General features: G+C 39.6%; 1 protein-coding gene across 2 annotated transcripts; it reads left to right on the top strand.

Moving 5' to 3' along the window:
- The first annotated feature begins 57,814 nt into the window (after positions 1–57,814).
- On the top strand, positions 57,815–68,600 carry LOC103278512 (uncharacterized). Of its 2 annotated transcripts, none has more exons than XR_010005976.1 (2): positions 57,815–58,009; positions 68,131–68,600. XR_010005976.1 is itself a non-coding variant. In XM_008108518.3 (2 exons), exon 1 carries the CDS (start codon positions 66,488–66,490, stop codon positions 67,907–67,909), a length of 1,422 nt encoding a protein of 473 aa, XP_008106725.2. In that variant the 5' UTR covers positions 62,926–66,487; the 3' UTR covers positions 67,910–67,996; positions 68,131–68,600. The 2 variants fall into 2 exon arrangements, 1 of the variants encoding a protein (XP_008106725.2); XM_008108518.3 differs by lacking the exon at positions 57,815–58,009 and adding an exon at positions 62,926–67,996.
- Positions 68,601–72,089: the final 3,489 nt, after the last annotated feature.

Genomic DNA, 72,089 nt, shown 5'->3' with positions numbered 1-72,089 from the left:
GTGGTGGCCCCCAAGAGGACAGGGCCAATGTGCTGTTGGCCCAACCAGCTGTGTGGAGTTCAAAAGGGCTTTGAGATACTTCCACGCTGGTAGATGTGGACTCTCCCTAGACTATATCTGAGACAGGTGCAAAGAAATCTATTTCAATTTTTTCGGCTGGTGTAGGTACAGTGATAGTGTACAGTCATGATTGTCCATCCTATTTAAACACCTGTGTAGAGCTTGGAAACATTACTTTTTTTGGACAGTAGCACTCACTAGCCATGCTGATGGGGATTCTGGGAGATGTAGTCTAAAAACCCAACTTTCCCAAGCTGTGGGAAAGTTGGGTTTTTAGAGATTCCAAGTTCTATTGTCATTATCGCAAACATAGAGTGTAAATTAAAAAATGTAATTTTTTTATTTTGAGTCGCGTCTACTTGCTCCCCTTTTCTTAACAATTATGAACAAACTCTTCAGGGGATTTTCATATGTCAGTTCTATACTTCCTCATGTTAAATGAAGTGAAGCCACTGTGACCTCAGGCATCTAGCTGCATCACTAGGCAAGGATTGAGTTGGCAATTTAAAAAAACTAGTAAAAAATATTATGTAGTGATTTACAGCTCGTGTTTAGGAAAGAATTTGCTCTCTTGATTCCACAATGGGTTGTTGTCACAGAACAGAACACAAAATATCAGAAAAATCAATAGATTAAAAGTGGATAAATAGATTAATATACACGTTTCTTAACTATCCTTTTTTATGCCGGGTTGCAATGGAAGAGAATTTTGAATTAACAACAGACTAAAATAAGACAGTTCATTTTAGGTAACCATTAGCTTTCCAGAAGCCACAGGCATAGAGTTGATAATAACTACATAAGACACAATTATATTTATTTAAAGACCGAGATCATTTTACAAAGCACAGAAAATGTTTTTCCATCAAATCCTGGTTAAGAAAAAGTACAGATATGAATAAGAAAGCTCATCTAAAGTGCTTAGCCATTCTATCCTCTGTTTCATCTGGAGTTCTGGTAGGCTGCTATTCAAACATTGGACTAAACAGCTCTTGGGCAGAGTATTAAGGTGGAGAATCTCTCCAACTGTCCATTATCAAGCAAGTGGTTGAGCTAGACCTACTATTAAGTAGAATGAGACAACTCCCTTAGTAAACAGAAGTAACAGTGACTTCCGGTTGAGCTTTCATGGCGGCAGGACGGACTTGCTAAGGGCTCTTGGCAAGCCTCCGTTACCAATGCGATCGGGTAGAGTCTTGGACTCCCCTCTTCTCACGGATCGAAGTGAGAAGGGACGCAAGGCCCGGAGAGCACCGTAGATCCGACCCGCGGGTGTAGATTCGTGGGGAACGGGTCCGGTTGCCGAGGGAGCGCGGATCGCGGTATCGGCAGTGGATGCAAAGTCCACACTAACTGCCAGCCTTGCTCTTTTTAAAGGGAAAACGCTGCAAAAGAGGCAATTTAGAAACTGGAAAGGGAACTGTGAGTAGTACTTCTTACAATAGCACATGTTGCCTAGAGATTTAAAATGAAGAATATGCAACTTTAAAGAAACCAGAGAACTATATTATAATATTAAAGCTCCAAAGACGAACTGGACTATTTGATAAATTACAATAGTGTGCACCGTAGATCCGACCCTCAGGGGAACCGAGGGGAACGGCTCTGGTAGCAAAAGAAGAGTGAAAAATTCTTTCTTTTGGATGGGAAGAAGGAAGCAATAAGAAAGAAATGAGAACGGAAGATTAACCGAGATTACTTTAACGATCTCGCTGGGCTTTCTCTGTAAAACTTAAGCCAACCGAATATCACCTGCAGCACTAAGATTATATCAGACTGGGAAAGAGGAACGAAGCGGGAGACATAAATAAAGCTAAAAGCTAGATTGGAAAATTGAACGGACATCTGAGCCATTTTACTAACCTTGAGTGGTATCTTGTTATGTCTGGAGCGCCTTCGTGTAAACATCTTGTAGTCTGGAAAGCTACGGAGTGCGAGTAGGGCAGAAAGCTACACAGAGCGAAGGAGTTTGAAACGGAAGTTCTAAATGGTGCACCAGCTCTTAGAGTCCGTGGGCTAACTGTAACCGGCTGACCGAGATTGCGATCCTGGGAGGTAGCCTTGCGTGTCAATGTGGAGGACATAGCGAAGGACTGAAGATAGGTAAATAAAGTAAAAGAAAGAAGAGAACATTTTCTTCTATCAGGAGATCGCCGAGTATAATTGCTACCAGGCTTTTTGGCAATTGGCAAAGTTACTAAATAATTAATTCAAAAGAACGAAAGTCGATTGTGTCTACGGGAGAAAGACACAGGTCCAACTACAGAAGAAAACACATAAAGGAGGATTCTCACATTATAGAAGACAGTCACACGGATGTATGAATGGAAAGACTAGTGTACTCTCGAATAAGTGTAATTTAAAGAAATAAGAGTAATAGGGAATCGGAAAAAATTTGTAAAAAGCTTGTTGGATCATTCCTAAGGTGATTAAGTGGACCAATTAGAGAAGTAGCCAGTGCTTTGGCTATCAATTATTTTCAAATTAATCTTAATATTGAGGAGCTTCTGCTATTTTTGAGCTGTTCATGTAATTTATTTTTTTTTAACATCGTAAACCTCTTTTGGTTCTGTAAAGACCTTAATATTGAGGAAAAAGACTTCCCTAGGGGGGGGGGGGAAATATGGCGGGAGCAAAACAAAAATTTGATAAAGATATTAGAGACTACAAGGGTCTTGGTAGAAGAGCCTCCCAAACAGAGGAAGTAAATCTTAAAGATATCATGCGGGAGATTCAGAAACTAGCAGAACAACAAATAGAATTTCAGAAAGAATCTCAATTGAAGTTAGACAAGCAAGCTTTACAACAAAGAGAAATGTGTCAAGAGATGTTGGAAATGAAGAGAGAGATTAAGGAGGAGATTGGACTGCTGAAAATGGAAATGACAAAAAACTAATAAGGAATTAAATGTGTTGAAATCTGATAACCTAAAAATGTCTAAATTACACTCCAAACTCCAAAAAAGAGTAGAGGGGTTAGAGGACAAAAACACCAAAATTGAAAAATTACAGGAGAAATTAGAGTTAAATGAGAAGGATTTTCAATTGAGATTTCGTAATATACAGGAGGAAGCAGGAGAAAACATAAGGAAAATTGTAATAAAAATGCTAGCTGAATTACTCCAGAGAGAAGAGGACTATGTAGAAAACGAAGTTGATAGAGTATTTAGAATTCAAACAAACTTTTCAAGAAGAAATCGAGCAACACGTGACACTATCATAAATTTTGTAAAAAAAAGGGTCTGCGATGAGGTCCTGATGAACACTAATAGGAATCCTATAAGTTACAAAGGCAAGAAAATAATTGTACTAAAAGAATTCCCCCAGTCCACTTTGGACAAAAGGAAAAAGTATTTTTTTCTTACGGATGAACTCAAAAGACAGAAAGTAAGATTTAGGTGGGAAAGGAATGAGGGAGTGATGGTAACGTGGTATGGAGAGAAATTTTGGCTTACTAATGTAGAAAAGGCCAAAGACTTCTATCAGAAACTAATAAAAGAGAAAAAAAATAATCCTCCCGAATCCTCGCCGCCCTCGTCCACTAAAAGGAAAGAACCCAAAAGAGCTAGGCTCCTCTCGCCAAAACAGATAGAAGGGAATAAAGATGATACACATAGGGTGACACCAGAACAATCAGATAGAGAAGATGCAGAAGAGGAAGAGGAAGAGGCAGAAAGTGAGGTGGAAAGGGAACCGGTGACTGCATCGGAGAATGAAGAGATAATGGAAGAAGAAAGAGGTATACAGGAATTAGACGACGGAGAAGAAGCTTGCCATGGATAGAGGTAATATTTCTAGACAATTAACGTTTTACTCTAACAATGTGAATGGCTTAAATTCACCGAGTAAGAGGAAAGAAATAATGCTACAACTAAGAAAGGGAAAATTTGATGTTGTAGCATTACAAGAAACACACATTTCGCAAAAGCAATGCTCTCATTTGATAAATAGATCTCTTGGTAAAGAATTCTTCTCTTCAGATATTAAAAAAAAAGAGGGGTTGTATTATATATAAAGGACAATATCCCTGCGACTTTACAATTTAAAGATCAAGAAGGAAGAATGCTTGCAGTGCAAATCATTATTGAACAACAAAAGATACTTGTTTGTAACATTTATGCCCCTAATGGCCCACAAACTAAATTTGTGAAGGAACTTAGAGCAAAAATTACAGGGTCAGAATTTGACCATTTAATTATTCTAGGGGACTTCAATGGTATAATGGACATGAAAAAAGACACAAGTAAGGTTACTAAAAACAAAAAAGCGGAAAAGTCAAGACTAATCCCACAAAATTTTAGGAAGTTGAAAGAAGAGTTTGATCTAAAAGATGTTTGGCGGATGAATAATTTGGAAACAAAAGATTTCACTTTTTATTCCCATAGGCATAGAACATGGTCGAGAATAGATATGATCTGGCTTTCTAACTCTTTGTGTACAAAAGTAGAGGAAATCAATATTTTACCCCGTGACAGATCAGACCACAGTCCTTTACTTCTGAGAATTAATCAAAAAACAGGGAGGCATAGATGGAGACTAGATAACAATTTGCTTAAAAAAGAGGAAGACATCATTAGAAATAAAAAATTGACAAGGGAATATTTTGAGTTAAACACATTAGGGGAGACTACAGACCAAGTGGTTTGGGATGCCTATAAGGCGGTAATCAGAGGCCACCTTATCCAGCAAAAAATTGTGAAAAACAAAGTGAAAATGCAAAAATTAAGTAAGATTAATGAAGACCTAAATAACGCTGAGAGAAAATTAAAAGAAAATCCAACAAATACCAAACTAGCCAATCAAATCAGAGGCTTGCAAAACAATAAAAGAAGCTTGGAAATAGAACAAACAGCCAATCAACTGAAATTTATAAAACAATATAACTTCGAGAACGCTAACAAACCGGGAGTGTGGCTAGCACGGAAGATAAGGAAAAAAAAGCAACAACAATTAATTACAAAAATTAAGAAAGAAAAGACGATTTTGACGAAAGACAAGGACATCATGCAGGAATTTGAAGAATTTTATTCTAATTTGTATAAAGAAGAAGATATTAACCCTGAAAAAATTGTGGAATACTTAGGTAACCAAAAGCTCCCAAAAATCTCGGACTATCAGCGAGAGGGATTAAATAAGGAAATAACACAAGAAGAAATTAGGAAGGTGCTGAAAACAATGAAACCGAATAAAGCACCAGGGCCAGATGGCTTCCCTATATATTTCTATAGAATCATGGAAGATGAACTTTTACCTTGGCTAGTGAAGATAATGAATGATGCTCTGAAGGAGAGGAAAATCCCAGAGTCATGGACTAAGGCGGATATAATAACAATACCCAAAGATAAAGGAGATGAACTAGAAGTGCGTAACTACAGACCTATCTCGCTCTTGAACACAGATTATAAAATTTTTACAGCTATATTGGCAAATAGATTTAAAAAATTTTTGAATGAGTGGATTGGAATAGAACAAAATGGCTTTCTACCAGATAGAAATTTAAAGGATAACATGAGGTGCATAATCAATGCGATTGAATATTATGAGCTTCACCACTAAAAAGAAGTTGTGATGTTATCTTTAGATGCCGAAAAAGCCTTTGATAAATTAAATTGGAATTTCTTTAAGTTATTGGGTAGAGAATTGGATTTAGGTTATTACTTCATAAACGCGCTAGAGTCAATTTACAACGAACAATCGGCTAGAATACTAATAAATGGACATGAATCGAAGGAAATAAAAATTAGTAAAGGAACGAGACAAGGGTGTCCACTTTCACCCTTAATCTTTATTTTTGCAATTGAAATTCTAATCAGAAATGTCAGGCAAGATGATAGTTTGAAAGGATTGAAAATTAGGAATCAAAACTTTAAAATAAGGGCTTTTGCGGATGATATTATGTGTATAATTGAAGAACCCAGAAGTCAAATACTACAATGGTTACAAAAAATTGAGAATTTTGGTCAACTAGCGGGTTTTTATATAAACAAAGAAAAAACAAAGATGCTTAGCAAGAATATGAGCAAGATCAATCAGCTGAAACTACAAGAGATGACAGATATAAAAATTGTACCAAAATTGAAATACTTGGGTGTTTGGATAACAACAAAAAATGCTAAACTACTGGAGAACAATTATTTGACGAAATGGAATGAAATCAAAAAAGATTTGAACCAGTGGCAATTCTTAAACATTTCTCTATTAGGTCGCATCGCGATCATAAAAATGAATGTGCTACCCAAATTACTTTATCTATTTCAAAATCTACCAATAATTAGAAACATTAAGATTTTCAAGGATTGGAATAAAATGCTAGCTAAATTTATCTGGAAAAATAAAAAGCCAAGAATCAAGTATACCATTTTGACAGATCTGGTGAAAAGAGGAGGTTTCGGTCTACCAAATTTGCAATTGTACTTTGAAGCTAGTGCACTACAATGGATAAAAGATTGGGCAACTTTAGAAAATGTAAATATACTGACCTTAGAGGGTATGGATCTAAGACGTGGATGGCACGCATATATTGGATATGATAAAAGGAAAATTGAAAAAAATTTTGGCAACCACTTTATTAGATCGGCTTTAATAAAAATCTGGGAAAAATATAAATTACGGTTTTATAGTAATAAAATTCCATTATGGATTTCGCCTTTGGAAGCTGAACATAGAAATATATTAGGCTGGACAAAGTGGCCAAAATATAAGGATATACTGAATAAAAATAAAGAGGGTTATAAATTGAAATCCCAAGAAGAAATAAAGGAGAAATTTCCGGGTATATCATGGTTTCAATATGCCCAAATAAAGGAACAATTTAACAAGGATAATAAATTAGGTTTCAGTGTGGCAGACAGTGTATGGGACAAAATTATGACAAATAGGAAGAAAACAGTTTCTAGAATTTATAATATATTATTAGAGTGGGCAACAGAAACGGAAGAAATAAAAAACTGTATGATAAAATGGGCTATAAATATTGGACGACCAATCAAATTAATAGAATGGGAAGAGATTTGGAACAAAAAGTTAAGATATACATATGCTTCTGATTTAAAAGAAAATTGCCTGAAAGTATTTCATAGGTGGTACATGACACCAAAAAAATTAGGCCTAATGTATAAAAACTATGATAATAGGTGTTGGAAATGTAAAACCCAGGAAGGCTCGTATTATCATTTATGGTGGCTATGTGAAAAATCAAAAAAATATTGGAAAATGATCCATCAAATGACACAGTCAATATTACAAATGAAATTTCCATTAAAGCCAGAATATTATCTATTAGGGATTATAGATAATGAATTTAAATTAGATAAGAATTATGATATTTTATTTACATATTGTGCTACAGCTGCTAGGATGGCCTTTGCGAGAATGTGGAAAGCGGAAGAGACTCCAAAAAAAGATCTCTGGTTATCTAAACTAGAAGAAATTCAAAATATGGACAAACTTACGTATCTCTTGAAAGACTTGAATGGGAAGCTAACTAGAAGAACTAACTGGAGCAAACTGGAAGAATTTATTAAGAAATCGGATTTGTAATAGTTTAGTTAAGGATGTGAATTAAGAGTAAGCTAACTTTGAATACAGTGCTATATATTAAGGTAATTGTGGAAGCATGTAGTTCCCTGTAATTATACGTTGGAAATACCTTCGGTATTGTATTGTGTGTCCCCTTTTTCCTTGTCCCTTGTCCCCTTCTTTACACTCCGATTTATTTCCTTTTTTCCTTTTTTTTTTTTTTTCCTTCTCTTTTTCTTTCTTTTCTCTTCCCCCCTTCTTTTCTCCCTGTCCTTCATGTTTCCTGCACTTGTCCCCGTTTTTAATTGTGCACTGTATTTGAAAATCAAAAAAAAAAGAAAAAAAAAAGTAAACAGAAGTAACAGTTGAAGCCCCAAACCATCCCTCCTCAGTCCTCTGTTGAAGGGCATTCATGCCCGCAAGTATTCACTTTATTCCTTTTTTCGCAGAGCAAGGACTCAAGTAAATTAGAATAAAAAATAATATAGATAAAAATATACAGAAATATAACAGCAAAGCACATAGGCTGAAGCCTATGGGTGCAAGATGACTTGTGCTCCACTCTCTAAAATGGAACTTGCTACAATGGTAGAAGACATTTACCACTATTAGCCCATCAAGTTTCAGAACATTTCACTAATCCACAGAGTTTGGGGGAATTTATAAATTTTTATAAACAACTTTAAAAAAAACAAAAAAACAACAACTACACAAGCTATTTCCTTGAATTTTCTATACAATGACACTAAGATAAGAGGGGAATTATTCCCCCCAACTTTCAGAAACATTCATACATATACTTATTTTAGGGAATTTTTTAAAGTTTTGATAAAAACATTTTTAAAAGCCACAACAGCTATCTCATTGAATGTCTCTCATATTAACCAATAGAACTTCAGTTTAGGGATTTCTTCTCAGCTCAGCACAGAGATTTACTTACCAGAAGTATCAGTCAGTTCTCCTCTTTGTAGATTTGACAATTTATTGAAACTCTGAATGGTTGCTGCTGTGGAGGGAAAATAGCTCTCCCCTATCCTGATTGGGGCTTTCTGATGCTGGGCAGAATTCTGGGAAATGTAGTTTAGAGCAGTGCCTTTTGAATTCTGTGGCATAGGGCTCCCCGCCTTACTAAACTATATTTCGCAGAATTCTGTGCTTTCTCAGTCTCTTTCCCAGTGATCTCTGCTTTCTCCCTGCTTCTTCCCTCTCCTCATGGCAAGAGGCCATTAATTTAAAGAGGAAAGGCAGCCTTTTTGTCTTAGCTTTGTTTCCTTGCACTGAAAATGAAACTGACTTTAGTAGGCTTCCGGGGTTTACAAAATGCAAACAAAAAGTATTGGGTAAGTTTCAATTCTTAAGTTTTTGGCATGGGCCATGCCCATGCATCAGATATAACATTGTAAGTACAAATTTAATGCATTTGATACAACTTACGACGACAAACGGAAAAAAAATGCACACTCCTATGGCATACATCAGCAGAAAAGTGAGTTTTTGGACAACAACTCCAACAACCCAGGGCAAAGACAATGACAAGAGGCAAAGATCCCACATCAGTACCCCTCTCTTGCCCAAACCAAAGAATGGAAACACCCCTTTTTCATCTTTGGTGGGGGGGGGGCTGACTGTTGTTCGGCAGCAAACTGGGGGATCCTGAAGAATGAATCATGCCTGGGACATAATGGGGTGGCAGCTTCTTGCCTCTGTTTCTTATCACTTACTATCCCAAGTAAAAATCAACCCAGTTGATTTAAAGGATTTAAGAGTTCTTTAAGGAGGACATGACTCAACTGGCTTGTTTTTCTCTAATTGCGAAAGACAGATCACTAATGCTCACTCTTTCTTCTTTCCAGAGAAAGAAATCAGTGATGTGATAATAATAAAGGCTGGCCTCATTATGTAAGCAAGTCACAGACAAGATGCACTACATTTACCATAAACATCCAGAGGGCAAAGAAAGAAAGGGCACACTTACATTGGTATGATTTGGCCTCCCTTTGTGTGTGTGTCCATCCGTGTGTGTGTGTATCTTTGTGCACATGCATATGCATAATTTCAATATTTCATATCAAATTATATTCAAAAACAGAAAAGGTTAAAGTGGTAATAGACAATACTCATAGTTCAGTTTTTATATTTAGCACTCTGAAGAATTATTTTTTTCTGTAAATTTACCTAATTAATAATTGCTCACTATGATTATTAACTTATTTAAATGCCCTGGTTCACAGAGGAATCCCACACAAAATACTACACTATGAGAACTGCCCATTTATTTCTACTGTCTTCTTGATGTTCCTTCACCAGTTACTAAACAATAGAGGTTTTCTCCTGTTATCCCATGTCTCAGCGAGGTATGGTGAGGAATTTGCACTTGATCTGTTGCTTTTACCTGCTAGCCAGGTGCTGTACCTTAGGTAGCTGATAGCACTACCTTTGGGTAGTGTTCTGTTTCTAAAAGTATTGTCTCCTCCAAAAATTCACTGTCTGTAAGTGAGCTACTCTCACTTGCCAAACAGGAATATACAGGCATAGCTTTGTTAACACATGCAGTATTCCTCAGTTGACAAAGGGTGCATCTACACTGTTAAATTACTGCAGTTCAACACCACTGAAACTGCCATGGTTCAATACTATGGAATCATAGAAGTTGTAATTTGGTGAAGCACCAGCACTGTTTGACAGACAAAGCTAAAAACATGCAAGCTCAGGATAAATCTACTGTGTTCACCAAAGTATATCTGTTTGGAAAGATAGCTGTTTGCAAGGTTCAGAAAGTTAGGGGTTTTTTTTTACTACTATCCTGACCCAATAATTATAAGAGCTCTATTTCAAAAAGCAATATCTGAGGTCCTACTAGGACAAAATATTTGTAAAATAGACGTCTGCAAGTGGATGTTGTTTTGGTGGATGAATAAAGGCTCCCCAACAAAATTTTGCTCCCCCCCTCACCCTTCACCATGAAATTTTCCTCCATTTCCCAAATTTCTAGCATTTTAGAGAGGCCTTTGAAAATAATATATAGAATTCTGATATTTCTTGTGTTTGTATTCTTTTGTGGCTTTTCTGCTCCTTTTCTTTGAATGCTAAACTATATTTCTATATGCTCAAGTATTAAGCAATTTGGAAACTGAAAAATTCTTATTTGGGGACAATGAATTCCTTTTGTTCCTCATATAGCTATACCCCTGGAATCATGGAACTGTAGCTTTGCAAGATCTCGTCTTCTCTGCCAAAGAATGCTAATGTCTCAACAAACTACAGCTCCCAGGATTCAATTGAGCATTGGGCCATGGCAGTTAAAGTGGTGTCAGACCGGGATCACTGGGTTGCTGTAAGTTTTCCGGGATGTATGGGCCATGGCCTGCCTCCGCGGCCGCGGGTTATCTGAGTCCACACTGCCCTATATCCCAGTTCAATGTTTGGTGCTAAATTCACAAATATAGTAATTCCTACCTAACATTACCATGTATTGAACTGCTTTTTCTGTTGATTGATCTATATATATAAATGGTCTGTCCGTTTTTATCTTAATCTAAACAAAGAAACTACAACACTTAGAACCATGAAACATAACAACACAACACAATGCCCTTGTGGCTGAGTTTAGATGACTAAGCCACAATTCACATCAACATCCGTGGCTAACACAAACCCAAAAACCCACAAAAACCATGTGCGCTTGTGCAGGACAGGCCCAGTGTGCGAAACTCACCCACCCCACCCCCTCCTCCACACTCCCTCGCACCCTTGCTCGCTGGCTATCAATACCACTGCCATCTTGGCCACCAGCCCCTGCACACCGCTCCTCCTTCTGGGGAGGCTCTTCTCGCGCTCCCACCTCCATCTCAAATGCGGCTGGTGGGGACGAGGGAACGAGCCTTCTTGGCAGTGGCCCCCTCGGCTCTGGAATGCACTGCCAAAAGAGATCAGGCAATCCCCTACATTATCCAATTTCCGTAAGGAACTGAAGACCTGGTGGTGTCGGCAGCCGCTGGACTACCGCTGATTTCTGGGCCTGAATATATTGTGCAAGATTTCCCTAGCCTAAAATGATACATTTAATATATTGGTTTTATGGTTCCCGTCCCCTTGATCTGGTCATGTAAGTGTGATTTATTGTTATAATTGTATTATTTTACTTTGTTTAATAATGTGTATTATGTTGTTATGTAATGTTTGTGTTTGCTTTTATGACTGTAAACCGCCCTGAGTCCCATCCGGGAGATAGGGCAGTATATAAAAAAAGTTTTATTATATTATTATTATCCTAAGGTTAGGAGAGACCCCTAAGGATCATCCAGTTCAACTTCCTTCTACCAATCCAAACACTCCTAACAACATGGCCATCCAACCTCTACATAATAATGATAATAATCATAAAGATAATAAAAACCTTAATAATCATAATACAACCATACAATCCAAGGGTTTGGAGAGACCCCAAAGAGCCATCCTGTCCAAACCTTCTACCATGCAGGACACAATCCAAGCACTCTTGACAGGCACTAAGGCTCCTTCCACACAGCTGCATAAAATCCACATTGAACTGGGTTATATGGCAGTGTGAAGTCAGATAATCCAGTTCAAAGCAGATATTGTGGATTATCTGCCTTGATATTCTGAGTTCTATGGCTGTGTGAAAGGGCCCTAAGTTACGTCCCTGAGAGTTGCATTGTAACTGTGAGTGAATTAGACATATATTCATGGACTTCCAAATCCTAATAGAAGCAGCAGAATATATTTTGACACAATCTTATGGTTCTAGCCTTTCCAGCCAGGTGTTTCTACTTCCTGTATATGCAGAAGTAAAAGAGGACCCTTCCACACAGCCATATAATCCAGAATATCAAGGCAGAAAATCCCACAATATCTGCTTTGAACTGGGTTATCTGAGTCTACACTGCCATATAGTATATTCTAGTTCAAAGCAGATACTAGTCTAGTTCAAAGCTGCTACTTTCAGTCACATATAGTTTTAATATAATGGTACATATGTATTCTCTATTCTAGAGAAGAGTCTTAGGATAAGGCTAAGACAGTTGGAACAGCAGTTCAAAATTCCTTCAGATTGTTCTAATGCTTCTCTTCAGTGGTTCTAGTGAGATCTAGGTAATAGAAACATAAGACACATGACTCTCTATCAATGTCTCCAGTATGACCTAGAGATTGTCTTCATTTATTTTTTCTTGATAAAAAGGTGGAGATTCCAGTCAGAGCTATGCTCGTTTAGACTTCTGGACCCTAGAATAATGTATTCTTAATACTTGCCCCTGCTATGTGACAACCTTCTTATTGCTATTGCAAGGCACTGGAGTTCATCCAGGGAATATGTGCACCCCATTAACAGAACTAATTAAAAGATGTTATCTAAAGGGCTTTAAAAAAGAAACAACTTGAAAATCCTAACAGTGGCCCAATCCACACAGTACCTTAATCATGGGAGCTCCTGTTTCAAAATGGGGGGTGGCTAGATGACGTCAGCAAAAAACACGGGAGGAATCACTACAAAGGAGGGAAACCACAGGATAAAAAAGTCACCTTTCATCTCATTTCTGGCCAAAAGAAGCACATCTTCATATGTGTGTGTGACCTTGCATTCCAAAAAAAACGTGTTTTCCTTCCCTTCCCCTTGTGGAGACTGCTCCAGCCGATGTCCACATTTAAAAAGCTTGAAATAGCTGATCAACTAACAGGAAAAACGAACAGAGAACCATTAGAACTCTCTGCAACTCTTTATTTTTCACTGTATAACATTAAACAGAGCTTTAATAAATAATTAGGGAAGGGAAATTCGGCAGAAGTTTTTTTAATTCATTCTATTATGTGCACATATGGATCAGCTCATAACCATCTTTAAAAAAAAACAACTTCTGGCATGTAAAGAACACCCCCCCCCCCCCAAACACACACACATTCTGCTATTTAAGTGGCTATGTTTCCTCTTTCTCTCATGTGACCAGTTTAGGGGTGACTTTCCCCTCCTTACCATCTCCTTTCCCCTTAAGAGTCTGTGAGGGAATATTGCACCAGATAAAGAAAAAAGGCTTATTTCCCAACTTCATTCCAGTTCCCCCTTCTTTTTCTCCCACCTTTTTTTTTTTTTTTTTTTTTGCCCCTCTTCTAAAACTCCGGTTTTGGCACTGTCTGGAAGTGCCCTTTATCACATGCTTAATGTATGGCACAATTGGCAATGACATCCCTCCTGTACTGTGACTAAAATATGGGTTGCATTCTTCTTCTATTTCTTCCCTGTCCTACTTGGCTTCCTATCTGCACACATGTGCCAAATAAGACTAGAAGGATTGGGGAGCGAGAGTCTGAATTTTCTGCTGGATGGGCAGGTCAGTGATTGAGAGACTCAACTTCTTTACCCATTAATTGTTCTTTAATGGGCAACATTGAAAATGGCTGCATACGCGACTACTACAGGAAACTTTTATAATGCTATCAGCATTAGTGCTTTAACTGTCCTTAAAGGATACTACTAAACTGTTGAGAGATGGCTTCCCCCTTAGATTGCTAATGGATTTTTTACATCACAGAATTGAATGTAATAATGCTAGATGTTAAAGAGAGCTCAGCACATTGCAAAACCATCCTTCTGCATCCCATGAGAACAGAGAGTCATAACATAAGCTGAAGAGTCATTCAGCTGGAGTGGCAGGAGGAAATGAGACCCCACTGTCACTGTCACTCATCTCTGCAGAAATGGCCCTGATTATCAGGGCCAAAAATATTGCAACTAGGAGGGATGTCAACTAGAAACAGAAGCTAGGAGGGGAGGAATCCATAAGTCAGATGCTGACCCCTACAACTGCCTTTATGCAATTCAGACGTTCTGACATCCTCCTTATTTTAATAAAATATATTTATACAATATTTGTTCTTGCATAATCAGCAGGAAGGTGGGAATGAGAAAGAATATACCAAACTAAAGATTACTACATTCCTTTTGTCAGAAAGATACCTCAGTGAGGCTACTTTCTGTGCCATCGATAGGTTTAGAAAGAAAATAGCCACATATTCTGCTATACAGAGATACAATCCCAGTTTGAAAGGCTGTATCATGTGTATATTTGCTTCTGGAAAAAAACCTAACCATCTTGCTCTTTTTCTGCCAGCAATTGAAAAATTTGGTGAATGATAGCTAGTGTAGGCATTTTCTGGTTTGTTGTTAGCCATGCATTTGTCTGTTGCAGTTGAATTTTAGATTTTTTATTGTATTTTTAAAAATATTTTAAGCCACTTTGAATGATTGACTCTGAAAAGCAAGATATACTTTAATTACATGAATAAATGAAGCAACCGATCTGAAAATTCACGTATATCCATAATTCTACTTTGACTTTGACATCATCATTGGAGACTATATTCAAGGTGCTACACAAAACTTGGAAAAGTTATTTTTATTATAGCTCCCATAATTCCAGAAATGCCCTATGCTTGCCAGAAGATTCTATGAGATATAATTTAAATAAGTAATTTGTCCATGCTCTTTGCTGTTCTTGATGCTGTGTGCTTTCAAACTGATTTTGGCTTATGACAACCCTATCACAGGGTTTTCTTGGCAAAATTTGTTCTGAGGGGTTTGTTTTTGGCTTTCCCTGAGTCTCTAGCACCATACTATTGGAACTGAACAAGGTGACCATAAGAGACAGAGCCTAGGCATTTAGTAGTACCCTGAAAACTGAATGTCCTTCCCATAGGAGGTCTGAAAACCATTTTCGATCTTCTCGAATCATAAATGACTCAAGACCTTTGATCTACAGAATGTCTACAAGATAAAAGATTTGGTGTGTAGATTGTGTTTTTGTATTATTCAGTTGTTGCATCCATTTTTTTAGAAAATTCCCCCTGTTTACAATATTTTGGCTGTGCGATGTTTGGAAAATTGTAGGTGGGGCATAATATAAAGTGTGTGGAATTTTGAAAAGGGATTTCTCTTAACTACTTTTGGACAAATCAGTTGTTCATCTATTTTGATGCCTCCTATTTGGCCATTTTACTGGTGTTATCATAATTGTATATTATCATGGTTGTATATTACTCTAATTTTGCTTATTATACTTTAATTTATCTTATTGTAGCTGCATTGGGGGCCTGCTGAGAAGCATAAAGGCAGAATATAAATATTTTAAATAAATAACAGCATCACTGCACCATGTTCATGGAAAGCAATTATTCATGATACTTATTCATTTATAAACCTAACACACTAGTGACATATATCAGAGAAAAACATATTAAAAACAAACTACAGCACTCACAAGATAACAATATCACCTGTGTTCTTTGTGAAACCAGTCAAATCTACTAAAAATGTAAAAATAATATTCTTTTTAGATGGGGCTTAAGACAAAGTCTATTGTAAGAAGATTAACCGACAATTTAATAGATTGTACCAAAGATTGTTTTAATTTGCAAATAATCTGCTAAACGTAATGAAATCTCTAAAGCAACATGCAAACTATTCTGAGCCCACAAATAACGAGCTATTGATTCTTTTGTTATGAAATCATTCTGCTAGGTGGCATAATACCTTTAGGCCACAGTGTATTACATGAGCAAATTATAGTACCTGATGCTGACAGTGAAGAAATGACAGAAAGGTTTTTTTCATTAAAATCCATGCTGGGGGAAAAAAATTAAAACCTAAATTCACAGACTTCCTTTCTCACTCAACCCTTCTTCGTCTATATATGAACTTCTGCAGGTCTGAGGAGATCAGAATCTGAGCTGTCGGGGGTTTATTTTATCTTTGTTTTTTTTTCTTCCAAAAAGGTTTAATCCTTATCTAAATGCACAAAGTGATAGAAAGTGTTGCCAGTGCGCAAAAGGGTGTCTAGGCTTGAAGCTTAAGTCTGTGATCCAATTAAAAGTTACATTTAAGTCCTGTGAAATCAATGGGATAAGTTAATCATGACCCATTGGTAATATTCACCCTGCTCTGTTAGCCTGTAAGTGCAAATGCTTCAGAGAAGTAGTATAGTGCAGTGGTTTGAGCATTGGACTCTAGGAAACCACAGTGTGAACCCTACTCAGCCATAGAAACCCACTTATGACCTTGTAACCAGGATGATTTGGAATTAGAAACCCTATATATAGCACTGTGACTATAGTGCTCATACAGTTATAACTCCACAACGGGTTTGTGACCATTATTGTTACTTGTAACTTATTACTTCCAAGTGAAATGTGTTCTCTACTCCTACAATTTCTCTCTTTGTGTATAGGGTGACTTTGAGCACAGAAGAGTGTCTTCTTTCCATGGAGATTCTTCGTGGGATTTGGAGACTTGGAAAACTTCATAAAGTCTCTCTACAAAATACAGGGTAACAAAAGCAGTGAAGGAGCTGGTTGAGGGAAGTGCACTCCCAAGCTTTGTTGAAATCAGATTTAAAATGTGTGAATAGTCTTTTAGTCACCACTTTAATCATGTAGGTTTTAATCATACAGAAGCAGGGTCCATCATGTTGAATATGTACGTGCAGAAGGCCTAAAACCCAAGAAAAGCTTTGGTGACCATCTCCAACACATAACATTCTACCATATTCATCTGTGACCCTGAAAATAGAACTCTCTAACGACAGCCCCACAAGACCATAGTCCTATGGGACTTCAAATTTATGTACTGCTGAGATTGGTTCTATTTTTGAGATGATCAATGAAAATAAATATGTCTCATAATTTGTGCTATAAACTGGCATGCACTTTTTTCAATTAGTACCAGATTTGTTTCAGAAGCTATTAGCTTCCCTAACTATCATGGTTCTTAGGCTGGATCTACGTTGTCCTATATCCCAGGATCCCCCTTCCCACCCATGAACCACCACCTGTGTCTTCTGACACCACACCTTATGGAACAAGTATCTAACAAAACTCTATCCTTATCATTGCATTAATATTCCAAATTCTATTTTTATCTTCTTTTTTAAGTACCAAAAGGCAGGTCTCAATTTTTTAACAAACTCTTCATTGTTTCTTCCTCTTAAGCTATAGGAGAGCTTGAGCATTTGGATATACTCGACTAATTTTCTTCTGCAATCCTTAATGAGTAGTTCCCCCTCCCTTCCAAGACTTTGCTATTGTAATTCTCGCAGCCATGAGACTATACTGGCAAATTTTTCTAATACTTCTTGAACAAGCCCAGTAGACATCTTTCTTTCATTACCTTTTTCCAAAACTTTTTTACCTCCTTACACGTCCACCAAGTATGGAAAAGGGTGCCTTTCTGCACTTTACATCTCCAGCATTCCCCCCTTTGGGTTTTATCAATTTTGGCCATTAATTCAGACATTATGTTACTTCTATAGGATATTTTATATATGTTTCTCTAATGAGCCCGCTATTGAAAAATTGTTCTTTCATTGCTGTTGTTGTTTTGCACTACAAATAAGACATGTGTAGTGTGCACAGGAATTTGTTCATTTTTTTTCCAGTGATAATTTGGCCCCTCCACAGTCTGAAGGATTGTGGATCGGCCCTTTGCTTTAAAAGTTTGAGGAACCCTGGTCTGGATCCCAAAACAGTGTTTACAGAGGGAATTGTTCCACCTGTATTCTCAAGTCTTACGCTGCTACAGCATTTCAGTGTTTTCTCCAAGAGACACAGTACATCCCTGTTATCAATTATTTTTAAGTGCCACATGGTTCTTGATGGTAGTAATTCATTTCAGTTCTTGCTGTTAACTCTTTCATCAAGAATAAATCATCTTTGGTATTTCAAATCTAATGCATGAGAACAATATAGCCCAGTAACTAATTGTTATGGAGGAGTATTTCACACACATCATTCAAAATTATAGAGAGACACAATATAATTATGAGTTTTATTCCACAAAAGTAAAGATTCTACTAAGTACCCTAAAGCAGTGGTTTTCAACCTATGGGTTCCCCATATGTTTTGGTCTTTAACTCCCAGAAACCCTAACAGCTGGTAAATTGGCTGGGATTTCTGGAAGTTGTGGGCCAAAACACCTGGGAAGTCACAAGTGGAGAACCATTGCCCTAAAGGCACCAGATCGCATCTGATCTGGAAGTTAACCAGAACTTGGATAGGAGTTAACTAACAAATATGAAATGCTGTAGACTATTTTTCAGAGGAAGAAACTGGCAAAACCACCTCTAAGTATTCTTTGTCTAAGAAAACCCTTAGAAATTCATAGGGTCACCAGAAGTCAATAGGACACTTGAAAGCATGCACACACAGAGACACAACACATTCATCGCCCTGGCTTTCCAGATGATTACTATTTGATTCTTGTATTGTATATTCTTACCCATATAGTAAATATATATATATATATCTTGTTCCTTGTCTTATGTTCATAGTTTACACAGAAGATGATGTATGCACACACACTGTCCATTTACAGTGCCTGAAATTCACTAACTCTGTTCTGTGTGTTTGCATCCTATTTATTATAAGTCCATTCCTACTAAACATAAGGACCATCTCCAAGTTGGAGAACTTGACAGTTCCTCTGCCATGGCTGCTTATTGAGAAAGTTCTGATATAATCTACTTTAGCAAAGTGATCTTTAAAGAAGTTGGATAATGGTGCAATAATGTTCATACACAATATCCTGCTATTCACTTTGAGCTTTCTCATTGAAAACTACTTAAATGGCATTGAAACTACTTTGGAGACCAAGAAACTGGGAAAAAATGTGCATCAATATAGTTTTTCTTACATGTGGATAAACAGCGCAGATACCTTTGTGCCTCATTCTATGTAGAACAGCCATCTAAATGCTCCTTGTCTTAACAAAGAGATGCAGGTCATATTCTTTGAGCCTTTGTATTGAATATGCTAAATGTAGCCTTGTAAAGACATCCTCACAGTATGTTTAACATAATACACTTGTTATTTTATTCCTCTCTCTCCATGGTGCTTTCCATCATCTGAAGAGAGTCATGTGCAAAGTGCATTACTGTATGTTACCACAGCAACATGCTTCTGCATACCATGCTAAGCAGAGAGTCACTCACATGCAATGCTGCCCCAAGGCTGGAAATATTTATCCATCTTTTGACACAGAATGCTTTCTTGAACGAAAATACAAGGCTATTTTCTTCCAGGGCTAGAAGGATAAAATGATTGCCTTGATTTAGGTGATATGTGTATTGCTATCTAAATAAAATGGAAGGAAGTTATTGGTATTTTAGTCACTTTTGCATAATTTTCAGATGGGTTGGACAAGTCTCAGAAATTTTAGTTTCTTCCAGTTTCCCATTATTTTCAATGTCAAATTCAGTTCTTCCTGACATTTACCAGTTTTTCAGATCTTAAGCTTTGGTCATCTTGAACACTGAGACATTTTTATGTTTCTGTGAAACAGTATGTACATATTTGTCAATATTTCTGCTACTATAAGTATTTTATGCAGTTTTGCACAGAGCATAGTTCTAATAAATTCCTGGGTGAGGGGTTTTTTTTGGGGGGGGGGGGGGCGGGGTTGGTTGTAATTTCCATGTTTATGCTTTTTTTTTCATGAATTATTCCAGTATCCATATGCAGATGTTTTGTTTTGTTTTGTTTTGCCTGTGAAGAGTATAAGTTAATAACAGTATGAATTTCAGATGACCTATATTTTTATTTGCTAAATTTATTTGCTAAATGAAAATGAATTTCCCTTCCATCCCTATTTCTCTTCCATCCCTATTTTCCAAGTCCATTGAAAAACCCTGAAGAAACTTTGTATTCTACCAGGCATTGTTCTATTTGAATACAACACCAAAAATTTCCTTTTACAGATTTCCAAAGATGAAATTGAATCACAAAGAAATTATTTCAACAACAACAATATCATCTTCCATTTTCTTGCAAGTGATATTAAGAGACATTTGGAGTGTCCTCAGTGATCCCAGGGCATTTCCATATGGCCTGACAAGTTAAGGTGAAAAATTTGCAACAATAGTCCCACCATCTGTCATCGCCTGACACTGAGCCTGCTTTCAAATGGCCACTGGACCTCATGCATAACAAAGACCTTCCACTTCACCATTGCTTACATTTTGATTTGGCTGATAATCCTTTAAAAAGAAAAAAGAAAGAGAAATGCAGCAAAGAAGCATTTTATTACTGCTGCTTCAGGATGTTATCTAAGAAACTAGCTCTGAATTGGAAGCCAAGAGATAAATTGAAACATAAAGTATTATTAGTAGATCTTTGTAATGTTTTCGTAAAGGTAAACTAAAGTTGAGTTTGCTGATCTGAAGAATTTAGCATAAATCACTTGACTTGGTAGTAATTCACCATGTGTGTAATTTACCTCCGTGCAATTACAGAATTATCCCTTGAGAATGTATATGTCCTTTTTCAAGGAATAAATCCCACTGAATTAGTAGCACTTTCTTCTGAGTAGGCATGTCTAAGATCCCATTGCAAAACTAGGGATAATGAGAAGACATGCTTTGTTGCTAACACTTTTCACTAAGTATATTTGAATACATTTTAAAGGAAACATTTAATGTTGAAATACAGAAATAAAATACAATGACTGACTTTTCAGAAGATCCACCCCTTAGATTTGAAGCACACAATGCTAAATGCAATGGTTACCTCCATTGAATCAATGAAAACATGATACATCAAGATACATATAAATTTCATTAATTAAGCAGAACTACATTAGTGAAAACTCGTAATTGGATTTCCCCACAGAAAGATGTCAAAGGAATGCAGGGTTAAGGTAGATGATGTAGATAATGATGATGATGGTGATGATGACGACGATGATACAGTAGAGATTAGAGTTGGGCCCAGATACCTTTTCATCTGTTTCTTTCGTGTTTTTTTACCGTTCTGTCCATTTGGATGGCACGGAAGGTATAACTCCTTCCGGAATGGAAAGAACAGCAAAACAAACAAAGGGGGAAATGGCAGCCATTTGGTTAGCTAATTTTTGGTGCACCAGCTGTAGGCCCTAGCTGGGAGATTGGCGCTTGTAGGCCCAGTTTGCAGGGTCTACAGTCAAGCACTGAGTGCTTGATGCTTGTAGGCCCACAGGCAGAGCCCACAGCCAAGTGTTCGACACTCGTAGGCCTTGTCTGCCAGGCCTACGAGCATCGAGCACTTGGTGCTCAAATGTAGGCTCTGCCCACTGAGCACTTGATGCTCGTAGGCCCTGCCCGCTGAGCACTTGGGCAGTAAATCTCATTTGCATAGCCACCCATTTTCAGAAGCGGTGGATGGAAAGTGAAACAGGCCCATATGAATGGAACAAATAGAAATGTGTCACAATTCCATACAAATGTACGAGTCTAGCAGAGATACACTGCTACTACCACAGTCATCTTTCTTGACACTCATCAAGGTTCTCTCACCCTAAATTTAAGATGACATGGGTGTTCCTGTAACACTAAGACAAAATGATACTAAAACAATTTAAAAAAAAATTTAAAAAATCAACAGGTTATAAAAAATATCACAGGCATGGATATGTTACAGGACTAGTAATAGGTCACAAAATCAGGCCAAGAACCTTCAATTCTTTAGAATAGTCTACATGTCTAGAGGCAGACGTATATTACATAACCCCTTTATTGAAGACCAGAATAATGCAATTTATGTGGATCAATGGTTACTGCACATAGCTGACAACCTATTTTTAGTTGCAACATGGAAAGGAAATGTATAAAAGCAATGCATATATTACTTTGTCTGTTTCAATGTTCTGCCACACATGTAATGATCACAAATAAGCAACTCTGCATTTGCCAATGTCAGCTGAATATGATTGCTGTACAATGTAAAAAAAAAAGAAAAGAAGTCACTCTGCATGTTAGTACAACTTATGCTTATGCATGCCAGTGACACAATGCCAGTCACATGAAAAACTAAAATGAGCATATCAATAAAAGAGAAGCAGAATGTATTCTCCCACTGGCAAAATACCTGTGATTGGAGTACTAAAAAAAAAAAGTAACTTTCTAATGCAAATTTTAAAAATTGGGTCTGCGTAGCAACAAACCACTGTACATTGTTGCTTAATAAAATAATCCATTCAGTATTTTGTTCACTCCAATAATATCACTATGTTTCTGAGCTAAAGTTAAAGGTACTTTCCTCTTGAAGACTTTCTAATATGTTGAATCAATCCTGTGTTATTCATCTATTTAAAAGTACCGCAGTCAATGTTAATACAGTACTTAGGGAAAAAACTGGGGAGCCAATGACAAAAAGTCTAAACATGGAGGACATCTGCTTTTTGATATTTGGAAAATGAAGTACAAATAAAAGACATTTCCTTGTTTCTAAAACACTCAGTTATTAGCAGATGGTCATCAATTTTCCGAAACCTATTCACATCTAAGATATTTTTTTAGCCTAATCTGTCATTTTTCCTGCTAATAAACAAAGGTTTGAAATGACCTTAGGGTCAATTTTTCCTTCGGTACACACAAATATTCTTGATGAGAGGGGGAATTACATATATAGAGAATGGTGGATAAATCCCTTAGGATCGAGCTTTGCTTTCAGCTGTGTACCTCATTTCAAGAATAAGTCAATCATCTACGTGGCTCACTCTCGCCTCTCCTCTCATATGTTTAATTCCACTGAGATATTTGACTTAGCATAAATCTCAAGCTCTGCACCTCTTGATTTATATATACAACTGCACAATACCCCTGTTTCTTGTATACCAAGAAAATGCAAAACATCACCCAATTATGGGAATATTTTAGAAAACAAACAATACAGGTCTATTAATATTGGCATGGATGACATAAATTAGCTCCGTTTTAATATGTGGATAGATAAAATCTAATTCAATGTTAGGATCAGCAAATGCAGCTATATATTAGGAGTGGGAAAATGTCTCCTCCAGCTCTCCTGCTTTGAGCTTGGGGATGCTTATTTTTCTGGACCACAACCCCTAGAAGCCCATGCTAGTTAGGGGATTCCGAAGCTCTTCTTAACACAAGACATTATCATTTTTGACCAGTTAATACATGCTGTAAATTTATTTCTGATCTAATGAAAAGTTGGCACTAATCTCCCAAGAGACTCTGATAGGCTGCAACCCCCCTCCCCCAAAATGATCCATACTAGTAGCCATTAACCACTCAAACTAACACAGCTTCATCTATAGATTCCCGAGTTTTGTAGTTTGGCAGAGTACTTGGAATTCTCGGCCAGAGATGTTATAGTCTTCTTCTTTGCACTATAACACTAGACCACTTTAGAAGAGAATTTTAAGTACCTCACCAAACTTCATATCCCAAGATGCCAAGGGATGCACCCATAGCAACTAAAGTGACATCAAACTGCTGTGACTATGCAGTGAAGATACACACCCAACTGTCAGCTCACCACAGCCGCTCCTGAATGAACACACGAGACACTCTGTGATATCACCAGAAACTTTACTGCAGGAAACATAAACATCAGAAAAGCCAAGAATGGGAGACTCCGGCCAACCATCCTTTATATACCCTCCCCCTCATTTGAAAAGTCTCTTCCCGCTCAGTAAAACCCCGCGCAAATTCCCCGCCAAGTCCAGCAGCCGTTTCTTCTCCGAGTCCTGAGACGCAGGTGTCTTATCAATGTCAGTGACCCTGAAACTCAGAGCCACATACAGGCTCTAGTAGCAGGGTTCTGACATGGCGTCCTCCTCCCCTTCGTCCTGGAAGGAAAAGATTAAACACAACTATTGTTCTCCGCTGTCCAGAGTTCCTTTATACTTTTTTAACAGGCTGCAATGGAATACCGGGTGTACCTTTCCTAGGTCCTTGGGTAGCCTCAGCTCATAGGTCACTTCGTTTATCCTTTTCGCTACCCTGAACGGCCCTATATAGCGTGGAGCCAATTTCTTAGATGGGAACCCCAATTTCAGGTTTTTTGTGCTCAGCCAAACCAGATCTCCTTCGCCCAATTTGTCCCCCTCTCGGCGCCTACGATCTGCAAAGAGCTTGTACTTCTTTTGTGTTTCCCGCAATGCCTCTACCACGGTCTGCCACCCTTGCTTAATTTTGGCCGGCCATTCCTTGTCGGTCTGGCCCTCTCCTTCCTTCCACTCGGGTAGCCTGGGGAAAGGTGCCACCTCCTGTCCGTATACTATTTCGAATGGGGCACGACCTGTGGCCGAATGTACGGCCCCGTTAAAAGCCATCTCAGCAAACGGTAGAAGGTCCGCCCAATCGTCCTGTCTATAATTGGTGTATATCCTCAAGAATTGGCACAGTGTCTGTTGGGTACGTTCGACCCCCCCGTTGGTCGCGGGATGAAAAGCCGAGCTCAGATTCCTTTCGCTCCTAACAGCTGTAAGAATTTTCCCCAAAATTTTGCAGTGAATTGGACTCCCCGGTCGCTAATTATTTTGTCGGGGCATCCATGTAGGCGATATACATGCTTTACATACAAATCAGCGAGCTTTTCAGCCGAGGGGAGTTTTGGCAGGGCCACAAAGTGTGCCTGTTTTGAGAATAGGTCCAATATTGTCCAAATGTATCTGTGGCCTCTGCTGGGGGGTAGTTCGCCTACAAAATCCATTGCCACGCATTCCCATGGCCTCATGGGCTCCACCACCTTCTGCAATAGCCCCTGGGGCTTCCCAGGTGGTGTTTTGCCCTCTGCACATAATTCACACTGCGTGACGTACCCCCTGGCGTCTTTCCTCATTCCGGGCCACCAGCATTGTTTGGCCAACAGTTTAATAGTCCTGGTGGGGCCTAGATGACCTGCACCCTTGTTATCGTGGCATTTCCTTAACATTTCTTGTCTTAAACATTCAGGAATATACAATTTCTTATTAACAAACACCAAATCCCCACACAGTTCTCCCTGTTCTTTGTTCGTTTGTAACCATCTGTCCATTCCATATGCTCGCTTCAACTCTTCCTCCCATATTTCTCCTCCCCCCCGTGGAAATGGCAGTACGTTTGTTTTCTTTGGCCGCTTGTGCTCGAGTCAGTACTGCCAGGCCCCATTGCTTATCTAGGAAAAGGCTCCCCTCAGATTCCTGAATTCCTCCCCCGTGCTGAGGCATCCGAGAGAGAGCGTCAGCGAGTATGTTGTGTTTCCCCTGGAAGAACTTGAGTCTGAAATCAAAACGGCTGAAATATTGGGCCCATCTAATCTGCTTCGCTGATAGTTTACGAGGGGATCTCAGATACTGTAAATTTCTATGATCAGTCCACACCTCAAACGGTGTTCCACTTCCTTCCAGAAAGTGTCTCCAGCACTCTAGTGCCTTCAGAATCGCTAAGGCTTCTCTCTCCCAAATCGGCCAGTTTTTTTCTGTATCGCTAAACTTTTTCGACAGATAGCCACATGGCTTCAGGTTCCCCCCCTCGTCTTTCTGCAGCAGAACTGCCCCATATGCCCGGTCTGACGCATCGCAATGTAGTACAAAGGCCTTAGACATATCAGGGTGCTGTAGGACAGGCTCCTCAGTAAAACGCTTTTTAAGGGCTTCAAAAGCTTCCTGGCATTCTATTGTCCAGGTCAGTTTGGCCCCTGGGGCCTTCACTTTGGCTGTTTCTCCCCTGCCTTTAGTCTTTAACAAATCCGTTAATGGCAAAGTGAGGCGCGCAAAGTCCTTGATAAATGTTCTATAGAAGTTTGCAAACCCCAGGAAGGATTGCAGCTGCTTCCGTGTTCTGGGGGCTTCCCACCCCCTTACGTCTTCCACCTTCGCAGGGTCCATCGCCACTCCCTGGGAGGAAATCCTATACCCCAGAAAGTCTATCTGGTCTTTATTGAACTCGCACTTGGCAAGCTTCGCATACAGCTTCGCTTCCCTCAACTTTTGTAGGACTTCCCTGACTAGTTCTACGTGTTGCTCCTTGGTCTGAGACATTATCAATATGTCATCTAAAAAAATAAAGACTCCCTTGTACAATAATGGATGCAACACTTCGTTGATTAATTGCATGAACGCGGCCCCTCCCCCGCATAAACCGAATGGGAGCACACAATAATTGAATAACCCGAAGGCGCAGGAGAAGGCCGTCTTCCACCTGTCCTCTGGTTTGATCTGCAATTTATGGTAAGCCTCAATTAAATCCAATTTAGTGAATATCTGTCCCTCCGATAACTGGGCGATCAAGTCCTTCACTAAGGGTAGAGGGTATTTATTTACAGTACTGATTGCATTCAGGCCCCTGTAGTCAATGCAGAGCCTCAGCGTTTGGTCCTTTTTCCGCCTAAACAACACAGGTGCCCCTAAAGGGGAGTTCGAAGGTTCTATGAAACCCCTCGCTAGGTTTTTATCAATGTACTTTCTCAGTTCCTCCTTTTCCCTAGCCGACATCGGGTATATCTTTGCCTTGGGAAGCTCTGCTCCTGGGACTAGCTCTATTTTCACTTCAACTCTCCGCTTCGGTGGGAAATTGTCTGCTTCCTTCTCGTCAAACACGTCCACAAAATCCCGATATTCTGGGGGTAATTTATCTGCCAGTTCTGCTATTCTGATAGAGTCTTCCCCCTTTTCCCCGGCTCCCTCTCAACTTCCTGGCTCCCTTCTTCCAAACTCATCCCGAAAATCATGCTCTTATCCTCCCAGTTGATTTGCGGGTTGGCCTGCCCCAGCCACGGCATGCCTAGTATAACATTATAGCTGGCTATTTGTGATATCACAAATGACACCTTTCCTTCCCAACTCCCTATCTTACACTTTACATCTTCGGCACTGTACCTAGCTAACGATCCTGATGCTGTGGATCCGTCCAACTGCGAAAATGCTATTGGGGATTCTAGGTTCGCTCTTTCGCATCCCAATCCCTCGGCCAATTCAGGGGAAATGATGTTCCTGGAACATCCACAATCCACAAACGCTTTGCAGGTTGCTTGTTTGCTGCCATTTTCAAGCTGAATAGGGACCACTATCATGGCTTTGTCCTGACTTACCAACCCCCTCGAATGGTGCCTCATCGGTGTTTCTTCCTCGGCGCGTTTTCCTGCCACGGCTCTTGGTTTGGGCTGGCCTCCGCCTTCCCCTTTTCTCTGCCAGCACTCGGCAGCTCTGTGGCCCAACCGGCCGCACACAAAGCAGCCACTCCTGCTGGCGCTCACGTTCCCTGTCGGCTCCGCTCTCCTCCCGGCTGGGGCTGATCCCTCCTTCCGGCTCCCCTCTTTCATCTGCGGCCGTTGCTGTAGCGCTCCTCGGTGCCTCCTCGCCTGGGCCAGCGATGTCTCGACGCGCCCCGCCAGCTGAATCCATCCGCGCAGTGTGTCAGGCTCATCACGATGCACCGCCCAGGAAAGGATCTCCCTCCTGAGCCCCTCTTTGAAGAGTTCCATCTTTGTCACTGCAGACCATTCCGGCACCTTTTCGGCAAGGCATTGAAATTCCTCCGCATACTCAGATACCGACCTCTGCCCCTGGGAGACGGTCTTCAACTTCTCCCTCGCCCGGATCTGCTCCAATGGATCTCGGAAACGGGTCTCCAGGGCCCCCATAAAGCGTCGGACTGACCCCAGACATGGGTCGCGCCGCGCGTGCAGCTGAACATACCAGCTAGCCGCTCCCCTCTTCAACACTGCACCAATGGCCCGTATCCGGCTGGATTCCGTTCTAAAAGTGTGAGCATTGTCCTCCATATAGCCCCTCACCGTGGTAAGGAAAAAATCCAGTTCAGAGGACTCTCCCCCAAACTCGATCCTTAGTTCCTCTCGTCTCGGTAGGGGTCCCTGTGGTGGCAATCCCCAATTCTCCGCCCGTCGCAAGCCCCCTTGCGGACAAGTGGGCCCCGCTGCTGTTTCTCTTGGCCCTGTGCCACGCCCGGCATTCGCCAGGGGCACCAGGGTCTCAGCTGGGAGCGTAGCCGGGATTCTCGGAGGTTTTTCCCCTTCGTCGTCACTCTCCTCCACCCGCGTCAGGCTTGTTTGAGTCTTGGGCCGGGCGCCGGGCTCCTTTCGCATTTCCCTTCCCTTCGGTGCTGGGAGGTCTGCAAAGCCCTGGCTGCTTCCCACGCTCATGTCCCACATTGAGCCAGCCCGAAGTTCCCTTCCTCTCTCTGGCTCCGCCAAAAACGCCAGGCGCTCCATCGCCCTCGACATTACTGCCAGGGTGGTCTCCATCGCCGACATCCTCTCCTCCAGAAACACCATCCTTTGTGGGCCTGGGGAAGGTGAACCCTCCTCTCCTCCGGTGCTGTCTCCCCGCACCACTCCACGCCTCTGGGTTACCCCATTTGGCTGGGCATAAGCGGTGGATGACGCCAGCTGGTGGAACTCAGCGTCCGGCTTGGGAGTGGCCCTTCCCGACCTTCCTCCTCCTGCGCCCAAGAGCTCTTCATCCTCCACTTGCATGTTACACCTCACCGCTACAGCGGGATGGTGTCTATATTCTTGGCTTAGTGTCAGCTCACCACAGCCGCTCCTGAATGAACACACGAGACACTCTGTGATATCACCAGAAACTTTACTGCAGGAAACATAAACATCAGAAAAGCCAAGAATGGGAGACTCCGGCCAACCATCCTTTATATACCCTCCCCCTCATTTGAAAAGTCTCTTCCCGCTCAGTAAAACCCCGCGCAAATTCCCCGCCAAGTCCAGCAGCCGTTTCTTCTCCGAGTCCTGAGACGCAGGTGTCTTATCAATGTCAGTGACCCTGAAACTCAGAGCCACATACAGGCTCTAGTAGCAGGGTTCTGACACCCAACTATTCCATAATTAATTCAGTATATATCAAATTATTAATTAGTTCAGTGAGAGACTATGGTGAAAAGCCAGCAAATTGTACATTTCCAGTTTGTTCCAAGATATCTGGAAATTTTAGTTTTTTGCTAGCCCTGTTGGAAAATTATGGTCTTTAGGCTCGAGTATTCAGATTAATGATTTTTTTCTTTCAAATATAGATATCTTTGTTTACAATTTTGTTCATGATAAGAGTTTGATAGATAGATGATTCCAAGGCTGAGAGATTTAAAATCAACAAGTAATCATGGCAGATCAGAAGGGTCAAGATAGCTCTCTTATTTTGAATACTGGACTCTGCAGAGAGGCCTCATTTGTTCTATGAAACTCAAATTTGAATCCCTTGATTGTTAAATGTTTGCTGGTACAGTAGAGTCTCACTTATCAAACATAAACGGGCCAGCAGAACGTTGGATAAGCAAATACGTTGGATAACAAGGAGAGACTAAGGAGAAGCCTATTAAACATCAAATTAGGTTATGATTTTACAAATTAAGCACCATGTTATACAACAAATTTGACAGAAAAAGTAGTTCAATATGCAGTAATGCTACGTAGTAATTACTGTATTTACGAATTTAGCACCAAAATATCACGATGTATTGAAAACATTGACTACAAAAATGCATTGGATAATCCAGAACGTTGGATAAGCGAGTGTTGGATAAGTGAGACTCTACTGTATCTACATGAGAATCAGTAAGCTAAAGAAAACTGGAGGATAAGTACAGTAGATAAAATTGCAACAGCTGGAAAAAAGGGAAAGCAAGAAAAAGGGCTGTGTGAAGTGGATGAGAAATTGAGCTTTCTAAATCATCATACAGTTATTTCCTTCTCTCTTGAGTTCAAGATAGGGATAGATAGGGAAATGGAAAGCATTTTTCAACTCTATTCTGTAACTATTTGAGTACAGTTTTTTAAATTTAAACTTAAATTGTAGTTGAACTTGAACATAACACTTCTAACCCTTACCTACTAACTTCCCTATATCTAGACATTAGTTACATTTATATTCTACTTTACCTTGAAAGAGTTAAGGGTGCTGGTATATGGCATTCCTGCTCCTCTCCACATTATCACAATTTTCCTTTTTACCATTTTATGCTCAAATTGTGAAGTGGTGGGCAGGAGATTCTATATGAATACAGAGGAAAAAAATCATAGTTGCTGGTGGAAAAACAGAGTTATTACTGGCTGTTGTCACTGAAGGCTCCTTAAGGAACTCTCATGAGTGTAAATCAAGGGCCATGCATTGGCAGGGATCTGGGCAGCTAAAGAAAAATGTTGCTGTGGTTTCTGCAGTTTCTGTATTCAGCTCCACTTACTCCATAGTTTTAAGCATTGGGGGGGGGGGGGGCGGGAGGGAGTTCATTCTAGCTGCCTGAATCTGTCTTCAAAAAATTGGGCAACGTATAGATGCATAAGTTGCTGCTCAGTCGTTTAGTCGTCTCCGACTCTTGGACCAGTCCACGCCAAAGCTCCCTGTCAGCCATCACCGCCCCCAGTTCCTTCAAGGTCAGGCCAGTGACTTCAAGGATACCGTCCATCCATCTTGCCCTTGGTCGGCCTTTCATAGATGCATAAGTACACACATACTATAGATGCAGAAATATATATTTTTTAAATCCATGAAGAAACATCTTATAGCCAGGAAAAAGGACAGTAAGGAAGAGGAGACACTTTTCAGCATTTTTATTCAGAAACAAGCATTGCTGTTTTGATGCATTTTACTGTCAGGCTGTACAGAAACTGACAATCTCATCAAATGGGGCTGTTTTTGGCGGCATACACCAGTTCAGCTTTAGTTTAGCTCTCATGCCATCATGTACAGCTCCTTCTGGTGGGGCTCTGTGGCTAAACTAAAGTGAAACCACCATGCTACCACCATGGCAAAATGGGGATCTTCCAGTGTTGCATTTACAACAATGGGAAAGCCAGGTGGATGCTTCCCCCTGTGTGATGGGGTTTCTGGTAAATGGGGTGATGTGGGACATGGGGCGATGGGTTCCTCACACACCTCGATGGGCACCATCAGATTCACCACAATCCGTAGTGATTCCAGCAGCCAATATGATGAGGTCCTAAACTCAATAGTGCCAGTTCTACCATTAGGATGAGTGAGATGCCTACCTCAGAAAGAAGATTTTGTATGTTATAAGGAGAGGTGAAAATCTTATCATAAGAAAATATAAATAAAGTCTTGATGAAAAATTGTAAGTGAGCCTGCTTCCCCCTCCCCCAGTTATTTGCAAATATGAGGGTTTTGCTTTAGATCTCCGTCATATCTCTGAACACTACAAAGACCAAACATTAAATTTGGCATTAACACCTTCTCTGTGTTTGAAGAAAAGACTTCTGCTAGACAGATTTGGCATGTATGAAGCTTTGATTTCAAGTCAACATAGTTAGGTGAAGAAATCCTGTTACCTCTCTAATGTGTGAAAAATTAGGGGTTTGATGCCATTATGGAAGGCACAATATTCTGCTCTAATGCTAGAAAGATTCATGTTTTGCAGTGCATAATTTGAATCTTTACATGTAGCAAACACGAGCTGCAACTATTTTAATTTAAAATCAGAAATTTTATCTAATGTCACAGGGAAGTCTAATTGGGAAAATGACGAGTTCATTATTTCATTTAAAAATCTCAAATTGTGCATTTAAAAAGATGGCAGTTCTTGAAGAAGGAAAGAGAAAGTCCAAATGATTAATTGTGTAAATGCAAATCATGTTAACTCACATGTAAATGTCATATGTGATTACTGCATACATGCATACATTTAGTGTATATGCTTGAGATACTCTCTGACTTTGGTTGTTTTCAAAGGGATCTTTTTTGCTGCCAGTTCTGCTGTCAGAAAGTTGCCATAAATATTTCTTAGGCTAGCATTCAGAAGAAAATCTTCAGACAAAATGCTGCTCCTTATAAGAAAGAAATGATTAAGATGACAATTTCAGCAGATCCAAGAGTGCTGCTGGAGTAATGGGAGCATTTCTAAATTATACTTTCCATGCTGTGACCTATGTTGAGAGGCTTTGCACTCTTGCTTTGATCAAGGTGACCAGTGTTCAGAACATAACAAGCCCCATAGCTGAAAGTAGGTTAATTTTTTCACCTTTCATGTTATTGCTGTTTCCCTGGGCTCCATGCTAGTCTTTCCACATAGGTTTATAAGCATAACCCTAACTGGAAACATTATTTTCTGAAACACATTGATGTTTGTGCAACGCACCAAATCCTGCTGACTGCATATTGTCATTCATTGCAGGTCTAGTAGCAATGTTGGGAGGGGCTATGTCATAGCAGATATATACACCAAATTGTTGAAACAGAAAAAGTCTACAGTGATACCTTATTAGGAGGGGACCTGAGTGTGGCCCCTGTAGATTACAAGGTCCCCTCCTAATAAAAGGTATCACTGGCCCCATCTTCTCCAAAACTGGATTTGTTCCAATGCCAAACAACCTAAGTTCTGGCAAAAACAAAACTGCAGTAATCCTTGTACACAAAATCCAGCCTCAAAACTAACTCTTCAGTATTATACACTTAATTAAAGTGAGAGTTGGAAAGAGGCCGAACAAAGCCCAAATGCTAGCTTAGACTGTATCTACACCGGTATATAATGTAGTTCCAAACCGTATTATTTTGGCAGAATAGATCCAGCCTTAGTGCTCTGGGAATGCTTCCCACCCACAAACTGAGTGAAAATCTCATGATGATCGTGGAGGGTTCATCTCAGGCCAATCAGGTGTCCTTTCTACCTGACAGACTTGTGGTGGTGATGATGAGATGTGGAGGAGAAAAGGTGTGCACATGATCCCCTTGAGTGGAAAGGCAGGGCATAAATGTTTGCATGATTGCCAGTGGAAAAAGAATATAGCATGCTCACAACTCCCCCTTCATAAACATTACTGAATTCACACCAGGAGACCCTTTCACAGTGCATGGCTATAACACGGTTATTCCATTTGACTGCCATGGCAACATCCTATGCACATTGAGGTCTGTTATATAGGGGGAGGGGAAATATTTAGAATTCTCTGCTGGAGAAAATTAGTGCCTCACCAAACCATAAACTCCAGGATTCCATGGGATGCAGCCATAGGGGTTAGAGTAGAATCTTACCACTAATTTTAAGGCTTTTGTTTGCAAGATGAGGCTGATATTTACAAAGTTGTTAAGAATATTGTAAGTGGCAATAGAGGGGTAACTGTGCATACTACCTTGAGCTCATTGACAGAAAAGCAGGATAGAAACAAACAAAGACAAATGATTATGTAGCAACAAACCTCTATGTATCACACATGCATGTCACAAGGACGTAAGTGCTAAAATAACTGTGGAAAAAAAGAGATAATGCAGACATACTACCCTGGAAAATTTGCCACCATGATTTTTTTTTAATGAGAACATACTGCAAGTCGGTTCTGGTGTGAGAAAATTGGCCATCTACAGAGACGTTGCCCAAGGGATGCCAGGATGTGTTAGCTGGGAGGCTTCTCTCATGTCCCTGCAAACTAGAGCTGACAGTGGGAGCTCACTTCGTCTTGCATATTCAAACTGGTAACCTTCAAGTCAGCAGTTCAGCCAGCAGTTTAACCCATCGCGCCACTACCACCACCATGATATTATGCATCCATAACACACCAACATTCATCTCCCTGAGGGAGCACAAAGCAACATTTACAAATGACTCCAAACACCAGAAAGACATCAGCCTACCCAGACTAAAACCTCCTTGAAAGATATGCATAATGAAGGGGGGGGGGGGGAGAGAGACTGGTCTGGGGAGAGTCAACTGTGCCTCCTCTGTCAAAGACTTCTGAATCTGAATTTATAGCAAGCCATCAACTGTTGCCTATAGTTACCAAGTCCAGGCACCTTATATCTAGCCATCAGGAAAAAATACAAACCAGCAGTTCCAGCTGTAGTTACAGAAGTAGCAACCTCCAAGCAAAAGATTTTTTGCTATAGAGCAGTGGTTCCCAAACTTATTTGGCCTGCTGCCTCCTTTCCAGAAAATATATGACTCAGCATCCCCTTGAAAGGGGGGCGTGGCTTAGAGGGGTGGGTGTGGCTCCTGCTCAAGAGGGCAGGGCTGAGCCTCTCCCCTAGTCCAAGATGCAGGGCTGGGAGGGGGAGGTGGGCGGGGCCACAAATGGGCAACCAGGAATGGGATGGGTGGAGTTACGAGCTCTGAGGCAGGGCTGAGCTTCTATCCCTGTCCTGCAGTGCCTGCAGGGCTAGAGGAGGGGGCGGGACCTCTTCCTGAGTGCCTGACAGGGCTGAACCTCTCTACGCTGGCCCCGTGTTCTAACAAGCACCTCAGGGGAGGTATACAGAGGCTCAGCCCTGTCTCGTGCTCTTTGGAAGAGGCCCTGCCCCACCCCAGCCCCGCCCTTTAGTCCTAAAAGGCCTCTCAGGAGAGGTATAGAGGCTCAGCCCTGTCTCGGGCTCTTGGAAGGAGGTCCCGCCCCTTCCCTAGCTCCGCCCTCTGTGTCCCAACAAGTGCCTCAGAAGAGATATAGAAGATTCTCAGCCCTGTCTCCAGCACTTGGGAAGAGGCCCCGCCCCTCCTCTGGCTCCGCCCCGTGTCCTAATAGGTGTCATCACCGCCCTACCTGGATTGCTCCAGCACCCACCGGGGGGGCGGTAGCGCCCCTTTGGGAATCACTGCTATAGAGGAATACTAACCAGCTGGAGGATTCTAGGAGCTGTCACCCAGAAGAAACCTCTTCAAGTTCTAGAAATAAGCCGGGTGAATGATGACTATAACAATGATTTCATTCATTTATATCCCAATTCTCCCTCAAATAATTGAACTTGATGGCGTTTCGAAATTATAAAGACCAATACAGATTTAAACTATTCAGAAAATATCTGTGGCTGGATCTACACTGACAAATAATGCAGTTGAACTGTAATGATCCCATAAAGAAGTCCAAAGTGCATTATTTGGTAGTGTAGATCCAACCTCTGTGTGTGTATTAAAAACGCTCTATTTAAAATTCTTTAAAAGGCAAAACATTAAAATCAGCAAAACAGTACACTATTACAAAACCACTGCAATCAACTCCTAAAAGCCCTTTGGGCTATACGTTTTTTTCCCTTGGAGTTAAAAAAAAGAGTGGAGAGAGAGTTCCAAAGTAGGAGCAACCACTGAGGATGCTTTCTCCTTTGTGCCCATTAAACATGCCTGGGAGGGTAGTGGGACAGAGGAAATGGCCTCTTCCAAAGATATCAGAGCTCATATAGGAAAATACAGTCCTTCAAATAGTCTTCTGAGATCTCTTCTGAGTTTATCCATACACTCCCCACCACATCTAATGGTGTTTCAAAGAAGTAATGCTTATGCTGGTATTAGCCTCCAATAATGCAAAGAGGCTACAATGCAGGTGTCTCTTGACATGTTTTGGGGCTCTACTTGTTGTAATGTATTTAAGGACAATCTATCCCAGCTTATTACATGAAGCTCAGGAACAGAAATGGGGTTTGGGGAGGTGGTCAAATAAGTCTCCCCCGTGAGAGTTATAATGGGATGTTTATCCCTTATAAGCCTTTTTACTTCCTATCACTTTCCAGCATGGAATGGAAACATTTTAGTATGTTATAATGTAATGCAGATAGATCTTCTCAAGGTCATACCTGCAACCTGACAGAACAAGCAGCTATTAATATAAATCCAGGCACTCGTGTCACAGTCAACTGGTGTATAAATCTTCCTGGTTAAGCACAAACATTATCTGCTTTAAAGAACAAGCTTGCCAAACATTCTAAGGCAGTCCCATTTGCCAAAAATGCATCAAAGGATTTTTCTCTACAAGTAATCGCCTATAAAACTACATACCACTTTGATAGTGAACTGAAATGGTTCCTTTCCATCAAAAATGCTGAATGTATGAGTCAATAGAAATACATTGTAGTGTGTCCACTTCTCCATTTCCCTGAAACAGAACTTGCATCACCAAAAAGGAGGACAGTGGAGGATACAGATGTGCATATGTCATATTATTGTATTTATGAACATTTAGACCTAACATGGAGCCCCCAGTGATGGAGCCCCCGGTGGGTTAAACCACTAAGCTGCTGAACTTGTGAACTGAAAGGTTGGTGGTTCAAATCTGGTGAGCGGGGTGAGCCCCCGCTGTTAGCCCCAGTTTCTGCCAACCTAGCAGTTCGAAAACAGATCAATAGGTACCACTCCGGCAGGAAGGTAATGGCACTCCATGCAGTCATGCCAGCCACATGACCTTGGAGGTATCTACGGGCAATGCTGTCTCTTCGGCTTAGAAATGGAGATGAGCACCAACACCCAGAGTCATACACAACTAGACTTAATGTCAGAGGAAAACCTTTACCTAGACCTAATGTACAATCTTAAAAATCATACTTCTCCCATAAATAGGTGATCTCCTATCTTTGACAGTGTGTTGTTGAGATGCTCACTCTTGATGAGCATCTCGACAACACTTAATATCAAATGCCTTTCTTAATAAAACAATATGGAAATATTTTTCTAAACAGAATGGTCCTTATTTTCTATTTCTGCAAAAAGAAAGTAGGGATGGTGCCAATCTTATTTCTCTAGAAAAGGAGTTCCAGAGCCTTGGAGCAACCTCTGAGAAAGCCCTCTCCTGTATTATTGCTGTTACTACAGCAATTCAGCAGATACAAGATATAATCCTGATGGGGTGGGTTGAAATGGGCATGAAGAGGACTATCAAATTCCCAGAAAGTAGCTGCCCTATTTAAAGGTAATGTTTAAAACTGAAAGGGCAATGTTCAGAGGCTAAGAGACTCTGAAGGGCTGTATCCACAGGGGAAAAGAAATCTGAATGTTTGCTATAAAATTCTCTCCAATGCTTCAGCCATCCACCCCCTGGGCAATTTATGCCCAGGACAAGCCTCTTTTTATAACAGTAACTAGTGACTTATGGGCTCATCTTTAGGTAGCCTACTATGGTAGTTGTGATTTAATCTCTAAAACACTTTGGAGGAGGGGGGTAATACGGTAGTAAGGCTTTCCATTAACTTGACAATTTAAAGCTGGTGCTAGGCAATTCAGAGAAGTAAATAATCCACAAAACAGTGCACGTATGGCTAAAATTTGCACAATTTGGGAAAAATGCACTAAAATATGTAATGGTCAATGGGGGAAAATGCACTTATTATGGAACACTCAAACAAAAGCACACTTTAGGAAAATTTGTAAAATGAGTGCACAAATTTTCATGTTCAAATCACATATTAAGGTTAGCATCCTATTAGTGGTACTCACAATTGTAAGTAGTATTTTACATGCAAGGTATTTTATTGGTCATAATGCAATAGCCACATGCAGCTGTCAGAGATAGAATTGGAGATCTGCATGCTGAACATGTTCTGATACACACTGGACAGGATGGATGCAATCCACAACGGGCCTTTGTTTATTCTATATTGAGTCCTGAAGCCCCACTTTGGATTGCACAGAGACCAAAAGAACAACACATACTTATGTGAATTACACTATGCATTACAATTGCACTATAAGGTGTCTGCCATACACATTCAGCGGGGACCCACATATATTATAGAGCCAGCATGGTGTAGTAGTTTGAACATTGGGCAAAGCACACTCTCAACCTCAGAGAAAGGCAAGGCTAATCCCTTCTGAATAGGTCTTGCCAAGAAAGCCCACCGAGGTTCACCTGAGAGTTGACATAAGTTGGAAATTACTTGGAGGCATGCAGCATCAAAAACAATGACAACACATACACTGTTATACAGTAACATCCAGCATGAGAACTGCATGACATAAGTAGATTGTAACTCTATTTCAAAGTTCCCTTCCCAGATACAAGTAAACCTTGAAATTGGCAAAAGAAACTGAATTCTCACACCAATTTGTTAAGTTTTGTTGTTCTTCTCCATTCCTAAGAATAATACTAGCTTGGTAGGTAAACTCAAGACTTCTGTGAGCAACAAACATTTTGCAGTGATATCTGAAGAACGGGGATTGTGGCTGGAGCTACATTGCCAAATAATATGATTTGAATTGAATTATATGCTCAGTGTATATAATACAATTTGAATTGTGCTGAACTGCATTATATGTGTCTACACTGACCGTATAGTACAGTTCAAACTATTTGATTTGGCAGTGTAAACCCAACCAGAAGCAAGTATGAAAGCTTATGTGTTCAAGGTCAGAGCAGAAATGGTCTAAGAGTTTCTGTGGTCAAGAAAATGGGCAAAAGATATATTACAAAAGGCAACATCTAGTTTCATGAATATGCCAAATTTACCTGCCCCCCTTCATTTCATGATCAAGCTCAAATGATCCATCATCTATTCCTATCACCAAGTCCCGCAATCACCCTCACAGAGTTTCATAGGCACCTTCCCACAATAATTTATTAATGTTAAATTATAGCACACGGAGACAATATTCATGTGATAAATTGCACATATAAAGATTCTTTTAATACAATTGCATTAATCATGCCTTTCTTATGCTAATCCATCTCTGTCCAGGACCAGTTTTCATTCGAAGGCTCTAAAGAACCTAACTATAAAGCTACTCTGGAAACCTGATTTCTGAAACCTGTAGGTGAAGAGATCTATATGCTGACATATGGTGGCAGTGATTAGAAATATGGCACATAGTTGCACTGAAACTAAGGACCTCATCAGATGGAGGTCCAGAAGCCAGGGAACAGCAGGGAAATCCATGGGGCAGTGGGGTGAATCTGTGGGGTAGCAGGGGAAACTGTTGGGCAGAACCCCACATTGTCCCCTTACCATCCTACGGCATTTTCCATCTGCCCTTGGTGTCGTCCCATGCTGTTGCTGACTTAGTCAATAAGACACGGGAAGTCACCTGCGTTCTCAGGGTAACCTCCTAACATGCTGCTGAGAGGCAGCTGGGATGGAGCCAGGATGGAGCCCCACCAGAAGAAGCCCTGTGGGCTCCATCCTGGCTGTGTCTCTGCAGCATGCTAGGATGGGGAAAAGCCCCATCTGATGAGGTCTTTAATCCCCCAGTTTACAACAAAATGATCAGCGAGACCACTTTGGGGGTCTCCTTTTGTTTTTCATTAATTTTAAGGTAGTAATCCACAGTGCATGAGAAATTATACTTTCTTCCATACTTCCATACCATCTAATTTGCATTCCATTCTTGATAGATATTAGCAGTTACCTGCATTACGTCTTCTGGAGGTCAGATGGTGCTTCAGACTGGCAAACTCTGTAGGATTACATAACTCCTACATGAGTGCTCCTACTCAGATTAAAGTTGGAGTCCTCCTTCTACCTCCTTCAGCCCTAATTTATTTATTGTTCCATTTCTCCAGCACTTTATTCCCAGCCCTGGTCCTATTTTTCTGTGTTTTGCACAAACCTTGCCCTTCCTTCGCAAATCTGAATATGTCCACTTTTTCGTTTTGGGATGTTGACTGATGTATTTGATGATGCTTTTACTTTCTCAGTTTTAAATTGTTTTAATTATATTTTTGTTATGTGTTTTAATTTTGTACTTTGAATTCTCTGTTTATTCTGGGCCTGGTCTCCACGTAAGCCATCCTGAGTCCCTTTGGGGAGATGGAGACGGGTTATAAGGATAAAGTTATTATTACCAGCTATTTTAATTTGCTTTAAAAAAAACCCCGATGTCCAATAATTGTCTTTACCTAAAAGCATCAGACATCTAAGCCTAAACATTAGCATTTTTTATCCTGATGCTGTCCTACCTGCTGAATAAAATCCCAAAGTGAAACTCCATGTTTTTCTGAATTTAAAGTCAGGGGCATGCAGGGAATGTTGCTGATAGTGGGGAAAAGTTAAACCTCATATTTATTAAGCACACTAATGTGTAACTTGAATCTTACAGCTAGTCTCAACTAGAATAGTCCCAATGAATCAATGGAATTTATACAAGCAGTGACTTATTGAGTTACTATTGATTCAATGGATCTACTCTGGTTGGAACAAATAATAGTATTAAAGTCTGTTAGAGGGGTGAAAATCATGCCATTCTACAAATTTTGTTGGACATCTGTCAGTATTTTTGCCAGTTATTACATTGGATAGAGTGGCTTGATGTTATAGTTCAGCAATATCTGGAATGCTTCATGATAACAAAGAATGTATCTACACTCCACAGAAATATGTTTGAATATAGTGAAGAACTTCTGTTAAACAAAATTATGGATTTCTACCTACCTCTAAACCAATTCTAGATTCTATAATCCCTATAGTTGTCTGTAAAAATACGTGGGATTGTCATTGTATTTAATATCTGAAAGTTATCACAAAACGTATGGTGGCAACCATCTCAGGGGTCGCATTGTAATCACCCAGGGCCAGACCAGAAGGCCACATAATAAATATTACAGCGTTGAAGCCTTGCCTGGAGCCCCACTAGTCTCTTGATGGAATCAGTCACTTTCCCTGATACTCCCTTCAAATGTTGCTAAACAGACACACATACAGCATTCTGAACAAAAAAGGGGAGAAGTGGGTTGTGTAAGACTGATTTACTTTAGCATGAACTTGCATGGATTTCAATATACTTATTCAGCTGCGTAGATGGGATACAGATTACAAGCCACAACATTTTAAGCACAATTACATGGTTGTGTTGAGTATATTTGTATAGAAACATACAAACTGTGTTACTGGACATACATTTTACAGACTATGTAAGATGATATAGATGTGCCAATCAGTTGTATTGGTCATGAGATGTCCAAACAATATTCTGTTCACCTGATAGTAAGTTTCCCAGACATTGTCAAGGGAAATAATTTTGTTTCATATGTAAATTTAGTGATAACCTATACCTTAATATATGTAGTATTCCAGGAAACCATTATAACTATTCACATGTCTGAAACTTGTGAATGTATCTCAATTCTTCTGAAATCTTCCTTTGAATTTTTTTTTTTTGTTTCAGAACAGCCACCCAAAGATCAAGGGCTTTGTGTTCAGGAGACTGAAATGCTCTGCTGATGTATTGCAATTTCTAATGTCAGATTTATGTTCATTTATTCCCTTGCATAGAAACTGTCCTGTTTTCCCAATGCAACATTCTTGTCTCTGACTGCACAGAGGAAAAGTCTTAACTGCTACTTTCAGCACATTTATGTGATCATATTGAACTATTAAGAATATGGATATCCTCACAGGGACCAAAGGATTGCAGTTTAGTGCAGACTTAGGGAAAGTTTCGCCTACACACATGTGATTTCTAAAGCAACCTGTCAGCTCCCATTGTTATTTTTATTTTTAAAAAATCAACAAAAGATGCCTGCCATTTTTCCCAGGGAAAGATTTTTCCACATCTCAGCCTTTACTTCAGCCCATGAATTACATTAAATCCAGGAGAGGCTGTTATTTCATCTGGAAGTAAAGCAGAAGTTAACTAGAACTTTCTTTGTTTTGTATGTCTCTTTTCTCCTGTGTCACCCAAGACGCTTCACAGGTTGTTCTCCAAGGTTCTGCAGAATCTCAATGTGATTCTCATAACTATTTTCTAACTTCTGTCATAATAATATGGATGACAAAAAAAGTAAACGGGTCATTTGCCAGTAATACAGCTCCTTCACATTTTTGGCTCCTAATACTAGTACTATTATGTGACTGCAGTTGATGTTTTTACTTTCAGAAGGTATTGGCCAAAATCCCATGGTATGAACAAGAATAAATACACCAAATAAGTAGAAGTACTGATTCACCATGTTCCCATCGAGTCAGTGATTCTACTCTTGTTGGAATTAACTACTGCATTTGGAGATGGAAGAGAAGTTTCTGCAGCTGCTGTTGCTACACTTCCATTTAATGTTATTTAGTGGAATACAGAACTGGTATTGGCACCTATGCAGAGTGTGCACAACTTCTCAAGAGGACAACATAGTCAGATGGAAATGGCACACATTGATCAAAGGGTGAAGAATAACCAGGGAAAGTGACAATGAAATTAAATGAATTCTAAGGACCCCTGTGAGTGTTTCCATGCCATGAAATATTGTCTAAACACAGAGAGAAAAATCATGCAACAATTTCCACTCCTATAACCTCTTCTCATGAAATAAGCCATCTTTAATAATTAATATATAAAGCCCTACTGATATGGTGGCTTTTTTTCAGGGGAAAATGTGGTGAATTAATCATTGAGGTTTACAAAGAGTGCTTTGGTAGCTATCAAAGGGTATACAAGACGTTACCGCATGACAGTCCGTAAAAACATGGTTTGCACCCTACTGTTTTAATCTTAAACTTGCTTACAGCTGTGTGAGGCTCTCCTGGAGACACTGCTTATTGTGCAATATGGATAACTGACATCTGAAAATTGGTTCCAGGCAAAGAACATATTCACCACATGAAGCTAAATTCTGCATTGTGTGGGCTGCATATAGCACCTTACCCTTTCCCTCCTTTTGTAACTGCATAAAATATCAAATGTATGAGTGGCTCAGCTGCAACCAGGCATCTTAAGTGACAGCCCAGCAGGCAAACCTGCCTTTATTTGTCAATGAAAGTTAATGGCATAAATAGAGGCTCTTCTCACTCACCACCTTTTTCTGTAAAGAGAACTCCAAGATGCTACTTAATATGCAGTCCTATTAATTCTAGAGGCTCCGAGGGAGAGGGGAGCGAATGGGGGAAATTAATGACCTCCTGTCTAGGGGTTGCCCCTCACCTAAAAGGTGAACTCACAATGATCCTCTGATAGGCAACAGAATTATTCAATATTTTTATAGCCACCTCATACACCAAACAGTTGTCAAGACTAACAGCCTTGATCAAATTTAATTTTCAGTGATCTCATTTAATTTGACTTCAGTGCTGCCTGGCATTGGCCCAACTGTCTGTTGCATCTTTCCTTGCATTCATATTCTATGCTAACTAATTGGGTTGAGGCTGGAATCCCAGTGATTTTAAAAAAAATCCAAAACCTTCTAAAAGGCAGAGGGTATATACTGATATTTAGAAAACAAAACAGAACCCCAGTAACAATTCTTTTTCACCCATCCCAGAATAATTGGGATTATGATTATAATTGTGTATGATTATAATCATGCTATGCCAGGGGTGTCTTGGGGGTGAGACTGAGGTCAACAGAACTGACAGGTTCATGGATAAAAAGAGGTTTTCAAGCCCTGTTGATGGCATAAGCTCGTGTGAAGCCAAGTGTCTATAGCCTACCAAGGTTATTTCCAGTCTTGCCTTATTAGCAGTTCCCCAGAGTGAACTTGCTAAGTAGTGTTTAAACTCTTTTGGGTTTTTGTTTAAGAAAAAAACTAATTTGGTGAGACTGGTGCAACAGCTAAGCACAGAAACTCATTCTCTCCCCCTCTGTGTGTTGTTAGCAAGATTCCTTATCTGGAGTTCTCTCATAGGCTTAATTCAGCACAATGGATTTCTTTCTGTCTTTTCTGTTTGAACAGTTTTCATTTTAATATCAATGTTTTTTGCTGGCTGTGAGCTCAACCTCAGCAGGAGACAATGAACTTGCTTGTTATGCTCCCCCCACCCTAGTATGTGCTCTGTTTCTATAATAAAACAAGGCAATATTAGTAGTAGTAATAGTGGTAGTAATAGTAGTAGTATATTTTCTGTAGCGCAACGCTGCAATTTAAAGTTCATTGCATTAATACATTGCTGTTATATCCCAAATATTATTGACAGTACAGGCCACCAGATTTCTGGCCAGTTTAAAGATGAGCCACGTGGTCACTGATGTGACTTTATTTAATTTTACCTCTGTGCTATAGGATCTCTTATAATTATTGGTTTTTCTCCATCAAAAATCCAGTTTTTTTACTTTTCTTTTAAAACAAATATCTCCATGTTATTCTACTTAGCAGCTGTAGTCTGTCATAAAAGCCCATTTGGTATCAGAAAACTCATACATATTTGCCTAATAATGCCTTTTAAGTAATTGGCCCTTTGTTAATGGGGTTCTTTTAAAAGCCGCCATGCCATACACCAGGAATCAAAATTAGCATCTAAATGAGAATGTTTTAAACGCATGCCTAGGGGTTGCAGTTTTCACCTTTTTTTAGTTTGCCATGTTAAATTATGTAAAACCAAAATGGTATTTTAGTATTTAATGAGCTAATGTAGCCCTAACAAGGTTTATTCCTTTTTTATCTGTTTAATTTTATTTCTTTTTTGAAAAAAAATATAGAGCCTGTAAATTGTTTTTCTGGTACAGAAATTGGGTATGAAATGAAAATAAAAATAATGAAAAGACAAATGACACCAGACCCTTCAGCAGTCAGTTAAAGTTTGTGAAATATTACAAAAATTGTTGACTGACGTTTCAGGTGAAACAAACAAATAGTGACATTATTATTATTATTATTTTACTGACACAAAAACACAGTATGACACAGCAAACAAGATGTATATGCTGGATTTCGTTTCACAAAATTACAAGTAAAACACTTTCCAAGCATTTAGAACTGTGTGGTGTATTTTCAAATGATGTACTCAGATCCAAGTAAGGTGGCCTTTTGCAGTTGACAGATCATGATTTTGTCAATGTTTATTGTTTTCAAATACTGACTGAGATCTTTTGGCACGGCACCTACCCCCTGATGGGTGCCACCTTGTCATGGTGGGGGGCTAAACAACCCCAAGGATGCTGAGAGCTGTGCTGGCGGTAGTGTAACTACCAGCAGGTCCAACCAAGCCAGAGAGGTCTCAGCTGAAGAGTGGAACTAAGAGCACCTAACCCATTAGCATTATGGACAAACAAACCAAAACAAAGTCTATACTGGCTCAGTCCAACAATGTGATGCGGCAACTAAAAAAGCCAATGGGATTCTGGCTTGCATAAATAGGAGTATAGCATCTAGATCCAGGGAAGTCATGCTCCCCCTCTACTCTGCCTTGGTCAGACCACACCTGGAATACTGTGTCCAATTTTGGGCACCGCAGTTGAAGGGAGATGTTGACAAGCTGGAAAGCGTGCAGAGGAGGGCGACTAAAATGATTAACGGTCTGGAGAACAAGCCCTATGAGGAGTGGCTTAAAGAACTGGACATGTTTAGCCTGCAAAAGAGAACTTCCTCACTGTGAGGGCTGTTCGGCAGTGGAACTCTCTGCCCTGGAACGTGGTGGAGGCTCCTTCTTTGGAGGCTTTTAAGCAGAAGCTGGATGGCCATATGTCGGGGGTGTTTTGAATGCGATTTCCTGCTTCTTAGCGGGGGGTTAGACTAGATGGCACATGAGGTCTCTTCCAACGCTACTATTCTATGATTCTATGATTCTTCACCCAGGATAAAAAAGGACCGTGGTGGATGCAGCTGATTCTGGACATCCATCGAAAAGTGGGCTACAGAATCTAAATACAAATGAACAGTCACAGAAGTGGCAGAAATATACAATGCCAGAAAACTGCACAGCTATGAAATGCTATTACAAATCTGAACCTCAAAAGGTGGCTACCAAAAAAGGATGCATCAACTGTGGAAGCAAGAGTACCCTGACTCACAGATAACAGAACCCCAACTGGCTGACCAACAAAGATTCATAATCAGAAACAAAGTGTTCAGTGAAGTTGAACTTGAAGAAATTCAGAAAATCTTCAAAGCAAATTACCATCAGGTCACAGCACAGACAGCAGCAGTGGAACAGATTGAACCAGAAGAAAGTGTGGAGCTTTTGCAAGAATTTAAAGAACCAGCACTTGAAGCACTTGTTGAACCACCAGGAACCTTGACAGCAAGACAACAAGAGCTCAAGGATAAAAATCATGGCTCATACTGCAGCAAATGCAGTAAGAATTCAGCTCCCACCTCTAAAAACAGTGCCCAAGAGACACTTGACACTTCTCATGAAAGATGTGTATACAGTGCTGTCCAAATAACATCAATTGAACAAACAAACCAGTATGCCTACAGTACAGCAGTGATAGTAACAGAAGAGCTTGGGCTACTACAACCAAGGCAGCCCCAAAGAAAATCGACTGGAAAACCAAAGTGGAAGGTCAGGCTAGAGTTGAAAATAAAAAATCTTAGAACAGATGCAAATAACCTGAAAAATATGAAAGAGAAGAAACTGAAGAAAGACAAAATCAAGCAATACCTGATCAGAAAGTACTGGCTGAACACCAGAAAAATTGAAGAAGTTTTGGAAATAGTGAAAGAACTAATTACAGCAACAGCTAGAAAAATTGAAAGATATGAAGCCAGAATCATTCAGTACAGACAAAATCAACTGTTTCAATCAGACCAAAGACGGTTCTACCAGAATCTGAACGAAACAACAGACACAGTAACCATAAAGCCGGAGAAAACTGTAACAACGAAGTTCTGGAAAGAACTTTGGAAAAATGATAAGAACTACAACAAAAACGCTGGGTGGATAAAGGAGTTTGAAGGAAAATTCTCATAGAACAAAATGAAACAGATGGAAATAACAAATGAAATGATCAGCAAACGAGTGCAAAAAGTCAAGAACTGGATGTCGCCTGGTAGTGATCAACTTCATGGATTTTAGCTCAAATAGCTGATTAGTTTACAAGGAAAAATGGCCCAACAATTTAATGAGATGCTGCAGAAAGGAAGTATCAGTATCCCTTCTTCAATGCCACTGTTGAACATTTGTCCAAACCAAACTCCATGCTGATATCAGTGCTAAAAATTCGGACAGTGTTAGTCAGAGACTGGATTTCAGTTTCAGTTTTCCCATACAGCTTCAGGTCATCCATGTACATCAGATGCGAAATTTTGTGAGATTTCTTAGATGTTTGATAGCTGAGATTTGTTTTTTGTAAGATTGTTGACAGAGGGATCATGGCAATAATGAAAAGCAGAGGGGACAATAAATCTCCCTGGAAAATTCCAAATCCATAGCTTTCATCTCCAACAAACAGTTCAGTTTTCCAGTGCACCATCATGTTTTCAATAAAGGTGTCAATGTTTTTACTAATCCCAATGGTGTCCAGGCACTTGATGATCCAGCTGTGTGGGAGTGAAAACTCAGCCGCTATCAGGACCTGAAGATCGAACTTCAAAGACACTGGCAGAAACCAGTACAGGTGGTCCCGGTGGTGATCGGCACACTGGATGCTGTACCAAAAGATCTCAGCTGACATTTGGAAACAATAGACATTGACAAAATTACGATCTGCCAACTGCAAAAGGCCACCCTACTGGGATCTGTGCACATCATCCGAAAATACATCACACAGTCTTAAACGCTTGGGAAGTGTTCGACTTGTGATTTTGTGATACGAAATCCATCATATCTATCTTGCTTGCTGTGTCAGACTATGTCGTTGTGTCAATAATAATAATAACAATAATAATAATAATAATAATAATAATAATAATAATAATAATCAGGTATTTATAACACATTAAAATGGCCATTTAAAATATTTAATTTGAAAAATGAATGTGGGGTTATTTTACTGTTAACACTGGAAATCCTTCAATTTATGGAGAAAGGTTTAAAATAAGAAAATGTGTATACTGTGTATACACTTCTTGGTCTAAATGAAGAAATGAAAGGTTTACACAATTAAATTAAGCAGAAGATAAATTATTCCGGTGGCATTTAACAGCCATTGAGGCAGGTAGCACACATTTATATCTTAATCTTGTATACATTCCTTGGAGGTCACTGATAGAAACTGAATGCACTTCTTAGGTCAATTTTTAAAGAATACATTTAAATTTTGGGGGTGCTGAAGGAGTTTAAAATGATTATTTTATTTTCATTTAAGTTTCTTTATTAAATACACTAGGACACAGAACAATGGCTTCAAACTACAGGAAAGGAGATTCCACCTGAACATTAGGAAGAACGTCTTCACTGTGAGAGCTGTTCAGCAGTGGAATTCTCTGCCTAGGAATGTGGTGAAGGCTCCTTTTTTGGAGACCTTTAAGCAGAGGCTGGATGACCATCTGTTGGGGGTGCTACAAATGTGATTTTTCTGCTTCTTAGCTGTGGGTTGAACCAGATGGCCCATGAGGTCTCTTTCAACTCTATGATTCTGTGATTCTATTACTAGAACTGTGGAAACAAGGATTTAAAGTCACACTTAGCCATTGGATATACTATCTCAAACTATGAGAAAGGCAATGGCATATCTCCTCTGAATAAATCTTGCCAAAAAAACCTCCATAGGATAGAATTGGCTCAAATCAAAATTGGGCCCTGATCCCACTCTGTGTGTTGTCAGTAGATCTTTCATGCACACATAGACACTACTCAGCAGAGCCTAAATAAATTGCTTATCTATTTCACCTAAATGGGTTAGAGCCACAGCTTCCCTTTTGTGATGACCCCAATAATTCTCCATGTGTTCGATGTATCTACTATGTTGTAACTACAGGTTCAACAGCTCTTATCTGGAATTCTGGAATTCAAAATGGTCCACAATCCAAAGCCGTCCACATAGATACCTAAAATAATTACACTTCTTGGTTTTTTTGGTTTAATGCACAAAATTATTAAAATATTTTGTATAAAATAACCTTCAAACTATGTGTATATGGTGCCTATGAAACATGAGTTTCATGTTCAGATTTGGCTCCTGCCACCAAGATATCTCATTATTAAGTATTCTGACATTTTAAAAAATTCTGAAATCCAAAACACTTCTGATTCCAAACACTTTAGGTAAGGAATGCTCAACCTGTATTCAGGGCCGGCCCCACCATAGAGGCCAGTGACGCCGCCGCCTCGGGCGCAGGTCCCGGGGGGCGCCGTCAGGCTGGGAGGGAGGCGGGGCACCGCTCTGACGGTGCCCCGCCGCCCGACCAGTGCGCCCTGGCCTTGTGGCTCCCTCTTTCGCCGCCCGGGGAGGGGAGGAGGGATCGCCTCCTCCCCTCCCCGGGCGGCGAAGCCTGCTTCTTTCGCCGCCCGGGAAGGGGAGGAGGGATCGCCTCCTTCCCTCCCCGGGCGGCGAAGCCTGCTTCTTTCGCCGCCCGGGAAGGGGAGGAGGGATCGCCTCCACCCCTCCCCGGGCGGCGAAGCCTGCTTCTTTCGCCGCCCGGGGAGGGGAGGAGGCGATCCCTCCTCCCCTCCCCGGGCGGCGAAGCCTGCTTCTTTCGCCGCCCGGGGAGGGGAGGAGGCGATCCCTCCTCCCCTCCCCGGGCGGCGAAGCCTCCCTCTTTCCAACCCTGGCCGCGCCTCCCACGCTGCGTGGGAGGTGGGGCCAGGGCGAATAGCATGGGAGGCGGGGCCAACCCTGGCCCCGCCTTCCACCCAGCGTGCCCTGGCCCCGCCTCCCACGCAGCGCGGGAGGCGGGGCCAGGGCACGCTGGTTGGGAGGCGGGGCCAGGGCGCAGGAGGCGGGGCCGGCGGGGGCGCTTTTCAGCGCCCCCGCTTAATATTTAAATTTATCTCCGACCGGCCCTGCCTGTATTATAACCTTCACTCATTCCAATCAATAGAAATTATCATTTAGCCATGAGTACAGTTCCATGGGACTCTGCTCCAACCATCCTCTTGTGTATACTATGGCCATGAAAGTTGTCACTGCAGCATCTGAGCTTTTCTGAGCATCTAAAAATTCATACAACTCACACACTTCCTAAGATCTGGGGGATTCTGGGAGTATAATCCTACAGAAGTCACTTCTCCAGTTTCTATATACATTTAATTATTTCCATCACCAGTAGTAATTTAGTCCTCTTATGTATGTATACAGCACCGGCCAAGGTCAATTTCCAAGATGTCACCACCACTTCCCATTGTGAGACGCAACAACATCAGGGGAAGCTTAGACTGCTAAAGAAAAGGAGCTTTGATCTCCAATTCTCCTGCTACTGAGTTGGTGTACTTTGTTGTGTGCCTGGGGTTTTTGGGGGCTGATAGTGATAGCTGATAGACTCACCAAAGGTCACCTAGTGGGTTTCTGTAATTGAGCATGGAAATCAAATCCTGGTCCCCAGAGTCATAGTCCAATGCTCAAACTACCATACTACCCTGGCTATTACTTGTATAATTTACTACTTTCCACCTTACAGAAACTAGAGATCTTTTAAATTAAAATGGAAAATATTATCAATCAATATGGTGAGATATTTCATCTACGTTTGCTTTTTGAAAAATGGTTTCCTAGATTCTCCTTACAAAGACAAATATTTTTATAATCTATTTGTGTCCTCACTTCTTCATTATCTATTCGTATTTATATTGTTTCAGAAGGCCTTGAAAACATTCATAAGTTAGCCATGGACTCAGATGTAGGCTCCACATATTTTAATAGGTCTTCCTCTTAGGTATGTTGAGAGGATAAAAATTATTTACTTTGCATGATGAAGAAAGTAAATAGGGAATATAATCACATGTGCAGTTTCTAAATGATTGTCCTCTCTACCCATCTGACAATAAAAAGTGTAAAATTCTTGTTAGCTAACATGTGTGACAAAATAACAGACTGCTTTTCAAGCAAACATAATTGTATATTTTGAGGATAACTTTTTAAATCAGAAGCATTTTTCTCAGCAAATACTGGACATATTGAAAAGGACAATTTTATATTTGATTATGACACTACTTCAAAATACAGTTGGTCCCATATATCTATTGATGTTCAACATGGATTCAACCGTCCACTGTTGAAATATTTTTAAAGCAAACTTTGATTTTGCTATTTTATATAAGGAACATCATTTTATTATGTCTTCATATATAACGAGACTTGAGCATCCATGGATTTTGATATCCACAGCAGATACCAGTTTCTTGACACTAATAATTTTACATGGGATTGCAGGAGTTAATTTTAGCTCTTTGTATAAAATGTGTTTACCTCTTTTGAAAGGAAATTTTAAAATAACATCCTGTTATCCATTAGAAGGTTATTTATATTGTGAACATTCTTGGAGAATTTGTAGCAAACTTGTCTTCCTGTAGCATTTTTGCTTATCACAAAAATGACTGGGGGGAGGGGGGGGAGTAAATTATTTTTCCATTCAGATTAACTGGTTTGACTGTAAAGGGTAGAAAAAGCCCAGATAAAGTATTTTGTAGACTCAAGACACTCTTTCCCCTCCAGAATTGTTGGACTCTAGGTTCCATCATCTTTCACCAGCAGACTAATAGTCCAACACATTGGATGGCAAATTGGGTCAACACTGGTTTAAGGTTATTAGCTGCTCTGGCCTTCTAACATGGGAGGGGTCAAAAGCAGGGTCATGATGATGATGATGATGACGACGATGATGATTATATTTTCTCAGTGTCAGAGGAAGACAATGGCAAACCAACTCTGAACCAATCTTTCCAAGAAAAGCATATAATGTGTTCACCTTAAGGTCGCTATAACTCAGAAACAACTTGGTGTACAAAATAACAACAATGTATATGCATGGATGATAATTAAGAAATAATGATTTAAATGGTCAAATTTTAATATAAATAGTACAGTGCATCTCACTCTAGTAGAAAAATCACAACACAGGGTTACAGCATTCTGTAATGGCCTACCTCTTCACACAGCGCCTGGGGCTGTGCTGTTTCACCGGCAGGCTCCCCATGGTGCCCCATGCGCCCTCTCTCCTTCCCCATCACATGATGGGGCTTGTGCCTGTCCCCATAATTTAGATGAAAGGACAGCAATGCTCGTTGCCCTTTCCCCATCAGATGGAGGAAAGGGCAACAAAATGCGGGTAGCTTCATTGGAGCTACCAAAAATACACTTTCCTCTCTGTGGTGACAGAGGAAGCATCTTGGACACTTCACCTCCACTTCAGGAGGAATGGGGGTGGGACCAAGCCAGCCCCATCCAAAAGAATCAAAAGGGGCCATTTAAACCCTAATAGGATGAGGTCACAGAGAGTTTGGAAAAGATGCTTAGCTGGACTATGGCTCTCAGATTCTTCCAGCTAGCATGACCAGTGGCTATGTCAGCTGTGAGATTCAGGGACTCATAATCCTTCAAAGAGGTATCTCAAACTCCACTCTTGAGCTAATTTATACATTTGTCAATATGAGCTCTGGACTAGAAAGAAACTATGCCATACTAAATATTCATCTTCAGTACACCACTAGATTCTATTTTTATTTTATCCAAAAATCTTGAAGAATTTTATCACACATGGCTTTAAAATAAAATGCACTTAAGTGGCAGCATCACATTTTAACAACAAATGAGAAACACATAACCAAACAATATAATGAAAGAATAACAGCTGTGCTACACCCTATAAATATCATCTCAGTAGCAGAATCCATTTATTCCCTTGAATCTAAATCTCTGATCCTGCCCTAGATCATCCAAATCCTTTCATCCTCTTTAATTAAAATGACAAATTGGTAAGGTAAATACACACAGTGATTACTTGGTTAGGACAAGTGACATGCATTATGGGCTGTACTCATCAGGATCACTAGAAGATCTCAACCAGTCCTGAATTCACCTAATACTGTATGTTACTGAACCTCAGTCAGGCTGATTAACGGTTAGATGATGTGCAGTTCAAGGTGTGTGTGCCTAAGGCCATTGCTTGTTAGGAAAGTGAATGTAAAGCAGCTAATGACAATTTCAACAGGAGACAACCTCAGAAAAGTTACAGCTCACGTTGCACTTTCTTGTGACATTCATTAATTCCAAAAATTCCAATTCCAGAAAGTAACATGGCCAGGATTATGTTTCTAAGTATCTCATGGAAAGTTGATAGATTGCATTGGAAGGTGGTGGACTCTCCATATTTGGAGATATTTAAACAGAGGTTGAACAGCTTTCAGTTTTTTGGGGGAGGGAGTGGTGGTGTCAAGAGAAACTGCAAGTCCCTTCTGATGTGAGAGAATTGACTGTCTGCAAGGATATTGCCCAGAGGACGCCCAGATATTTGATGTTTTACCATCCTTGTAGGAGGCTTCTCTTCAGTTGTGTTTTAGTTGTATATTATTGCATGGCAGGGAACTGGACCAGATGGCTATGTGATCTCTTCCAGTTAAATAATTATATGATTCCATATGTATTTTGATACTTTGGTGCCACTCGCCATCCTAACACACTTATAGGGCAACACAAGAAGTTTAAGGGGAAATTAGTACCTACCTTATAGGTGCACACAACAGCTAGAAATAAGTTTATATTGCTAAATAGCTTCTCTTACCTAACATTTGCAAGAGGGGTTGGCAATCACTACTTCTTGAGAAGATATGTATTATCTGCAAAGACAATCATCAAAAGCAAGGGCCAACCCAAGATGTGACTGAGGAAAATACTTTCACATTGCAGATATAAAGGCTACTGAGCTGACATTTGAATCTTTCTTTGACACTCATGACATTGGAAGAAGGTAGCATCATCACCATCATCATCACCGTCATCACCACCACCATCATCATCATCAACAACAACACTGGGCACTTCTAGAAATAGGGAGAACCCATTCCTCCCCCCAAGACCTGGATTTTCCCAGTGGGGTGTCCCAATGCCATCGTGGTAATGACCGTGATGACATGGGGCCACTCCAATCCCCTCCAAAAGCCCTTAAAAGAAGTAAAAACTTACCTGGCCACCATGACGCTCCTCTGGCAGGCCTCCTGACACATAGAAATGATGTGCCAGGAGGGGGAAAGGAATGGAAGAAAAATGCTCCTCCCCGCACCTCCTGGCGCATCATGGTGGTCCAATAGGAAGCGTCATGGTGGTCTGGTAAATTTTTCCTTCTTTAAAGAGCTTTGGGAAGGGGGGTTGGGAAAGGGGAGTGCTCTAAGTTCTCCAGGCTCATGGAGCTCAAAGAACCAAAAGTGTTGTGGGAACAGACCCTCAGGAGTACCCAGGAGTCAATCCCCACAGGCCTAATACCCCATTAGACCTGGGTCTAATCAGGTATCTAATTAATTCAGGAAATTGAGAACACATAACAACAAGAGGGATACATCTACATACACCGTGGAATTAATAGTTTGATATCATTTTAACTGTCATGGCTCCATGCCATAGAATTCCCAAGGCACCATCACTCTTTAGCAGAGAAAGCTGTAAAACCTTGTAAAACGATAACTCCTATTATTCAATAGCACTGAAACATTGCAGTTAAAGCGATGTCAAACTGCATTAATTCTGCAGTGTAAATGCATTCCCAGTTGTTTAAGATTATGGAAGGAACTGTGCTGGTTTCCTCATGTCTTGCTTGTGGGTTTCCCACAGAGTTTTCAAGTTCTTTTGGTCTGATCCAACACAATTTTACGTTATTATTCCATAATCAGAAATTTAGAATAGCAATTAGTAGTTACTTTCTTTATTTACTTTCAAAGACCAGCATACCTTGCCACCCTTAGTTGAACAGGACAAACTTTTTATATGTTGGTCAGGAAACTATTACACCACTCACATTGTTCTCAGACATTCCAGCTTTAGTGCATGAGTTTTCCTTGTTTTCCAATCCCCTAGATTAGTGTGGTCCAACCTTTAGTTACCCGAGGACCACTCAAACTTTACTATAGGAATGTGAGGGCCAGAGACATTCCAGAAAGAAAACGAATTACATAATTAATATTGAATTACATAATTAAAATATTTTTCCAGTAAGAAGGGCAAAGACCAACAAAAATGAATTGGTGGGCCGCACTGCCGCACTGCCCTAAATGAAGTTCCTGAGCTATAGTTCTAAGGCTACAGAACTTGTGACTTAGTAGTAAACATTGAATTCCAGATCCTAGACATATTACAATCTCTTGGTTGCTTTTTAATAATTGACCGTAAACCCCGAAAATGCTTTGTTTACTATTCTCTAACCGATCTGAAAGGCATCTTTTAGTTTCTGAACTTTTTGTGATTGTGTAAGTGTACTAATCCCTCCTGGCCCTGGAAACAGGAGCTCTCAAAATATGGCTTCCATCTGAGGATTAGTAAATTAGCATTCACAAAAGTTTCCAGGGACTCCAAGTCTCCTAATCTTGATCAGATAGCCAAGATTGCCTCATTTGAAGATTATGGTGTTTAATGGTAAAGCCATCATTTCCCTTATCACAATGTTACACCTTTATCTCAAAACTAACATATTATTCACAGTAGATTTTAAATCCATTGTACTAATGTTATAATTGTTAATCAGTATTTAAAATAAAAAAACCAGACCAGATCTCTTATATATGCTGAGTTTATATTTCAACAAAGCACAATGAAACAATGTTTATAACAGACTTTATAACATTTGGGTCCTACAACATATTGATGCGTCATTATTGGGCCTTGTTGTTAGCTAGGCTGACCTGAGATGAGGGGAACTTGAATTCAACAATATTTGGAGGACCATAGGTTCTTAAGCCAGGTTTATAAAAAAATATTGTATTAATCACTGTGATGCAGTCATAACATTTTAGACTTTGGGCTTAGTGGAAGATGGACAGTGTTGTGGACTGGACTTAATGCTGGAGTTAATGTAGTCCTGGCTCCTACTTTTCTAATGTTGATAGATACTTTTCAGTTTGTGCAGATCAGGGATATTGGCATGATCATTTGAAAGGTACCATGTGGCTTATTATGAGAACTGAATGCATGAGTAAGGGCAGTGATTAATGCCTCTTTACAACAAGGTGGGATCTCAACACACCTGAGGGAGACTGTGGTAGGACCTCTTCTGAAAATACATTCCCTGGATCCCACTGTATTATATAACAATGGGACTATGTCCAACATTCCATTTTTGGCAAAAACACTACAGCATGTGAAAGCCAGCATGATGCTGTGGTTTGAGTGTGGACTCTGGAGGCCAGGGTTCAAATTCCCACTTGGCCATGGAAACTCACTGGATGACCGTGGCAGATCAAAACCTCTCAGACTTGGAGGAAGGCAAAGGCAAGTCCTCTCTGAACAAATCTTGCCAAGAAAATCCCAGGATAGGGTTGCCTTGTGAATGCCATTATGGAACCTTCTACACTGACTGCTAATGCATAAGCTATGTGGCATCCTAGACACCCGATGAGCCTCTGCATGGTGGCCAGAGAAGGATACTGCATGGTGGCCAGAGAGGCGACAGGAAGTCCTGACTGCCCAATGGCAACAAACATGATTTGGTGCCACTGAGCAGTCATTCTAGGGACCCGACCCCCCCGAATGTTGTCAGCCATGACATACTATCTAGCTATTTATCTACCATTTACCTATCCATATACCATCTACCTATCCATCTACCATCTATCTGGCATCAACCAGAGCATCCATCCACTGAGAGAGTTGAGAGGAAGAAGGAGAAAATCCCCTCTCTCTTGAATCCATCAGTATGCAGACATTCTGGCTGATGGCACATTGAAGAGCAAGGAAAATTGGGTGTTGCAGCTGGTGACAGCTGCAACATGGGGAGAAAGGCAACAAGAAACTGCCATCCTGTGTCCCCAGACTGCTTGAGTTCAGAAACATGGGATGGCCTTGTGCAGCATTTTGCCACTGCAAGGCTGATTCGAGTGTGTACTGACCTAAGTGGTCAGTATAGATCAACCCTAAACCAGAAATTACTTGAAGGCATCTAGACTTGTGCAATTTTTAAATGATGTTTTTATAATTGATGTTTTAATTATCTGTTTTTAATTGTATTGTTTATATAACTGTTTGTTTTTGGCATCTAATGACTGCCTGCTGTGAAGACGCCCTGAGCGCCCCTCCCCCCCCCCCCCCCCCCCCGGGTGAGAAGGACAGGATACAAATGTATGAAATAAATAAATAAATAAATAATACAACAGCTAAAGCATTTAGTGGTTTCTCAATGCCATGGGTTCCTGGATGAAGCAGATTATCTTGATTCATTTCAGCCTAGTTTCAGGCCTAGTTATGTGAAATGAACAGTTTTGGTCCCCTTGGTGGATGACCAATGCAGGGAAGTGGATGGGGATTGTGTCCCTACTCGTTCTGCTGGATCTCTCATAAGCTTTCAGTACTATTGATCATTTGCATCTTTTTGAATCACCTTTCTAGGATGGGGCTTAGAGTACTTTTACAGAGAGCAATTCTGTAGGGATTCTTGTTCAACTTGTTGACATGTTGAGCCCCTCAGAGTTCAGTCTCATCACTTATGTTATTATTTAGCATCTATATAAAACTGCTGAGAGACATTATCTAGAGTTTGTAATTCAGGTCTCATTAGTATGCTGATGATACCCAGCTCTATTATTTCTTTCCACCAAATTCCAATGAAGCTCTTCCCTGTACTAAACTGGTGCCTGGCAGCTATAATGCACTGGATGAATTTCAGGTCTTTCTGTGTACATGTTCTGACATCATGCTATATCTCAGTGGCATGTCCTCTGCCACTGAGATACGGCACCTGCTTTAATATTCATGATAAACACAGGGCAACATGGCATTTTTATTCCTTGAGATAATACAATATATACATATTATATATACATTCATTCAAAAAAATACATGTGCTATATTTAGCATCATTGTAACTGAGTTAAATGTGGCTGTTGAAAAAGCTCTGCCTTTTTCACAAGCACTTTGCAGAAAAAGCTTTTTTTTCTAATATGCAATAATATAAAATAATATACAAGCTGTTACAGACCATGTGTACAGTGCTTGCAATGGATTCACCAGCAGATCTGGCAGTTCTCTGAGGATGTTCAGATTAAATTCACAGTGTTACAGAAAGATTCAGTTCCAACAGATTCTAATCACAACTGGGTGCTGATTTGCAGCTCTAATTTCATTTCAATAAGCAATTAGTTCTGCAAAGACAGTAAGGGACACAGTGCCAGTCCTCAGGGCAGTCAGAGGTCGGACTGGCAAGATACCAAAGGGACTTGGCAGAAATCCCCATGTTTCTCCAGAGAATGTTCTGAACATCCAAACTTAATACCTTGAAATCAGAACAAGGTAAGCAATTTTTGAGTAACGTTGCCTCCTTTCTCATTATCTCCCCCTTTTCCACCAGCACCTTTAAAGTGAAATTCACTGCAGATTTCTCTGCTTTAGCAGAATTTGCTAAGACGTACAAAACAGTTTACTCCCCTAAAGGTAAAACAGGTCCATCAGTTTCTCCCCGAGTTACTGCTGTGACCATCTACTGGAAATCTGTTTGCTGGTTAATTTGTTGGCATTGTACTTTAACAAAAACCGTCTTTTTATTGGCAGGTGCAGACAAAGCTTGCAAAAGCTAGAAACACACACAAAAAGACTCCATAAAAAAGAAAGATAGCCTTGCTGAGATGGCTGTTCTCTGTGATTTTCTGTAATAGACTTCAGTTTGCCATGAAATTAAATTTATAGTATACCTGCTAGACATGAAGGGCCTGATTTATCCTCTGAATAATTCCATTGAAACTCACTGGACTTACACCAGAATTTGGAACAGAGGCTCCAGCTAAGCTTTGCTACTCTTTGATTTGACATTAAAGGCAGTGTTTTCATGGGAAGCCATTTCAAGGCAACAAAATGAACATGTGAATGATGTACAGAATGCCTTTTCATTTAGAAAAAAATCTGGGGAAAATCACTAATGGAAATGTACAGATGCAAAATAACAATTTTACTTTTCACTCAGGAATATAGAATATCAGATATGTTGCCTCACTGCATGCTACATGTTTCATTGTTCTGTAAATAACTTGCATTTTCAAAGTTTTGGAGGCATTTCTGAGAGATGCAATTTCACTTTCTTATGCTACATTAGGGCATTTTAAGTCTGGTTAGCAACAATGGCATTCAAGGTCGATGTTAATCATTCAATCATGGAAAAACAGTAATTCCGAAGCCAATGGTCCTGATGGCCTGATCAGGCTTTTGAAGTATTAATGAAATGGATGAAACAAAGGGGTTCAGAGTATTATGAGGATATGTTTATTTTTTATTGACCTCACCTTCACACACATGGAGGGACTTTTCAACAGAATATATTTGAAATACTTCTACACTTGGGAATCCTGAGAGTTTGGGGTTTCCCCTCATTATAAGGGATCTAAGCAGTTTCAGCAGAACATGCTTACGGGTTCTCTTCAGACCTATTTGTTCATTGCAAAAATGTCTGAGTAGAAGCCAGCATTTATGGGAAAGCTTGGATCAAGGAGAAAGCAAATTCTGCAAGCCTCCTGCATGCTTTATATCCTCCTTCCATGATCTTTGAATGTCTGAATAGGGTCAGAGTTTTGAGTGATGGAGTCTTGTTTAACAATCACTCCTTTCTGGAGAATCCTGAGCACTAATAAAGGATTTCTGACATAGTTTTTGACATCCTACTAAGCCACAATTGTTACTTTTCTTAAGCCACTGTAAATTTGATTATAAATCTACACTATACATGTACCAGTATTTACCTTCTGTTCTTCAAGAACAAAATATTGTGATGGGACACAACAAAGAATCCTATTTCACTTACGTTCTTGAGATAACCTGGTTTGCAGCTGTTTTGTTTTGTTTCCCAACTGTGGCATTGTCATGATTCTGTTTCTCTTTGAGAGACCATACATATCAAAGTGTGCATGCAATCAACCATATGTTTCCCCTGAAATTTAGAAACTATAGCTTGGGGGGATTATCTAGAGAAAACTATAAGGGTATAAAGGTCACAAATATACTATGAAGTCTTGTACATTGTGTGATTATCAATTTGTATATGCCGTGGTCCATGATACTCGCTCTTTTCACCTCTGAAGCCATCCCAAACAGAAAGAGGTGTCAGATCACTCTTTTATCTGTTGTTGGAGTGTTCCTTTACTACCATTAGATAATATGGAGTTTTCCATGACCTATCTCTAGTCAAATTTTTGCAAGGTATTTATCTATGCATGACTACGTGCCCCTGGTGGCGCAGTGGGTTAAACCGATGAGCTGCTGAACTTGTAGACTGAAAGGTTGGGGGTTCAAATCCAGGGAGCGGGGTGAGCTCCCACAGTTAGCCCCAACTTCTGCCAACCTAGCAGTTCGAAAACATGAAAATGTAAGTAGATCAATAGGTACCGCTCTGGCTGGAAGGTAACGGTGCTCCATGGAGTCATGCCCGCCAAATTATCTTGGAGGTGTCTACGGACAATGCTGGCTCTTTAGCTTAGAAATGGAAATGGGCACCAACCCCCAAAGTCAGACACAATTAGACTTAATGTCACAGGAAAAACTTTACCTTTACCTACTTGCATAACTAGTTACATAGGTTAGAAAACTGATGGAAATGTGCATTTCAACACACTGAACTGAAATCTGTTACATGAGTTCAGTGCCTTGGAAACCAATGCAGTGAAAATAGATGGCACTGACCACACCAGAACATATATTCCAATGTGCATTTGGATGTGCATAATATTATAGGATTATGCCTATGATTCCTGATCTATCAAGTTACAAACTGGGAAGCCTGTTTAAATTTCCTGATATCCTACACTGAACCAGCAGTTCCATTAATGTGCTATGGAAAGAACAACATCACTTGAAACTGAGACCAAATATATCTTACCATTATAATAAATGAAATGTAGAATTTTTTTCCTAAATCTAGAACAGCACATACTTTATGTGGTTCTTACAGAGGAAAATAGCTTGCACCCATACAATCCAATGCAGAAAATGATTTATATAATCTTGCCCTGGTAATAGATTTCTCTCCCCTCCCCCCCCTTGTGCTCAGTTCTCTGTATGAATAACAAGAATGGCAGCCATTTTCTCTCAGCTCAACATCAAAACCCCTTTCATCTGCTGTCTAAATGCAAACAAAGCAAACCTTCCACCAGGCCTTTCTTTCCAGATAAATTAAAACTCTCATGTCCTGGGGCCTAAATCAAGCCTACAGGCCTTCCCTAGATAAATCCTTTCTCAACCTGAAATCTTCTCACTACACGTGCTCCTTGTAAGATAATTTTACAGGAGCTAATCAATAATGCAACAGTAAATTGCATTTAAATAAACATTAGCAGTCCTCTTAATGAATAAAATCTCATCTGCAATTTGTCAAAGTCAGAAGTGCTGGACTCTTTTGATATTCATTAGAATATTGAAAATTAGAGCTTTGACAGGCTTTATGTACACTGCAGTTATGATTTTTTTCCCCTCCCAGAGATACATCGGTGTGCTTTATTTTCATAAGAAGTAATGAATAAAAACAGTGGTATACACACAGAGACTGTCAAACATGTTTTTGATACCCATGTTTTTAAAGTTATAATCAATGGATATACATGCCTGCATCTTATGCATTCTTGGGAATATTTTATGTTTATTTTTATTTGAACTGGGAAAGCTTTTAGTTGATTTGGTAAAATGGCTGAAAAGCCATCCCATTTTTAAAGTCTTCCCTATACTGGTCTGGAATCACATGAGTCTCTTACACTGCAATGGTTCAAATATATAATTTTATGTCTATCATTAATAAATGTATTTTATAAAAAAATCAAATCTTATTGGGGAGAATAGTATACCAAATGCATAATCACACTGATTTGTTTAGGCTATGGAGTGAATTTGAATGTAAAAATGAAACAATTGTGTTGTTATTGGCAATTCCATCTAGTAAGACTCATATCATCTCAGGGAAAAGAACAGAAACCCCTAGAAACAGAAATAGAATTCATCAAAGCCCCTCTTTACCCCAGAAGAATTAACTAGCCATAAATGTGCATCCATAATTCTGCAAGTGTGTACTATAAACAGATCTTACAAAACATAAAAATTTCTGTTTGCAAGCATAATTTCAGAATACAGTTTTCTTAGAGCAGAATTTGGGTGATTGCAAAAGCTTAATAATTCTGTTTTGATATTACACTGGTTAAAGCAAGAGTACAGTCACTCCCTGGGTTTAAATAGAGTGGTGTGAATGCTACTCTCTGCACAGTATCAGAAATTGTCCGTTCAGCATGTGGTAGTAAATTCTTAGGGCATGAGTAGGGAAAAAGATGCTCAATCTGTATACAAAAATAGTCAAATAGGGTTTCAGTTTTTTCAAAATCTAGCACAATGTATTCATTCATTCAATCAATCAATCAATCAAACAAACAAACAAACAATTTATATCCTATCTTTCCCTCCGCCCAGGATTGAAGGAAATGTGCATCATAATAAAGGTAGAATAATAGAATAATAGAGTTGGAAGTGACTACATAGGCCATTTAGTCCAACCCCCTGCCATGCAGAAAAAGCACAATCAAAGCACCCCCGACACTCCAAGGCAGAGAGTTCCAATGCTGAACTGTAAGTAAGTAAAGTAAGTAAAACTTTATTTCTATCATGCCCTATCTTCTCATGGGGATTCAGGGTGGTTCACAACATTAAAAGAAAACATTCAATGCCATAAAATACAACAGACTAAAACTATTCAAAATAAACATAACAGAGCATTCTACAATAAAGCAAATCACATGAAAACAATAATAACAAATTACACTATGTTAATAAAATAAAGTTAAAAGCCATGTCTAAATTCCATTCCTTATTTCATAGTGTCAGATCTTTAAACATTTATATCTCCATATGCCTATGTGCATAGGAACGCTTTTATTTGTTTCCTACACCAGTATAGCAGTGGGGTCATTCTGATAACCTTCAGGAGGGAGTTCCAGAGGTGGGGGCAACTACAGAGAAGGCCCTCTCTCTCATTCCCACCAGCTGGGTTTGAAACGGGACTGAGAGGAGGACCTCCCCTGATGTGTGCAGTGTGCAGACAGGCTCATATGAGGAAATGTGGTTAGCCAAGTAGTCTGGACCCAAAGCGTTTAAAACAGTATGGATCCAGAACCCGAGCCTCCCTGAGTCCCCTCGGGGAGAGAGGGCAGGTTAAAAATAAAACATTATATTATATTATATTATATTATATTATATTATATTATATTATATTATAGGCTTTAAAGGTGACAACCAGCACTTTAAATTCCGCCCGGTATCAAACTGGAAGCCAGTGGAGCTGCCACAGCATGAGGAGTTGTTCTTTCCCTGTAAGGTGCTCCCGTTAGTAGCCTGGCTACTGATCTCTAAACCAGCTGAAGCTTTCGAGCGTTCTTAAAGGCAGCCCCACATAGAGCGCATGAACAGCTCTTACAGTGAGGAAGTTCTTCCTAATGTTCAGGTGGAATCTCCTTTCCTGTAATTTGAACCTATTATTCCAAGTCCTAGTTTCCAGGGCAGCAGAAAACAAACCTGCTTCCTCTTCTTTATGACATCACATATTTATACATGGCTATCATGTCTCCTCTCAACTTTCTCTTCTGCAGGCTAAACATACCCAGCTCTTTAAGACACTTTTCATAGGGAATGGTCTCCAGACCTTTGATCATTTTAGTCACCCTCCTCTGCACACTTTCCAGCTTGTCAATATTTCTTTTTCACTGTGGTGCCCAGAATTGGACACAGTATTCCATGTGAGATCTATCCAAAGCAGAATAGAGAGGCACCATGAATTCCCTCTATAGCCCTTTTGATGCAGCCCAAAATCCCATTGGCTTTTTTAGCTACTGCATCACACTGTTGGCTCAAGTTCAACTTGTTGTCCACAAAGACTTCAAGAAAGTACAGGGTTGCTTTTTTTGACCCGTGGATTGTTGAGGGTTATTCCACAGGGAGGGGAAAGCACCAGTAGCACCTCAGGGGGATCAGCCCTCCCTAGCCATGGCTTCCATTGTCCTGCATAGGCTTTTTAAAAGTCTAGAGCCAGAGAGAGAAAGGAAAGTTGGTGCTTCTTTTAGATTCTCTTGGGATAGACTAAGGCCTCATTGTTATTGTTATATTAATGCAGTCTGAATGCATCATATGGTCAGTGTAGATTCATATAATGCAGTTCAAGGCAGTTAAACTGCATTATATGAGTCTACATTGACTATATAATGAAGTTTCAAACTTGTAGATGGGGCCTCAGAGAAGGAGAAATTTCCTTTTTTTATAAGGCAAGTGCTTACATTGTCCCATGAGCAAGTCAACCTGGGGTGTTTTTTTTTGCTGATTTTTCATTAAAATTCCTAGACTTATACATGAGTATATACAGTAAATAATTCTATTAAATTAATTATGGATGGCACGCTTCCAAGAAGATTAAATTTGGTATCTTCCTTGGTTTCTTTTTGGAGGCAGTAAAGACTTCATTTTTATACTGTTGTGCATTTGGAGCATGATAGAGATGTTTATTGTTGCTTTTATGCTGTTTTAAATTATTATGTTATTTTAACTGGATTTTCTTAATGCTTGTAATTTATTTTATTATTAAAATTTATGTGAAGCCTTTTTCTGAAAGAGCAGTCTAAGGCTGCACACAACACCTAATAGTAAGCCTAGGTCCACCAACAGAAAAGGATGCCAAAACTGAACAAACTTTTTCCATCACTTTTCCACATCCAGTCATAACTAACATTTTCGGGCAAATGTTTGGTATTTATTTTGCACAGAAGCCTCCTGCCTTCCCACCTCCATTGTACTCCCTCACATAAGCTTAAGGAAATATTAAATTTCTTCCATATTTTTTTCCAAATGTTCATCAGACATCAAAATGTTCAGGTCCAACAGACTTCTTATTTTTGAAGTGGGGGAAGGAGGGAAATGCTGTTATTGAAACCATGTATTAATTTTCACTGGAGAGGTATGTGCAATGATAGGCTCCTGATTAAAAAGTGGTATTTCCTGGAAAAAAGGACACCATACTCAAGTAATGCATACGGACAGATCAATCAATACCACTAATGCATCCTAAAGGTTGTTGCTTTTCCTGCACTCGTTGCAAAAGAATTAATGGACTACAATGGAGATTTCTATTCCTGTGAATACAGCAGTGATAGATTAGAGAGTCTATATTATGTTAAACATGATTTAGACATAGAGTTGTATCCAAATAAGAAAATTAGAAACAGAGTTCTGTAAGACTTTCTTTCATTCTTTAACAGCTTTGATGTGTACAAACTTCTACTTCCCTTCTATAATATGAATAATGCCTCATCAATTGTGCATATATTAAGATGTACTGATTTGCTACGCATCCTCACATTTCTTTGTTGTTCTTACCTCCCTGTTACCTCTATCAAAATCTAGCTGGAGTTTAAGCTTCTTGTGAAAGGCAGACCGTGGAAACATTGTTTTTGGACTACAACAACCCCAGATTGTGGACTAGTATTGCGAGAATCCTCATTGGTCATTGGGCTTGCTTGCTCATAGAAAGGAATGGCTGGCTGGGGGGAAAGAAATAGCTTTGGGATATGGAGACTTGTATATGCATCATATGCAATGCAAAACAAAGCAAACAAATCTGCACCCAGTAACAGTCCTGTAAAAATAATGTATTATTAATAGTCATGTGCAATCCTTCTTAATTAGAAGCTGCTTTGAAACTGAATTGAATTACTTCAAATTACAGCTGTAACCTGTGTTATATCATTTCTAAGAGTATATTCTAAATGTTTTTCATATTGCGAATAATGTGATTCTATTTTAATATTGATTTTTGCAATGTTTTTAACTATGTGCTTCTCTACACTGACTACAAAACTTGAAGTGGGCCAGGAACCACCCCTGGCTGTCTTCATGACATCCAGAGACCTCTAGTCCTTCATGTGGGATAAACCAAGTTGAACTGGTTTAACCCCATGCTAAGGAAAGCTGGGGAATGCTCAAATGTTTCAGTGAAACTCCAAAGTATCCCCACACTTTTGGCAGAGTGTTGGCAGCTGACCAACTTTGATTAATATTGGTCTGCTATCCACATGGGCCAGTACTACATATCCCTATTCCATTCACTTGTCAACATAAGGAAAATGGGAGGGATTGGGCCCATGTTGTTGTCACCATTGCTAATAGTGGCAGAGTTCCAGGAGAGCCCCTGGCTGATGTGGGTGCCATGTGCTGACATCAGGAGTGGCAACAGCAACAAGGAAGATAAGGTGATACCGGTAGCAGGCCCTGCTGGACCATGCAGAGTTCACCTTGCCATTGCTGCGAGCTGGTCCGTGTAGACAAGCTCTATATTGCAACAATTTCAATTTGAAAGCCACATAGATTGCCAATTATAGTGAAAAGATGGGTCTAAGTCATATTATAGTTATTGATGGTGGTGATTATGAAAACATGTGTGTGTATATGTATACATATTCCACTGGTTTTTAGAACCAGTACTGGTTTGTAAATTAAAACACATAATTGAAAGCATACAAACAGAAAAAAGACACGTCCCTAGTAGTCAATCTCTCTGATTACCAACTCTCACCACAGGAGGCCGCTGTCATTAACAAGGGACTAAGCTTTGTCCCCACTCCCAAATTTGATCATTTCAAAACTAGAATTGAACTATTTCATTTATTTCGTACCATCAGACTAAAACAGTTTTTTGGAAATAAAACAGAAACCGAACCTCACAACCCCTTTAGAGTCAAGAGTCATTTTTGCCCTAACATTGATAACTTTATGATTAAAGCCTTTGAGAAAGCAGTTACTAGGGACATTGACATTCTCTCTAAATCTAAAAACAGAATTCATCACAACATTTCCAACACAGAATTAGAGATCATTAAGAGATTAGCTAATATGCCTAAATATGCCCCAACACATTTTCTGATGGATCTATTAGACATTGTTCTAGAAAACAATTATTTTAAATTTGGCACACAATTTTATTTACAAGTATGTGGAGTCGCCATGGGGAGTTCTCTGGCTCCTGCTATTGCCAACCTATTTGTTGCCTACCTTGAGACAAAATTCATTTACAACAGCACATACAATCTAGATCTCCCCGACATGATCTATTATGGACGATACATTGATGACATCTTCTCAATTTTCCGGTCTGATACTGCAGCATCACATTTTAGAACATGGATTAATACCATACACGACCACATTAAATTTACAGATACATGTGACCGTAATAAGATCAATTTTTTAGATGTGTGTGTATTCAAGAAATCAAATAGACTTTACATCAAAAACTACACCAAACCTACTGATAGAAACTCCTTATTACACTTTAACAGTTTCCACCATCACTCTTTGAAATCTAACTTACCATACAATCAACTATTAAGATTAAAACGCAACACCAGCCTACAGGAAGACTTCGAATCTATCATAGACCCCTTCAAACAGGCACTGAAGATGAGGGGATACCCTGAAAGAATTGTAGACTCAGCAGTCAAAAGAGCTCAAAGGGTCAATAGAAGTATCCTACTACAAGAACAAACTAAGCCTAGTAAGGATCGTATCATCTGGCCACTTACACTCACACCACTATCATCCAAAATTAAGAATATCGTCAATAGACATTGGCATCTAATACACGAGATCCACGGCTGTGAAAAACCACCTATGGTAGCCCACAAAAGTTCTAGAAATTTCAGAAACTATCTAGTACATGCAGATCTCATTACTCCCACTACTACAGTAAGCCTAAACAAAAAAGGACATTATCCATGTGGCCATTGTAACTGTTGTAAGCAATCCCTAAGAATTCAAGATGATATATACCCCATACTCCATCTTCACATCACATTAAGACACTTTACTACATGTGCATCTGAAAATGTCATATATTTGATTATATGTCCATGTAAATTGTTATATGTAGGGATGACCTCTAGGGCATTGAGAACACGGATACAAGAACACAAATCCAGAATCAGGAATGGATGCACAGACTCTACTCTATACACACATTTTCAAGAAAAAGCTCATTCTGATGAGAGTTTTAAGTTCTTTGTGATAGAGAAGGTAAAACCCATTGGAGACAATAAAAGACTTCTTCTACAAAGGGAGTCTTTCTGGACCTTTAAATTAAACTCTGTATTCCCCAAAGGACTGAATGATAGGATTGATTTCACCTGTGATCTTTAGTGAATTGAGTATTTCAGTTCACCATGCAAGCCATAGGGCACTTGCAACTTGAGAAAAAACACAAGAGCCCTGCAAGAGTAACGACGTGTAAGTCAATTGTATTTTTGTAAACTCTTTTATGTACTAGATTAAGAATTGGAAAACATATGGGGTGTTTATACATATCTATTTTGGTATAACCATCATAGTTACTATTAGTATGTACCTATGTTTATGTTTAGAAATTGACTACATTGAAAAGCCTTGAACTGAAGCAGGACCAAGCAAGTAATTAAGATTAAAGAGACAGCAATAAATCCACTACATACCGCAGAAGATTCTGAGAATCTCAGTAAGAAGAAAAATACCATACATCAAAAGACTATTTAAGACCTTACATAAATAACAACAACCTGAAGAAGGACTTCCCGAAACGAGGCAGTGTACCCGGGATTACTTGTTGTTGCATAGTTTTGTTCTACATACACACAACAGCTGTGGACTGTTTTCCGTTGAGTTTGATGTATGCTTTACTTTATATGTTACTCAATAAGGTTGTATAATTGTATATATACCATAATTGTGGACTGTTTTCAGTTGGAGGTTTATGTGTGTTTTGCTTTATATGTTTCACAATAAGTTAGTACCCGGTTGGGACTGTAAAGAAAATACTCTATATACTAGCATACCACAATACACACGCTAAAACCTACACGAGAGTATATACATTTAAGTTGTTGTTTTTCTAATATATATATATATATATATATATACACCATTCTTATAGCAAGCTCTATATTGCAACAATTTCAATTTGAAAGCCACATAGATTGCCAATTATAGTGAAAAGATGGGTCTAAGTCATGTTATAGTTATTGATGGTGGTGATTATGAAAACATGTGTGTGTATATGTATACATATTCCACTGGTTTTTAGAACCAGTACTGGTTTGTAAATTAAAACACATAATTGAAAGCATACAAACTATCATCTTCAAAAAGGAGTTAATACAATAGCAGTAACTACCACTTAAAGCATACATTAAAAAGAATTAGAAGCAACTGAAAAGAGTTTAAGTAAAAGTAGTACACCACTCTATTTAAAGCTTTCTTTAAAAACAGATTACAGTAATTTATGTGGGAGCCTTGCGTCCTGGTGGAAAGAGTGCAGAGAGGTGGCCTGAGTAGTCTCTCTCTAATAAGACCCTAGGAGCCTCCACCAAGAAGACCTTTTGTCCCATCCCCATCAGTTGTGTCTGCCAGGATGGTGGGACAAGAGAAGGGTTTCTTTCAAATCTTTCTTTACCCAGGAAGGCTCAGATGAGAAAATATGGGCCATCAGATAACGTCATCAAAACTACACAGAACTTTGTAGGTCAAAATCAGCACTTTGAATTTGATGAGTTAAACTTTTTATATAAAAATATAACAACACCATTAGATGCAAATATAACTCAAACAGAAAGGACACCAGGATAAAATAGGAACAAAAGCATGATCCCAAAATATCTGCAGGGCTTCAGTTCTGGCTACAGCCGTGGATACAAAAAACCCCCCACAAATGATAACTCTCCCTATTATTACATGGTAGTGATGTGTATATGCACACTCCAGTGTGTCTCTATTCATGTCACCATCATTTATTAATATTGGGTATGATGATCTACAGTCAGTAGAAATTGTGAACCTGGATCCCATCGCTCTACAGGGCCTAGTGTAACACCAAAATTTTAAATGAGAATATAGAATCAATGTGACATAAAGTAATACCAGAGTTGAACGCAAGGGCTAGGATATGCTTCCCCACGCTATTTTCTTCTATGCCATTTACTTCCTCAACTGTTGTTTACAGTGTATAGATCCTATATAGAATGGAGGGAGACTCAGAGCAGCATCACACATTTCTTTCCATAGGACAGAGTATTCATGCATTTGCCTGCTAACCCCCAAAATAACGAGACCACACAACAGTTATGGGTTGAAAATATGGACAACTTTTATTAACTGTTACCTATTTAACTTTGTAACTTTATCAAATTCTATGGGTGTCATGAACTTGGTGTGGATAAAGCCGAGGTAGTGTCCCTGCCCGGCCTACCCTTTGGCCAATTAGGGTGAAACACCTGGGTCCCCTGTTAACCTAATCCGGGCAACCTTTAAGGGACGCGTGACAGAGAAGTCTCCCTCAAAGTTGTCAAAGCCAGAATCTACCCCTTCCTAGGCCATTTGGTTTCACCTCACTTCGTCTAAATGAACCACAGGTGAGTGCTTTAGTTTATGGCCTTCACACCAAAGAGGGGTCCTTAGGTGTACACTAGATTGTAGGTTCCCTTAGCTGTTTTCCATTGAGGACTATTTAAAACCACACCATCCCAAAGGGGGGGAAGGGAAGGAAAAGAAAGAACTAAAGGTATAACAAGTGATATTTACAAATTGCTAATAGATAAAGAGCAGGAGCAGGATCACCTTAAAGAAATGTGGGAGTTAGATTGCAATAAGGAAATACACCCTCAAATCTGGAAAGAAATGTGGAATATGCATATATTAAAAAAAACATGTCTATAAGAATAAAAGAGGATTATTATAAAGTGGTTTGGAGATGGTACCTCACACCAATTAGATTAAATCAAATTGATAAGAAATACTCTAAGCAGTGCTGGAGGGAGATTTTGGGAGAAAGTTTTTAAAGAAATAAAGGGAATCACCAAAACAGAAATAATAGGAACGCCTGAAATAGCACTGTTGTCATTTATGGATAATATTCAAATATCAAAAGAGTTAAAGGAACTAATCGCCAACTTGGTAACAGCAGCGAGATTGTTAATAGCCAAAAAATGGAAAGGAAGTGAGGAGTGCCAATTGGAAGAATGGTATAAGGAGACTTGGGATATTGCGATAAATGATAAATTGACATGTAATATTAAAATTAAAAGAGGGTTATTAAAAAAGGATGATTTTGGGAAGATATGGGGAAAATTTATAGAGTTTGTATACATAGAAGGAAAGGGGGAAAACCTGTAAAAGAAACAATGGAATTTTGGAAATAAATATTGTAATTGGCTGGTCTGGGGTGAAGGGATAGCACTAAGGGAAGGGTAACAAAAGGTAAATAATATGAGTATGTAATATAGCTAGAGAGTGAAAATACCATAGGAGCTATGATATACATAACTCTGTATTGCAAATTTGTTAAAGAATGTATAAGTTTTAAGTACTGAATATGTAAAATTCAAAAATTTTCAATAATTTAAATAAAAAACTGAAAAGAAAAAAAAATCAACCAAAAAAAAAAAACCACACCATCCCAATTTGGCCCTGAAAACAGTATAAGGTAGGCGAAAAACTTTCCTAGAACATAGGAAAAATTACTACCTGGCAACCAAGAAATTATACTGTTAATGGGCAGGCATAATGGGTTGATATCACAAGTAGAATGAGCAAAAGGGGGCTGGCTGCTTCCTCAGATCAGCTCCACCCCCATTAAAGTAGTTCCAGATGGAACTACATACAGACCTCTGTTCGGTAGAGGAGGCAAATCTCTTTCCTCATCATATGTTGTTTTGAGCCAAAATAACGGGTCCTTAAAGCTATTTTGGCTAAATTCATTATTTCTCCCCGTGATTACAGATCTGTCCAATTTCACAATTGCTCTGTAGTTCTGTGATAGGGCGGGGGGCAGGAGCAAGTAGTCTGATGGCAGCGTGACTCCCAGTAAATTTATGGTATCTGTCCGTAAAATGGGGGACACCTGTAAGTGTGACGAAATGGTGAATCCAAACACACACAATTTTCATTTAAATGCATGGTAACTAGAGGTAAAATTATAGAAGCAATCTCTGTACCAGTCTATGTATTTTCATAAAGAGATCAACCCAAAGCATTGAAACAATTATCCACAAATAGCTAGTTTCTTGTAATTAATTCTTCTTCTCAGTAACAACACATTGAACAAAGAAATACCTTGCTATATTACAATTATAAGGATGCCATCCCATTAGTGATTGAAGGACAGAGTGGTTTGTATCACAAAATGAAGGACTTGCAGTTTTTAGATCTTTTTGTTTAAAAATATTCAGGCAATTTTATAGAATCATAGAATCATAGAATAGTAGAGTTGGAAGAGACCTCATGGGCCATCTAGTCCAACCCCTCGCTAAGAAGCAGGAAATCGCATTCAAAGCACCCCCGACAGATGGCCATC

The sequence above is a fragment of the Anolis carolinensis genome, chromosome 4, assembly GCF_035594765.1.
Source record: "Anolis carolinensis isolate JA03-04 chromosome 4, rAnoCar3.1.pri, whole genome shotgun sequence".
In the NCBI taxonomy this organism is placed as follows: Eukaryota; Metazoa; Chordata; class Lepidosauria; order Squamata; family Dactyloidae; genus Anolis; species Anolis carolinensis.
The sequence above is the reverse complement of the archived record's forward strand: the minus strand, read 5'-3'. Positions and strand labels throughout refer to the sequence as shown.

What these genes read in the sequence shown, in the direction of transcription:
- LOC103278512 (XM_008108518.3), top strand. Translation starts at nt 66,488, where the DNA reads ATGATTAAAGCCTTTGAGAAAGCAGTTACTAGGGACATTGACATTCTC.